At 40.5% G+C, this 72,089-nt stretch overlaps 2 protein-coding genes across 2 annotated transcripts in view; both read right to left on the bottom strand.

Moving 5' to 3' along the window:
• Nucleotides 1–11,715, bottom strand: part of cited1 (Cbp/p300-interacting transactivator, with Glu/Asp-rich carboxy-terminal domain, 1) — a 12,112-nt gene extending 397 nt beyond the window's left edge. Inside the window, exons 1-2 of the mRNA XM_079257426.1 lie at nucleotides 11,613–11,715; nucleotides 1–4,601 (exon numbers count right to left, since the gene is read on the bottom strand). The exon at nucleotides 1–4,601 is cut by the window's left edge and continues 397 nt beyond it. Coding sequence (XP_079113552.1) covers nucleotides 4,007–4,582 — 576 coding nt within the window. The 5' untranslated portion in view covers nucleotides 4,583–4,601; nucleotides 11,613–11,715 and the 3' untranslated portion in view covers nucleotides 1–4,006. The remainder of the gene's footprint in view (nucleotides 4,602–11,612) is intronic.
• A 9,675-nt stretch (nucleotides 11,716–21,390) lies between these two features.
• Nucleotides 21,391–60,279, bottom strand: hdac8 (histone deacetylase 8; the record flags this gene model as incomplete). The annotated part of the gene is made up of 11 exons (XM_079257284.1): nucleotides 21,391–21,478; nucleotides 32,630–32,735; nucleotides 48,370–48,464; nucleotides 49,073–49,245; nucleotides 51,559–51,667; nucleotides 51,757–51,834; nucleotides 51,945–52,057; nucleotides 55,469–55,610; nucleotides 57,613–57,743; nucleotides 60,025–60,077; nucleotides 60,166–60,279. The coding sequence occupies 11 exons, from the start codon at nucleotides 60,277–60,279 to the stop codon at nucleotides 21,456–21,458; spliced, it is 1,137 nt and encodes a 378-aa protein (XP_079113410.1). The 3' UTR covers nucleotides 21,391–21,455.
• Nucleotides 60,280–72,089: the final 11,810 nt, after the last annotated feature.

The following is a 72,089-nucleotide window of genomic DNA, read 5'->3' on the forward strand; positions in this document are numbered from 1 at the left end:
CCTTTCGTTTTATATTAAATTTCATATAAGATTCTTTCTAAGAACTATATAAACACAAAAAAAACCTAGAAAAGTTCAGGGTTTTGGTGGCACTTATGTATGATAAGGCAGCATTGACGGAACGGTTTAAAGGTGATGGCCGTCAGTCTGTCAGAGATGAGTCAGAAACATCCTGGAACAATGAGTAATGGTGGACGGCAAGATTAATTTATTCATACTTTCTTTTCTTTTATAGGTGTTTTAACCCACAGAAGTGGAAAAGTTGCACCTTTTTAACCAGTTTGATCAGAATTTAAATGATCAGGTTGGAGAACCGGATGGTGGATCTGATCATGATGCAACGAACGATGCCCCCCCTAAGCTGCAAACAAGGTAAAGCTGAGGCTTAACCATTTCAGGTGTGTGTGTCTATAAAGGTCTAACCTTTAGGTAATGCTGTAAAAGCAAATAGTCATTTATATTTATTAACAAACAACTGTTTTCTCAGGGTAACCCTCCATTTTTTTTTGCCTTTAATCGCTGTTGTTCACTTCTGCCTCGTTGGTCATGAGAAAAACTTACTTTGAGCTAAATCACAAGTTTTAATCAGTGTTTCTTCATCACTCTTGACCTTTAACTTCGTACAAAATCATTGAAGACAAACATTTAGGCTGTCAGGTTGCCCCCTTTGACCCGGCCCTGGAAGCCTGGATTCAGCATGCGGGTCAGTTTCAGGATTATTCCAATGAACCAAACCAATTCCCTTTGAGTCGAAAAATTCAACAAAAGATGATGCAGTTGAGTCTAAATCTACTAAACCAACAGTGTTTTCAGGTAGTAAACCAACAAAATGTCATCCATCTACATTTTTAAAGTTCAATGAAGGGTGTTTTGGGTCAAAGCGGTGCCTGTTGGGGATTTTCTGAACCATCTGGGGTCAAGTAAAGAGGAAATGAAAGCATTCAGATGATGCTTGACGAGGCGGCTTCCCAGGGGAGGTGAAGGAGTTGGGGGGGGATCTTTAGTTCACACAGAAAAGAAACCACAAAAAATAAAACATCCAGTCAGCTGGGATCAAGACATGAAAACGACACACACACACACCAGAGAAGATGGAAACAAACAGCTTCCTTCGATGAGAAGAATGTTGTTCTGACCCACTTAGTCGACAAGACGGAGGAAGAGGAGAATCAGAGTGTCTGTCTGCTGGATTTGGAAGCAATGAGTAGCATCTTTTATTCCTTTTGCCTTCCCAGTGAGATGATGGTTATAAAAGGAAATACACACTAAATCCCCTTTCAAAGGAAACAAGGATTCCATCAAATTACCCCTTCAACAGTTTTTCATTAATCGCTGCTTCTCTTGTTTCATTAAAGAAAGGAAAGTCCTCGCCGGGGCGGTACGTATGACCTTCATCTCCTGCAAGCAGCAGTACGAGGCAGGAGTGTGTGTGCAGGAGGACAAGCATGCATAGAGCTGGAGTAATGTGTGTAAACTGATATCTAAATGAATAAATGAGGCTCAGAGTGGGTTTTCTTCTCTAACAGCAGCATTTTGGTGTATTTTCAGAAAGAAAATCGATTTTTTTTTTCATTAATATAAATTTCTTTTGCAGCTCCTTTCACAACCCCAAAACCAAGTGTGTGTGTCACCAACAAGTGCCAGCCTCATGGCCGCGCTCTCATTTCACTGCTGTAATACCATCCTTGTGCTTCGGCTACTGTGTGTGCACGGATGTGTGTGGCAGAGGTAAGAGGCGGGGCTGGTTTATTTCCATGTCTTTGTATGCCTGCAGATACTCATCCGCGTGCTTTGCAAGGATGCAAATTCACGCACAGGTGTGTGTAGAGATACAGGTGTGTCATTTTGTGTGGTCCAGCAGGAGATCCACAATGTGCTGTTGATAGACAACCTGACTGGAGGGGGAAAGGCCTTTGTTCCCGATGCGTCTCGTCTTACCACGACTGATATATGTCAGGGCTCCGGTCCTGACCGTGTCTATCTATAGCAGGATACTGCAACATAAAGCCCCTTTCGTTAGGCGAAGGGTCGGGTGTCACTTTAAAGCCTACGGGAGTCCTTTCTCACCGAGACAGCCGTAATGCAAAAGACGAAATCTGACGCAGGAAGCGTTACAATCTTCAGCGTTCTCACATGGACAACCACAGTGTGAGAAGACTCTTTAAAAGAAGAGTTAAGGAATTTAGTGGAATTAGATTTTTTTTCTTCAAGTTGGAAATGTGGCAATGTGAGCAACTGCAGAAACTTTTCACTTCATACGTTCACATGTCGCACACCAACACCTCGGGCTGGAGTAGCGTTTCCCCACAGCTTTCAACCATATCACATGGCCAAACACCGATTTGATGTTCAGGCTCAGTAGGTGTTGGGACGTAACCCAACGCCTTCAGGACTTCTTCAGAGAGCTGAGGTTCATCTGTGTGTTGCAACTAAGAGCTCCCAGGAAGCTGAATTCACAATTTTAGCTGAACTCAAAGAGCCTAAACCACAAGAGAGGCCTCCAAAAGCTCCGACCACATCCTAACTGAGCAATGACAAATGTATCAGGAGTATCTGCTGCCAGTTTTCCACTGCCCAACATGTCAGGCTGCCTCTGCAGATCCTTTCCCAATGGGTTAAAGCTTCCATAGTGATGTCGGCAAGTTTTAATACTAATAATTAGATAGTGAATTTTATGCACAACAACATCAAAGCCTTCTTGGCCTCTATAATGTTGCTACCAGAGGGTTTAGCGTTGGTTTGTCAAGCTGTATTGTTTTTGCTGTCAAAGGTATGACCATTAGGAATTACATGCCGGTATCCTTGCAGAAAACACTCATTGAAAAGCTTTGGTCTGATCCATCAATCACAGCCAGGTCTGCTTGGGTTAAAAGATTCACAAGCAGATGAAATTCCAACAATCCGGGACGTCTGAGGGAAATAACCACGAGGTCAAACTGTGCCGAACGATCGGTTATGACAGGAAAAACCAAAGGTGACAAAACTTTTCATCTCCAGTGGAGAAGAGAACTCAAACCAGTCTGACTAAACCTGAATCAGGCCAACAAACAAAAACATACATGACCAAAAGCTTCTGGTTGTGTTGCACTAATGAGATGACGCTCCATAACCAGACACAATCGACTGTATTCATCTCACAAGCTCCAAAAACATTCCACATTTCTTAATCTAATTCATTATATCAGAAAAGTAGAGCTGGCCGTCGAGGCGCTACAGAAGTGCTCCTTGTCAAAGACCCATTGATGGATATCAGCCACTGTCTTAAGTAACACGAATAAGACTGGTTCAGCTAAATTCAAACAAAAAAAGAAAGAGAAGTACGTCGAGATAACCAGTTCTCAGACAATCAGATCTTTGTGAAGCCAAGAGACAGGAGTCCCTTTCCCATGAGACTCGAGTCCCATATTGTCTCTTAAGAAAACAGGAAGTGTAGTGTTTGCCATCCTTTTGCAGAGCTCCCATTTTCATTTTCTTTATGCACCAACTTGACAGCTCTAAGAAAAGCCAGGAACCACGTCCAACAGGTGCATCTTTCTTGTCTTTATAGTTCTGTTGGCTTAAATGTCTCTTTCAAGCCCCCCTCCCATCAATCAGCTTCTTTTCATTAAGTCTCAGCGGTGGAGGAAAGCGGAGAGATTCAACATACCTCGCAAAGGCTTCTGCCTTTCTGTCTTTAAAGAAAAATGGGGGAAAAAAAGGATCAGAGTGGAACCAACATTGGTTTGATCGTGGTAAAGACTAATTATCGATTAAATGTAAACCAATTCCATTACGAATAAAAAGAAGAAAGCCAAGCTGTCCTTTGCGTCACTTGTCTGCATGTTGAGTAAATGAAAGCAAAACAGAAACAAGGGTATGCTTCGAATCTCCTCATCAGCGTCTCTTCTGCCTCCTCAGCGCATCACAACCAAGAAGGGAGGAGAGAGAAAAACTAAACGGGTAGAGAAGCTTCTCTCTTTATGTCAATCAGCTCCACTGCATCTGCGTACATTTGCTTTTTCGTAGATCAGCATCCGGCCGGAACGTCTGACATGAAATCAAACTCGTTCTGTCCCAGCCAGAGCTCCGGCAGTTCGTTGGCTCTGTCCAACCCCAGCTCCACCACCAGAGACATGAGAACTTCCTCATCCACAGGGTCAAAGTCAATAATTCCACCTGAGGCAGAACTTTGGCTTCCCATGCTGATCCCGACGCCCATGCCGCCACCGCCAAGGCCTCCAGACTGCCCCAGAAGCTGGTTACCGGGACCTAGTGGCGAGCCACCAAAGCCCCTTTGTGCTCCACTGGATGGCGGATGTCCAGCGGAGGCGCCGGCGAGGTTCTGGTAGTGCGAGTTGAGCTTCTGCAGCTGCATGCTGGCGATGAGATGAGGTCCAGTCTGCAGGCAGAAAGGCTGCGGTTTGGACAGAGGCGCAGATGACAGCGATACCCCGGGTGAAGAGGTGGGTCCGGTCGGCGGCGAGAAGGGGACGATGGAGGGCTTGGAGGAAGGGTAGTGAAGGAGGGAGGTGAGAGGAGAAGAGGAGGAAGACAGGTCCTTCATTGCAGCGTGGGCGTTGCCAGGAAACAGCAGTGAGGTCATCACCAGGAAAACCCAGAGCCTGCAAGAAGAAGAAGAGGAGGATGAGGAACCAGGAAGATGGTGATATGCAATGTGATCAAACTGGGACATGAGGCGGAAGAGATGCTTTGATAAAAACATCTCTGGTGACTGGTGACATCATGTCAGTGATAAAAGGAAATTCAAATTCCCCAATGGAAAACAAACTGTTCATACCTTCAGACTGTCTGCATACCTGGAGGTTTCTGTCATAATTCCTCCAAATCCGTTCATCTATAAAACATCTGAGCTAAAACACAAAGATTCAGCCGGATGCTCACATAAAGCTGGAAAACACTGACAGAAAGCCTTCTCTGTGATTGGCTCTTTTAGAGCACAATCATCATCTTTCTGCAAACTTTGAGTGCAAATAAAGCAGAAGAAATGATAAGATGGATGATGCGAGTTACTGCCTTCTGCGAAGGGTGGATGCCCAGAATGCGAGGCATGCAGCGCCGCAGCACATTAACCCCGAACAGATGCAGATAACCAAGACATCTTTTAACGAAAAGCTCATTTCATTTCACATGGACTTAATATGCTTTTAAACGAGATAAAAGCGACAGCAGCATTGCTTTTGTGCTCTTTTATGTGTGTTATGTTTAACCTTGAACCTGGAGAAAGCCAGTAAATCTCATCACAAGGAGCAGGTCAAACCAGCTCCAAGCAGCCAACATGTCACCATTCTGTCATAAAAACAGTTATCAAAGAGCTGAACGTTTAAGCAGCTGGGATCTCTGTGATACTTGGAGATCAAGCTTGAGAAATTAAGAAAAAAAAGTTTGTTTCCAGACTTGGACTCCATATCTTTGAGACATATGTCCGCGTTTCTGAGCTAACATACCAGTTAAAAGATGATTGGCTGAAATCTAAACATTCTGGCACAAGTTGGGTTAAAACAACTTTCCCAGCTGACTTCCCCTGACAAGAGCTCATTCACCATTATGAGATTTTTCTGGTTAAATAAAACATGTTGGAAAACCCCAGTGAATAATATCAGACAGCGCAGCTTAGAATAACTGCAAAGCCGCCTTTTAAGCGTCGTAACGACCGAAAACATGACCAGTCACATCAGAGGCGGATCAAGTTTCCTGACAAACCAGCGGCTGCTTCCCACTGCAACAGCAAAACCATTGACTTGTCATATTCCTGTTTCCCAGTGAATGACAGGAACCACATCTGTCTGAGAAAGCAGCACCAAGGCGACCCGTCGCCCGGACGACCAGCCTCATGACTCGGTGTGTGACACAGATTTCGTGCGTCTGCCCGGTCGCTGGATGTCTGCTTTTCCTCTTGAGCTATTGAACAGCCTTAACCATGAAAAGGCTGCGGCCTGAGGGTGCCATTGGGTTTAGTGAGTGTTTATAGGTGTGTGTGTGTGTGTGTGTGTGTGTGTATCGGGTGTGGGTGCTGGTGAATGGAATTCACAGCACAACAGAGTCTTTGAGGATCACAAAGAGTGATTGGGTCACATGGGAGGATAAATACATATGGGCCATGAGAACAGACCATATGTCTCTGTGGGTGTGTATGTGTGGAGACAGAAATGTTGTTTCAATATGTGTGGAGGTAAAAAGGGCGAATGTGTGTGTGTGTGTGTGTGTGTGTGTGTGTGTGTGTGTGTCTGCACAACAACACTCCTTGAGGCTCATATTCTCGTCCCTGTGCTGGTTTATATTACATTTGGGTCAAACAGCATGTGTGCCTCAACATACACACCACATCATGCGGCTATCCTTTGAGTAAAGTAATCACTTAAAAATGTGTACAGATACAGACACACACACACACACACACAGCCTGTCCTCCTTGTGCTGGCTTATTTAGTCCGAACATAATTGGTCCAGGCAGACATGCAGCTGCACTCCACTGATAGAGTTAACACACAAACAAAGACACCAAACAGCTGCCAGTGGCAGGTTTTAGTGTGTGTGTGTCTGTGTGTGTGTGTGTGTGTGTGTGTGTGTGTGTGTGTGTGTGTGTGTGTGTTCATTATTCATTGACTGATTACTGTCAAAGCAACACTGCACATGGTGTCTCTGCCCGGCCGCTCTCTGAGCCCAGAAAATCTAACAAACTCATCAAATTCTCACTGTTTATGTTATTCAGATGTGTCGTTTTCCAAAACTGCAAGACTTTTTTGGTTTTTTAAATAGACTTATTTGCTTTATTTTTTGTTTTGCCTTATTTGTTTTCAACAAACTCTATTCTATTCTACTAAATAACTAAGAACCAAATATTTTTCCAATTAGAGCCAGCTAATGTGGTTAAATTTCATTCCGGCTTGAGTCGTCCACGACCAAGACCTTTATTAGATCTCGAGTCTTTAGCAAACCTAAACATCTGGAAGCTGAAAAGCTTTTCTGGGTTTATGGGCTCGTCTCCTTGTGTTATCTAACTTAAAGATCTTGAACACAAAGACGATGTGAAACTGGATTTGTAGTCTGTGTAGTCACTAAACGGCCAATCTTGTGAAATATTTGCTTGTTGAGAAGAAATTAAACTTGTGCAACAAGCTGCGTTGCATCTCATCACGACCGTCTCCTTTTATGTGAGATTATTTGATGCACTGAACAAATCATATCAAGCCAATGCAGATTCTAAATACTGTAAGAAAGATGTCTCCCTTTGGTGAAGCTTTGGTGCTTCAGGCTCCGCAGGACGCCGTCACACCAGGTTCCATTGGGCGAGAAATGACGAGAAATGTCAAATCTTTGTTTGGTTCATTTCACTCTGATGATGACAACATCATCACGCCATTACACACTGACCAAAAAAAAAAAAAGCAGAAGAAGAAAATTAAGACAGCTGATTGGCTGAATATCTCTCCTCTCCAACTGGTGCATCGACTGCAAGTCACTTCTTGGCTTTGGTTCACTGGGTGGTCAATTTGCATTCCTGCAAGTGAAGTGAGACTCTCGGTTTTACCTGCTTGGTTCACACTCCTCCAAACAAACCTTAATGTTCACAGAAACCTGCAAACTCCAGAGGCCAGAATGAACACAGTTACCTCTATGTCAAATGTAACTACCTGAAAACACAACATGCTGAACTAAAGTTTGGACCTGAGAAATGGGAGTTTGTGTTGACACAGTTTGGTCCACTTTGAACCAATCCAGATCCAGGATCTGCTTACATAGATATGTTCTGTGCCGACCAAAGAAGCAAGTTCTGGTCTGCTTGAAAAAGAGGAATGTTGGTTCGTTTGCAAGTGGACCCTGGTCCGCTTCACTTGAAGTGTGGCGTAGATGGACGTAGTGAGCCAAAGCAAGGAAGTGGCGTGGGATTCGCCGTGGCTCGACATGTCAGACACCCTGCCGTGTCGGAGATCCCGCCGTCTCTCCTGCTGCTTGTACTCAACAGATTCTAGTCGACAGAAAACTAAACTTAGTTTGAACAACAAAGTAAAATAAGAAAATCTAGACTCCAGAAACTGGGTGTTTATTTTGGGGGTGTCCAGCTCTGTTCCTCAAAGGCCACAATCCTGCAAGTTTTCTACGTATCCCTGCTCCAACACACGTGACTCAAACTAACCAGTCATTGTGCAGAAGTTCATAGGCTGTTGGATTCATTTAGTGGTAGCCAGGTGTGTTGGAACAGGGATACATGGACAACCCTCAGGACAAGACGGCCCTCGAGGACCGACTTCCTGGTTTAGTTGCACTGAACGAGTCCTGGCGAATCAACAAGCGGGGTCTTCTTCTTGGTCAGTGGTCATTTTGGGAACTATCCGAGTGAGTCGGACAGCTGCCTAGCGAGCAGTTGTTGTCACTGTAAGATGAAACTCAGTGGGTTTGGTCCAGTTGAGTAAAACCACATTGTGAAAGCACAAGTGTGCCATTTTTCAGAATTCACGCCCATTCAGACAAGAGCCTCTCGGACTTCCCCGGTGTGAATGCACCTTTAAGTTTCCTCATCCTGCAACATACTGCACCACCATCTTTGTACCGAAACCCTGAACAGAGGAAAACTGGACACAGTTTGTTCCTCATCACATGTGAAGTACGGAAAGGGTATGATGAGGCATCGTTGATTTGTCGCAATCTGCAGCTTTGCCGCTAGATCTCTCTGCATCTTTCACAATAGACCCCCAACAAGGCCTTCAATGAAAGCTATTGAATTGGTGGTTTCGTAGATACAAAAGACACCACATTGCTTCAACCACAGGAGGGAAGTTCAGACCAAAACATGCACAGCTGATTTACCTCCCAGCACATCGTCATCTTGACAACATTTAGCCTTTTGTCACTTGTTGGGTTTAAACAACAACATTACTCAGTAAGAGTAAGAAAACAATCAAGATTATGCAACTGGTTTCTTTGGTTACACAACAACACACACATTACAAAAAGTAAGCACATGAGTGGAGGATGTGTGTTGTATTCAGACTCTATTAACTGCAGTCCTTTTAGACACAAGGGTTAAAGTCTCGGGAACTTTGGTCCTGTGTCAATCACATGACAAGAACATCAGTACAAAACTACGGATGTTTAGCTACAAGGATAAAACCAGGAATTATTACAGATTTTTTTGGTATGATTGCTGTCAAAGAAACTGTAACTTTACAATTAACATGATTATTATGCATTAATTTTGTGTAACATGTAAAATCACACGAACACTTCTCACACTGCTGGCCTTTAAAGCTGGGGTAGGTAACGTTAGGGAGCTAGCAAGATGTGAAAGTGGCGCCCTGTCTTGGCTCCTCCCCTTCTGGTTTTGCTCCTTGCGTGATCCAAGGCTTTTTTCTGACCTCCGCCAAGGAGGTGATGTTTTTACCGGCGTTTGTCTGTTTTTGTTCAAGATAACTCAAAAATTTATGGACGGATTTCATTAAAATTTTCAGGGGTTAGTAAAAATAATGTCTCTGAGCAAGATTACCTTCTAAAGCTTTAAGTTTAAATTAGAAATGTCCAAATTAATGCATTTATGAAAAGAGATTCATTTACTGTATTTTTCTTTTGTATCAAACACAAACAAAGTTATAACTTGAGCCATAAAAATATGAAGTAGCAATGAACTCAGCGGTGAACAGAATCCACAAAAAACAACTTTATAAATAAGGAGGATAAAGTTTCTGATGGTTTTCAAGACTTAAATTTAGATAGACGCATTTCATATTCTAAATAACAAGCGTCCAACTTGGATGACTTATTTCATATCAAATAATGTTTTTGTTCATGTGCAAGTTTTCATTCTGATCTGCTGTTCAGACATGATGTTTTATGGAAATTGACGACATTGAAGAAGATTTATAATCAATTACTCATGACACATAATACTGACATTAAATATAAACATCCCTATAAAAAGCAGAAAGCCATCACATCTAACTGGTGCATGTGTTTAGTGGACGGCCAGACAAGCAGCGTTTTTATTCTTTTCACACCTTCTTGGAGACGGATAGTTACAGCCCAGCTGGAGGCAACATAAACCAGAGGAAGTTTTAAACTAAATTAAACTCATCTTCTTGTCTTGTTTGTGCTTCTTTAGCCTGTGAGATGATAAATCATCTGCTGTTCTGTCTGGGATCCAACCTTTCAGTCTTTTTTAGTCAGTTTATGCCCTTTAATTTTTATTCAAAACAGCTTCCTGTAAGAGATATAATAGGCTGTTTCCTAAAGAGTTTGTTTTGGCTGAAATGATCTCACCTCGTAGTTTACAGATGTTTGAAGAGTTCTGGGTCGCTGAGCTGCCTGTTGGGGGCAGCAGTGCTCAGAAAACTATGCTGTTAAAACCAAACATTTATCCTGTAGGTCACAAACAATCTGTCTTCTGGGATAAAAACTATCTGATAACATGAGTTTGTCTCTACCTTCGTCATGCTCAGACATGTAGGCACATGTTGAAGCAACAACCTTTGAGTTGAGGATGGAGCCAGCAGAGGAGGGCGGCTCGGCCCGGCTCAGGAAGGATGCTGTGTGAGACTACTGGAGGCGTGCCAGTGTTTTTTCCTGTTCACAGCTGACCCGACTTCATTGTGTTCTTCCATTTGCTTTTATGAGATTGTGAAATCAGGCCTGGCTTAGTTTCACCCTGTAAAGGATTTCATTAGCAGTCTCGGCTGCTGTCCTGGCTGCAGACTCTGGTCTGCATTTTTAATTATCAGCAATGAAAGTCTGCTCTTTCTCTCTCTCAGCCATGTAGGGGAAAAAAACACAACAACATAGGCCAAAAAATATAAGATGTCAACTCCAAAATGCTCATCTTTCCACTTACTTATCATCAGTCTGATAGAAAAAACTGAACTTTTTACTCATGCAGTAGAAATGAGTCATTTCCCACCTTGTCAGAGAAGTTATTAGAATGCAGATATTTTCCAAAAACAGCCTTAAAATATGTGAATGTGACAGCAAACCAGCTTCTCAATGAGTTTAACAGCTGCACATCAGCTCAAATATGATGGAAAGCAACTAAATGGGCCAATTAAACTGGTTGTCCATACATATCCCAGGATGTAATGGTTCATATAAAACACAAGAATCCGACTGCAGAGTTGTCTGAACACACACAGACACAGAAACCACCAACAACTCGGGTTTCAATTACACAATTAGAGCCTGACGAGCAAATTGAAACGTCAGGCTGTCTCTGACCCTTTCACACACACCATATGTCGCCCACAGTGACACACTCACCACTCACTTTAATTGGCTCCATATTGGAGATGGCTAATGAGAAGCCAGTTTAAAGAGGAGACCAGAAACAGGCTGATTTCACCTGCAGTCCCTCCAGTAACATCCAGGCTTCATTAAAAGCTGCAAATACAGAATAAAACAACTTCCAGTTTGTTTCTTTAGAGTTGCACACATCTCTGTGTTAAACTGACTCTAGCCAATAGAAATAAAGACATAAAAGACACAAAGCTGTTCGTGTCACCTAACTATGTTCTGCAAAGCCATCGGGAACAAGGCAGTCTGTTAAAAACGTTCACTCTGACAGAGATTTACAACTCCAAACCCTCCCTGACAACTTCTGTCAAGATGCAAAAACATATCAGAGACTGACTGACCTGTGAGACACAACCCAGCGCTGGATTCAAACAGAGTCCAAAGTCTGCTGCTGAGGCGTGAATTTCAGAGAATCAGAGGCTGAAGTCCACAGAGCGACTGCAGATCATCTGTCAGCTCTGTGGAGCTTGTTGCTAAATAAAAAGCAGCCTGTGCCTCTCTTCCCCTCACTGGAAAGATGTGTGTGTGTGTGTGTGTGTGTGTGTGTGTGTGTGTGTGTGTGTGTGTGTGTGTGTGTGTGTGAGAGAGAGAGAGAGAGAGAGAGAACACAATCTGTCATCTAGAAACCATGAGATGGAGTCTGGATCTGGAGTCTTAACAAAATGGCACAAATTGATCATCAAAAAGTGGATGTATGATACAAGTAATAACTTTACGTGTGTATAGATAGATAGATAGATAGATAGATAGATAGATAGATAGATAGATTAGATTGGTATTGGTGTGATCTGATATTGGTTTTCTACAAACATAGATGATCCAATAAGGAAAAAAAATAAATAAATAAATAAAAAAAATAAATAAATAAATAAAAATAAAAAAAAATAAATAAATATATATATATATACATACATATATATATATATATATATATATATATATATATATATATATATATATATATATATATATATATATATATATATATATATATATATATATATATGTATGTATATAGTTTCTTATTGGTTTTATCATATGACAGAGATCCATTGCCATTAATGCCAAACTGGATTCTTCACCGTGAGTTGGGATGCATCCATGCGGAGGGTAAACAGGACGGAGCTCGTCAGAGCTGGAAAGCTGAACGTAAACCACCTGTGTGGTCATGTGGGAGCAATAATCAACAAAAACGGCCAAATGTCTGGATTTGAAATGTAAGTATGTGAGCCGTGGAAAAGTCATGTAACAGGACTAAAGTCTAGAAATGACACAACACAAGCTTCAGTTCTGCAGCTGCTGTGTCAGACAATGTTGCCTCTGAAAAAGACTTGTGACACCACTTTCACACTGAGTAAAATGGCCTTTGAATTAATTTGAAACTTTATTCTTTCATGAAGTTTAAACAGATTGCGGTACATGGCTGGCCCTCATGAGTCTGGGTCCTGCTAGAGGCTCTGCTCACAGAGGGTTTTCCTCTCCACTATCGCCCCATGCATGCTCTGGAGGCAGGATTGAATTGATGAGATTTATGCAGTCCATTTGTTTACTCAGCTAGGATTAAATTAAATTAAATTAAATTAAATTAAATTAAATTAAATTAAATTAAATTAAATTAAATTAAATTAAATTAAATTAAATTTTAAAATGTAATTTCATTTAATTTTTTGACACAATTATTATGGAAAGAAGTGGACTAATGTTGATCACACATTTTATTTTAATTGGATTTGAATTGAATGAAAGCAAATGAAACTGAATTATAATTGCAAAAGTGGCTCGAATCAGACTTTTTGCAGCTGTGGAACCCATATGGGCAAAAGAAGTGTTTGGTAACGAAAAAATCAAGGCAGCGATTAGCACAAACAAATTCCAAAAACCAGGTTTTTCTTGTCACTGCTGCAAACCAAACGTCTCCTTTCCACCACTAAAAATAAAAGACGTTTCAGAGTTTACTTTGCTAAAACAAAACAAAGTCCAAAGCTGAAAACGTCTCCTGCTAGAAACAGTGTGCCGGATCCGAATCCGGCCTCCAGGACTTGGAAGCTGCCGCTCTGCAGGGCAGATGTTGCTCATTCTGAGGCAAATACTATCAGGAATCAAACGGCCCATTTCAGACCCCGCCGTCTTTGTCTGCGATACTTAGAGACAAGGACAGACCCTGGTGGTCTTTGGATTATTTGCATAACTATATGTTGTCTCTAGGGGGAAAATATAGTTATTCATGTCATTATGCTGATGGTGATAGAAATATGCGGGAAGATTTATCAGGCAGGTTGGAGCCCTTTAGTCCAAAAACATAGGATTGTTACACTTATTTGATGACATTGTGGCTCATTTGTAGTGAATCTCAGCGAAATGACCGACTCAGAAATGGAAAATCCTAAACCAGAGGAATGTTTATCAGCCAGTTGAAACCCATGAAAATGTTTCTGTGGGTTTAAATGATACCTATATGATCATATTTGGTTTGTCATAAATAACAGAATAAAAGGAATTCACGAGTGTTTGGGGAGGTAAAACACAAAAACGCCACCTTATATGTAAACTCGCATGTATTTCCCAAACTGGATCTTTGGCTCTGAGTCCTCAGAACTGACTCTGGTCACAGAGTGCGCTTCTCAGACTGTTTTCATCTTTAAAAGTTAGTCACCAGAGCAGCTTGAACTCAGCAGCAGATATGTTGAAGACACACAAAACAATCCTAAACCTGATTTTCTTCTCTTGGCCAATCCAGCAGCAGGAACAAACAAAGCATGCTTTGTTTAAGAAAAAAAAAATCCCTGAATTTGTCACTAAGGAAACCTCCACCAATTCATGCCCAGATACCGCGCTCCCTCCCCCCACGTGACACTCCAAAAGAACAAATCCATTTAACATTCAGCATTCATCTCAATAGCCGGTGGAGGGAAGACGTCATTAGGCGCCAGCAGCAAGCTTCGGTGCGGTCAAGTGCCACGCGCTCAGCCTCTCTTCCGTTAAGCACATAAAAGGTGGCATCTGTCTTTATTGTGCGAGTAAATCCCCTCGGCCATTGACCGAAGACACTTCACATGTTGATGGGAGGAGGATGTATAGACAAGGCCCCCGCCGCTTTGTTCCCCTGGTTGGAGACGTTATGCAAATCAAACAAACCGTTTGTGATTTCCATCTTAGCAGACAAATAATTATGTCATGTTCGCCAAACTGCCAGGCAGACGTTTCTTCTGAGAGCAGACGCTGAGGAAACTGAGATTAGAAGAAAGAAAAGTTTTTTTTATTTTACACAAAGAATTTTTTGGAGAACATCCAAACCTTACCAACGCTTTATAAGACTTATGCAAACATTTAGTGCAGCTGTCAACAAGGTGAAACAAAAGCTTTTATCTAAACTAATCATCAGAAAAGGTCAAATGATGATCTATTCAAATCACAAGCTGAGCTGGTGAGGATTTGCATAAGAGTACCTGGGAAAGGTTTTATTGTTCACATGGAGCAGCGAAGGTGTGTCCAATACAAACTACGGTTTAAAGAAAGGTAACAATGCCTCAATCCTTTCACTTTCACATTGAAGGAAATAAATTTGTGTGAGATCATTTTCAGCCCAGAAGCTGCTCATCTTCTGGGATTTTCACACATAACCAGCTACAGAGTTTCCTGAAAATGGACTAAAGAAGAGAAAACATCCAGTGAGATGCAGTTGAGATAATAGCAAAGCAACAGTAACTCAGATGACTACTGGTTTCAACCAAGATAGCATCTCTGAACGCACAACACGTCCTGCCTTGGAGCAGACCAGGTTCCTCTCCCGTCAGCCAACAACAGGAAACTGAGGCTATAATTCACACAGACTCACCAAACTGCAGTAGACTGGAAAATCTCTGCTTTGATGAGTCTGGATTTCTGCAACATTCAGATGGAGGGACCAGAATTTAGTGGAAACTACATTAGAGCACGGATCTATCCTGTCTGGTATCAATGGTTCAGGCTGCTGGTGGTGTGAAGCCATTGAGGATGTTTTCATGGCCTCCTAGGGCACATTCACATCAGCCTTTTTGATTTGAGTCCGTTTACTTGGAAAGTCTGCTTCATTTGGGAATATGTGAATACGTCAAATGAACTCTGATTCAGATCAAAGAAGCGGACTCAGTCCGCCTACAAATGCAATGCAAAGAATAAAATGGAAATAACACATTTGTAATTTTAATGCATAAACAACAAAGTTATTACTTGCAGCATATTAAAATCCAAATTTGCCATTTAGCTGTGAACACCAGCTTATCATTGGGATCAGGGCTTAAAAGGTTTGTGAAGCTCTGTAATATGCTAGCCAATGTAGCTAGTCTAGCTCTGACGCTGGTTTCGCCGTCTTTACAAGTGCTCTATGAATACGTGCATGAGGAGGGGTGCGCACAGAGGGGTCGAGTTTTGTATACCCTGTTAAAAAACAAACACAAGAGCAACACATTGTAGATCTGAATGAATGAAATATTTTTTATTAAATACTTTGTTCTTTCCATAGTTGAATGTGCTGACAACAAAATCACACAAAAATTATCAATGAAAATCAAATGTATCAACCCGTGGAGGTCTGGATTTGGAGTTATACTTAAAATTAAAACGGAAAAACACACCACAGGCTGATCCAACTTTGATGTAATGTCCTTTAAACAAGTCAAAATGAGGCTCCGTAGTGTATGTGGCCCTCCATGTGCCTGTATGACCTCCCTACAACACCTGGGCATGCTGCTGATGAGGTGGTGGATGTTCTCCTGAGGGATCTCCAGATCCATCAACTCCTGGACAGTCTGTGGTGCAACTTGGCGTTGGTGGATGGAGTGAGACATGATGTCCCAGATGTCCTCAAGTCTGGGGAACGGGTGGGCCAGTCCATAATATCAATGTCTTCGTGTTGCAGGAACTGCTGACACACTCCAGCCACATGAGGTCCAGCATTGTCTTGCATTAGGAGGAACCCAGGGCCAACCGCACCAACACAAGGTCACACAAGGGGTCTGAGGATCTCATCTCGGTATCTAATGGCAGTCAGACTACCTCTGGTGAGCACATGGAGGGCTGTGCGGCCCTCCAAAGAAATGCCAACCCACACCATTACTGACCCACTGCCAAACCGGTCATGCTGGAGGATGTTGCAGGCAGCAGAACGTTCTCCACGGCGTCTCCAGACTCTGTCACGTCTGCCACATGTACTCAGTGTGAACCTGCTTTCAGCTGGAGGAGGTAGCGGTCCTGCTGCTGGGTTGTTGCCCTCCCACGGCCTCCTCCACGTCTCCTGATGTACTGGCCTGTCTCCTGGTAGCGTCTCCATGCTCTGGACATGACGCTGACAGACACAGCAAACCTTCTTGCCACAGCTGCATTGATGTGCCATCCTGGATGAGCTGCACTACCTGAGCCACTTGTGTGGGTTGTAGACTCCGTCTCATGCTACCACTAGAGTGAAAGCACCACCAGCATTCAGACCAAAACATCAGCCAGAAAGCATCGGAAATGAGAAGTAGTCTGTGGTCACCACCTGCAGAACCACTCCTTTATTGCCTATAATATCCACCTGTTGTCTGTTTCATTTGCACAACAGCATGTGGAATTGATTGTCAATCAGTGTTGCTTCCTGAGTGGACGGTTCGATTTCACAGAAGTGTCGTTGACATGGAGTTACATTGTGTTGTTCAAGTGTTCCCTCTAGTTTTTTGAGCAGTGTACATATCGCCATCTAACAATTTAGATTGAGCCAGTTTAATTGATTGGATGGTGTCATTTCAGTCCTGTCTGTTTCACAGGTGACATTTTTGTTTTATTTTTGTGTTAGAGTATTTAATTAATTGACTGCGGAATCTGAATGTGATTTTAAGCAATATAATTAGAAATGCTCCTGGAAAACATCTAATTCAGTTCAATTCAGGTTTATTTGTTTAGCGCCACTTCACAAGAATGTCGTCTCAGGGCACTTTACAGATGCATCAATTGAAGCAATTCATAAATGGCCTAGCTAAGAGAAAACTGATTGCAACAAATCTTGACCTTGATCCTACCCCTCCTACCTTTAAAATAGTATTTGTAAGGATTAAACAACGAGGAGCCGTACATTATATGGTTATAATGCGCGACGTGGAGTCTAGAACACTACGATGCACGGCGGAGTTCCTTTGTAAAGTGCATTATAATCGTTTAATGCACGCCAGTTGTCATTAGAATTATCTCTGACCATGGTATAAATGATTATATACCATGGTCCGTGATAATTCTAATGACAACTGGCATTCATTATTTTTGTATAAACACACACGTAGTTCAGCAAGTTAAATCACATTAATATCCCTTCCTTACCGGCGTCATCATAGCAACGCGTTAATCAGCTGATTCAGATCAGTTGTTTTTAACAGGTGAACGAGAAAAAAGCACTGTGGAATGGATTTTGAGGTGAATTTAAATATTTTCAGCCGAAATAAAACACTTGATGAATGGGAAGTGAAAGAGTGGTGAGTGCCCCTCCATTACAAGGCTTCACCGTAGCAACGTGTTAATCAGCTGGTTCAGATCAACTGGCATTTAACAGGTGGATGAGAGAAACGCGTTGCAGCTTGACAGTGGATGTTTAGCATAAAACCTACATCAAGGCCAACATAGCATATTTAGCAAGTGTTGTAAAAAGGAAATGCAAATTTGTTATAAAATGTTTATTGTGTGCGACCATGGTTTAAGTGGATTAAACAAGTCAGATCTGTGCATTACACGGTTCTAATGCACTTCGCGGCAGAACTCCATTGAACGTCGTGGTGTTCTAGACGTGCATTATAACCGTCTAATGCACGACTCCTCGTTGTTTAATCCTTACATTAACAACAATGATGCTGAAAGCAGTGTGTTATACAGGCTTTCTGTTTGGAAAAGCATAAAACATTTATGCATTAATTGTTTTCATGGCAGTAATAACTTGAGGTTTTTGACGAGCTGAGAATTCTTGTCTCCTGCATCCAAGTCAAACTTTCTGTTTTCCTGCTACCCAGCCTCCCCGCCACAAATTTACTGCCTGTGCTCGACGCTTCAGTTACTTCAAATATTGATGACTCATGGACATTGAATCGACAGCATTAATCTAAGTGTTTGAAGAGGCAGGGAATGTGGGGAAGTTTGGTTGTCAAACGCGAATACGTGCAGCAAAGCACTGGTGAAATGAGCCCAAGAGATTTATTACTTTCTGGCATTTTCATTTTTTTTTGTCTGGAGTTTTACTTGGCCACATTTTCAACCATAAACAACTAAACATCCCAGATTCCCGAATAAGAACCCCAAACGGGCTTCTGCTGTTTGTGAAAACCAAGTCAAGCATTTCCAGTGGTGCCATGAATCCTCTTGGGGGCCCCTTGAGTTTTCTTTTTTTTTTCCTTTTTTAAAATTTGACTCCACAGAACACACAAAACTACATAAACACACACAAGTCTCTCACGTCTCTCATGTTTACAGCCCCTGGCCGGTACCATGTAGGCACCCCCCCCCCCCCCGCCCTTGATGAGATAGAATTTCAATCGTCTCTCCTTTTCCGAGCTCGTAAACGGTGTAATGAGTTTCATTTGCTCCGGCTACGTGGGGCTCAAACCGCCACGGTGACCGCAGCAGTGTTCATAAAGATCACAGAAAATCCTCACACACACATTCAGAGTTCACTTCTGCTCAGCACATGCCAGCTTTGACTGGCAACTCCTACATTTGGTGTGAATTTCCAGGCCATTAATTTAAGGAACATCACTTCTGAAGGAAACTGCCTGACATTTGTGGTTCCTCTTTCAAACACTCTCCTTTAAAGCCTCTATTAACCAGGCTGCACTGCATAAATCAGGGTTTAAAACAGCACAAAGACACATGACAACTTGCTCTCCTGTCCTTTTATTTCAACAACCAGAACATGCCAACAAATAAAAAAAATCAGAGAAAGAAATGTCAATCTAAGTCTCATGTGTATTTACACAAAAACCTTTGTTTCAATCCTAAAACTGATAAAAAAAAAAAAAAAAAAAACAAACAAAAAAAAAAAAACATTTATAAGATAAAAAATACATGTGTTTTTGTTTTGCAGTGGATGTCACCCAAAGATTAACGTCTTTAAAAGTCAATGTGATTAGATAAAATTTAAAAAAAAACAAAAAAACAAAACACATAAGGAAGCTAAAGATGGATTTTACTTGCACCAAAACCCCATTTTCAGTGTGTGTAATGATGCTGCATCCCAATAACAAGCTGGACAAGATAGCGAGGAATGTTTGTGGTGACAGAGCCAACCAGACCTCATTGCTGGCATCATTTTGTAGCCACTGCCAAAAAATACTGAATATGTGGTTTATAAAATCCACTGGATGACTTGAATTGTGTCAGTCAGTCATGTGAGTTTCAGTTTTTGCCAACTGAGACCACAAACGGCGGGTTAATTTGGATATTTTTCATATTTCTGATTCCCATGCAGTCTAAAACATATGGTCTTCTTACAACAAAGGAAAATACAAACAATAACAAAATCTTTCAGCATAACTTTTCATTCATCCTTCCACATTAAAAACAGTCATGGCATCCCAGCAAAGGACTCATTACCAGCAATGCACCAGTGGCCATGAAGAAAAGCTTTTCTGTTGTTCAAACATCTGTATCATGGAAATACTTACTGATAGATGCAGTTTGCCTCCATTTACCAAATTATTAAGGTATCGAAAAAGAGTTCTGCAAAAGCATTTTTGCAGAATATGTGACTGTTATCACTGCAGACACTTAAAAGAAAAACAAATACATCAGACTTTTTGCCTTTATTCAAATATCCCATTTTTAAGGTTTATATTATCTGTTCCCAGATATTCAGGTTAAGCTAATGTGATACAATCAAGAAAAGTTAAATGGCTGCAGGTAAAAACTATTTTGGAAGCTAATTCTTCCTAATGGTGCATAATAAAAAACATCAACACTCATTTATTAACTAGGCATTGATACAACCAATCAGCCACATCATGTGAAGGAAATTTCAGTGTGATTCACTGTGCTATATTTTTCTGGATGCTTAAATTCACAAAGATGTTACTTTCATATTTACCATTCTCCTTGTATAGACCAAGAAGTCCTCTATAGGGGAATGTTCTGGCAGCGAGGCAGGTTGTTTAATCTTATGGCTGATCAGTGTGAAACAACAACATAAGAAAAAAAACCCCAAAAACAAGCAGATTAAAAAAAAAGGGAGATACAAGAACCATAAAATCAAGACGACAAAAAAATTAAACAAATGTGGTGTTTAACAGCATTTTAGTGCATGAGATACAACACAGCACCAAGACAGCATTGGGGGAAAAATGTGGCCAAGTCACACTGCTAACAGGTGTCGAATATCGCTGCAGGTGAAGTGAAATTATTTACAATTCCAGCTGAGGAAGCTGGTTTATGGATCGAATCCACCTACATCTCATATTCAGGGGCTGCTGTTTGGACACAAATCTTTTTGTACGGTTAGTATGACAGAAAAAAGGTGAACCTTCCCTGGATAATCTCCAGATGTTTGGGGAATCTGCCCAGGGCTCACAACAAAGTGAAACTGGCCATTTTCCAAAGTTTCCTAGACAGTTTGTTGGTAAACTATTTGAGCCCTCTGACACATGTCGAGTATGTTACAGGACTTTCCAGACCTGTTGTGAAACAAAGGTTTAACGGTCCATTTGGGGAACTCTGCTTTGCTGTCTGTTTTAGCGCTCAGCTGTCCTCAGGGGGCTGAAATCACAGCAGGACCGGCTTGACTGTGAAACCGGACTCCTGAAAAATCTGTTTTTCCATTTATGTCCGACTGATGCCTCCCTGGATACAGGAGACACGCTGTACAGTGTTGTCATTGAGTTTTACATAACCACACTGAACATATTACTCTCTCGCACAAACAAACATACCTTTTCCAAAACACAAAGGAATTAAAAACAGTGAACGTTGTGAAGCAACCGCATCAACTCCTCCCCTCAACCTCTATTAAACTGTTTTCCTCTGGAAACACACAGCTAATGGTTTCCAAAATCCCCCCCCCCCCCCCCCCCCCCTCTCTCAATCCAAGCTTCAGAGCTGGAGGGGTCCGCTCCATATTGTCTTCATTAAAGCTGCGGAGTGTCGACCTGGTTTGGAAACATGTGTGGGGAGGGTGTGTGTGTGGAGGAGGCTGAGGCTGAGTCCTAAACCACATTCTTTAAATTCCCTGTAAATAAGAGAAAGACAGAAATGAGAGGGGTGAAAGAGGTTATATCGGAGATAAACTGCACACAGACACACTAACAAACACCAATATGCATAAAGAAGAAGAAAGATTTCAAACTCATTGTGGAAAGCAGGACTAAATACATATATTAGACACCATAGATTGAGACAGTATGGAAAACATACACAGTTGTGCCACTAAAAATGCAAAATAACATCTGGCTGAGGTAACATCCATCACTCCTGAGGAAACAGAAGCATGCAAAACAGGAATCATTATGGAAATGACAATATTGAGCAACATAGCAAGTTGATTTGCATGAGGACACAGATTGGTTTCCATGCGTTAAACACTTAGATACACACACCAAGCAAGTGTTTCGACACAATGGCTGCATTTTTAAGTTCAGTTGACGGTTCACTTGTGGAAATAAAGCCACATTGTTGATCTTTTGTTATGCTAAATGGACTGATTAAGTAAAACAAACATGTTGAACGTGTACTCTGGGGATGAGTAATTGCCCTGACGCACTGAGGGAGAGTAGGATGTCCTGTTTTGTTGGTCATTGTGGAGCTGTCAGTGAAGTGTTGTCATGTTCTGCCTACAGTGACAGCAACAGCTTTATCGAAGCCAAAACAGACTACCAGTTAGTGGTTTAAAGCTGATGCGGACGGCTCTGAGCTATCGGTAAATACATTAAAATGGGCCTGAAGGCTTTGGATGTGTTCAGAGCAACAGTGTAGAAAATTAAACATCATCTTCATTTAAGGGAACAATTCCTTGGCATGATATTTATAAACCCACTAGTAAAGACAGGCACAGTGGTAGAGCCAAATACTTTCCCACAACCACAATTACGCTTTTCTGTTTCTACAATATATCTGAGTAAAGTAATTAGTTGTATTTATACAGCAAGTTGTATCTCATTTAACTCACTGTGGTTAGAAATGAAATGACAACATAAACACTGGTAAACACAACAAAAAGCCAGACAGACAGAATAAAAACACCTTCATAATAATGCCGATGCTGGTGTCTGCTATGCTGGGCCTTCAGACTCGCTGCTTTTGAGGTAACCAGCATTTGTTTGAGCAGAACACCGCACATCCTGATTTGACAGGCTGAAACACCCACTGAGACGGGATTGTTTCATGGAACTGATTTACAACATGTCACTGCAGATTTAGCACAACAGTAGAGGATCTGTAGAACTCGCACATCCTGGCCGGCTGGATGCCTTCTTTCCTTCCTCAGAGGTTCATTCAGTTTGTATTCCTCCGATGCTCAGGTGTCACACATCCAGCAGGAAAGACAGAGATCCATCAAATGTACCGAGAGAAATCTTTCAACCATCAACAGCCTGAAGCTTGTTACATACTCCACGAGAAGCACGTCTGCAGCGGGGAGGGATCACTTCAGGTGGTGATGTCTGCTTTTATGCACGATGGTTGTTACCTCCACCAAGGAGGTTATGTTTCTACCAGTGTTTATCAGTTTGTGTTCAAAATAACTTAAAAAGTTACGGACAGATTTTTATTAAATTTTCAGGAGTTGTTGGAAATGTGAAGAGCAAGAAGTGATTCAATTTTGGTGGTGATCCGGATTGCCGTTTGGTTTCAGGAACTTTTTAAAGGATTCTTTAACATTGTGCTTGGAGGAGGTTTGGGCTCTCCGAGTGCTTTTCTAGTTTCATTTTTAACCAGCAACCTCATCCATGGGCTGCACGATGGCATAGCACGGTGGCCAGGTTGCTAGTTCGATCCTCGGCTGGGGCGGGGTTTGGACAGATGCCTTTCTGTAGCTTGCATGTTCTCCCTGTGTATGCGTGGGTTCTCTCCGACTTCCTTCCACCGTCCAAAGACATGCATGTTAGGTTAATGGGTTACTCTAAATTTCCCGTAGGTGTGTGTGTGTGAGTTGTTGTATGTCTCTTTGTGGCCCTGTGATGGAATAAAAAATAAAAAAAAAAGGGATGGAAGTTAAAAACGCCAGTGGCATCCGGCCTACACAAGATTTCACTTTGTATTTCTCTACAACTTCTTGGTTGCATTTTTGAAACTACATTGTGCTTATTCTTACAGAAAAAAATAAAGTGCTGTGGAGTATTTTTTAATTAACCTTTGCTGAACCATAGATCAAAATCTTCTTTATGTGATTATTCTGGCCAAGGGTTGCGTAGTGGTTGGCAAGAAGGTCGCCGCTTTGAGCTTTGACTCGGCGGGACGTTAGAACAGGGGTTGTTGTGTTGAGTTTGCACGTTCTTTCCGTGTATGTGTGGGTTCTCTCCAGGTACTCCCACTATCCAAATGCATGCATGTTAGGTTAATTGGTTACATTAAAATGTCCCTAAGAGTGAATGTTTGTCTATGTCTCTCTGTTAGGCCGTCTGATGGACTGGTGACCTGTCCAGGATGTACCCTGCCTCTCGCCTGATGATTGCTGGGATAGGTGCCAGCCTTCTGTGACCCTGATTGGATTAAGTGGTTAAGAGAATCAATGGATTTTCTGGCCAAGATAGGAAGCAATTTAATTACCATTTATAATGTATAGCACATAAAAATCTTGAGAAAATCAAAGTATCAGAATACTTAATGATGATTCTTTTGCATAAACATTTTAATTACAGTCTACCACAAGATTTACAGCTTGGAGATCTGGAGATGAGGCAGCAGCAGATAAGAAGAGCTAACTAGATACAAATATCCCAATGTTTAGAAAAACAAAAGGTTAATGTAGCCTGGATGCCCAACATGCAGTGAGGAATAAGGGTTTTGAAACTTGCGATAAACACCTGTGCTTTGTGGTTTGCTATGTAGTACATGAAAACATCATAGGGAAGCAGGAATGTACATACCAACGTCATAATCTAACACATACATAAAGGTTGTGTCTAGTTAAAGTTAAAAAAAAAAGACAAGTTTCTAAAGGAACAAAGTTTGGATTAAAGTCCATTCACCAGTTTCCTGACAACGAATCATTAAGTAATCCGAGTATCTGTACTGGGATACTCACACAATCTCTGAGCCTTGAAAAGTACTGACAGATGGAAAGTCCAGAGCTTCTTCAAAGCTACAGAAGTTGGAAACCTGTTGTGGCAATTACCATCAAACAAGAATGTAATGTTTTTGTAGATTCCTCCTCCAGCCAATTCCTCTTCAGACAGTTGAGCAATATTTTCTGTTACTGTGCGGGAAATGCTCAATTACTATTGGTACAAGTGTTCCTCATTTCAGTTATGCATAGTTTATCCCTGAACTTTATGGATGGCATCTTAAACTGTGCAACTCTGCAGGCTACCAAATTTTAAAGTCTGTTCCCCTTTTGTGCTTTCCATCAAAAATACAGAAGTGTGTTTAGGACATGGCCTAATTTTTTTCAGGACTTTCCCTTTCTACATAATACCTACCAGTATTTTACGTAGCAGCTACACAGGGTGGATTCATGTTATAATTATTCTGTACACACAGCACTTTTTTTGCCTACTATGACAAGGGGAAACTCAAAATACATGATGTACGCTAAAAACAGGAAAAGGGCATTAGAAAAGAAGAACAGCCATCACAAGTGGACTTAACAGGATATTTGCTGTACAGTTTTACAAAACTGATGAGGTTCTATGAATTCCCACTATTTTTCCATCTGTTTCATCACTCATCTGTCTCTTCCTGAACATGCTTGGGTGTTGGACAGTTGTTTGGACTCATTCTGAAATGTCCCCACAAGCTTGGAAAACTGGAACGTGATGTCAGTGTTGCATATTCAGTTGTTAATTTTGGTTTCCATAAAACAGAACTCTGGTGGAGGATGTATATGTGACATACTAGAGTTTACACACACAATCACCTCTAGAGTTTACACAGAATAGTTTGAAAAGAGAAAATGTCAGGGCTGAATGGGCTGACTGGTTGGAAATGATAGAGAGACAACAGGAAGTCAGATAAGCAATGGTTCCAATCAACATATGCAGAATGGCAGCTCTGAACACACAACATGTCCAACCTTGAAGCAGATGGTCTACAGCAGCAGAAAACCACAGCAGGTGAAACACAGGCAACAATTCACACAGACTGACCAAAACAGTAGAAAAGAAAATGGAAAAATGTTGTCTGGTCTGATGAGTCTCCATTTCAGCTGCACGTTCTGATAGTAGAGCCAGAAGTTGGTGTAATTTCCACCAACATGAAAAGAACATGGATCCATCCTGACTGATAAATGAACTTCTTCTTCTTCTTCTCACTTTTCCAGTCATACTGACCACTTAAAGCACTTTATGCTACATGTCGCAGCCACCCATTCACGCACACCTTAGGGGACAACCGAAGGCACATCGGTAGACAATACAAGGTTCAGTGTCTTGCCCAAGGACACTTAGGTGAAACCTGGAATCGATCCTCCAACCTGAGCTACAGCCGTCCGTAGAAATGGTTCAGGCTAACCATGGTGTAGCATCTTCTGAAGGATACATCCAGCAGTATAAAGCACCATGTCACAAAGCTCAAATAATCTAATTGCCTTCCTAAAACAAGACAGTGAGTTCAATGTACTCCAAAAGCCTCCGCAGTCACCAGATCTACATCCGACAGCGCACCTTTGACACAAAGTGGGACTGATGGTGATGGCCTGGGTGGTTGTGGGTGGGGGTAGCCCTATGTGTAGATGCACCCCGAGAACATTGTTTCCTTATCTGGTACACATCTGGTAGACATGTACCTGGCCATTTGTCTTCTTTTAACTGTTATAGGGGCTAATAGGGCATGGGTGAGGGTGGTTGTGGGTGGGTGTAAGGGGACTATGGATGTATGTATGTGTGTGTGTTTTATTTATTTTGATGTAAATAGTTTTATTTTGTAAAGCACTTTGTATTGTTTTTAAGCACGAAAAGTTTGATTTGATTTGATCGATCCTCATCTGCAGGAACCGTGTGATGCGATCACATCAACATGAAGCAAAATGTCAGTGGAATGTTTTCAGTATCTTGTTTTGTCAAGGTTTAAGGTAGTTCTGAAGGAAAAAGGGGTCTAGCTTGGTGGTAGCAAGATGAACCTAATTAAGTGACAACTGAATATATGCAAACACAAGTACCAGAAAGTACCACAAGTACCATATAAAACACATCTGGTTTGTGCTGAATGTGGGGAAAATCCCTAACCATTAGCCTAAAGCATATCATAATCCATACCAAGCATAACCCTCAAAACCAACACTTAAATAAAAAAACAAAAATCATCTTGTGGTTGCGGAGACAAAGCTGCTGTCTCTACGCGCGCATTCAATCAGCCTGTTTGATTCAAATCCTGGTCCATTTGATCTGAAAGTCCGCTTCATTTGGGGGTACTATGAATGTTTAAAGACCTCCGTCTGCCTACAAACTATCCAGCCTTCAGACTATCCTGATGTGAATACACCCTGAGTTTACAGGAGGTTCCTATAAGTTGTTGTCCATCACATTGGAAAAGCAAGTACTAACGCTGACACACTCAATTGCTCTTTCTCTCTCTCATACACTCACACACACACAGAACCTCTTGGGAAATTATGCTATCAGTCTTGTAAACACAGCTGTGGATATACAAACAGCGAGGCAGCTGCTGCAGCCATGAACAAGCACTTAATAAAAGTCACACTTCAATTTTTACTCTTTTCATGTGATCACGTAAAGCATTGGGAAAAGCTGACTAATTCTTTAATACTTTTAAATACATTGCCATTTTGTTTCTTTTACTGTGAATAAAAGCCCAACAAACCAGCCAGACTTTAAAAGTCAGTATATTTCTAAAGGCAGGGGCAAAAACAAGTTGGCTTTCATCGCTTTTATTGTCTCTGCTACTTTAACCGACTTGCTCATAAAATCTTTTAAACTACTTTTAAGTCACACAGGGAGCGCTGCTCTGGCAGTGCTTTAATGTCTGCCAACACTTTGTCTGCCACAAATTAAAATGACAATCCATTTTATAAGTTTACCAACTTTGAAATCCTGAGGATATATCTAATCAATTTAGCCGTTTCTGACATCTCCTTGAGGCTAAGAACAACAGGACAAAAACTTGCTAGTACATTCCCACTTAGCTTGTGGTAACGTTTACCGCATCTCAGTATAAATTCAATTAGCATGTTAAAACTGCTGCTACTCCAAAGCAGAAGGTAACCAAAGACTAATATTGCAAAAGTACCACCTAATCCGTGAGAATTTACAACACAAGAAGTATATGAGTACGTGAACTGAAAGCTTTCTAACACACTAATTTAGCAATCAAGTTAACTTTATTTACACACACTTCTTCCACCAGGTTCAAAAGTGTCAGAAAAGGAAAAAAAAAAAAGATAAAACCAGGTGCACACAAAGAGAAAGAAGGAATTTTCAGTGAGAGAGAAAATGAGGGTGCTGACATGAGCATAATGTCCACTATGCCAACATTCAACTCCAAATACAGCAGAGCCCAAGAACACCTTAGAAGGTTAAGTACTTCCCAAAATCAAGGACACATCCTCAACTCTGGTATATCATCACGTTACCAAGGAACTGCTCCAATTTCAGTGATCTTTTGAAGTATTTGGTCATTCTTTGTGGAGGAAGTTTCAAGGATGTTTGTGTGTAGCCTCAATGTTTTGAAAACTCACAATCGTTTGTGTTTGTGTGTGTGTCTCAGAAGGTGGTACAATGTCAATGCAATGTGCGTTTCAACACAAGCTATTTTTCATATTTGTTGTAACCATGAAGTTGTTTAAAAAAAATAAACCTTTATTAAACCTAAATGGCTGTTAAGTAGCAACTAATTGCTAAGAGTTATTAGATGGCTTTGTCAGTTTTTCAGCGGCGTGATTTGGGTATTACACACAGCAGTGTGACAGCTGCCGCAAGGCTTGCTCTGTTGTTAAAGCCGGTTTATTTTTCTGAGTTTAGGAGCGACTTTACATGGAAACGTCACCTGTTGTGAGTGCTGCTTTCGGTGCAGGTGAGATATGAAATATAAACCAGGAAGTCTAACTAATCAGTGAATAAGAGGCCTCCCAGGATAATTTATAATGCATGTATAATCACATTGGTCATGGCTCTTTCATTGACCTCCTACACCCAGGCCGGTGAGCTTTCCGTGGTCTTCACTGCTGTGTTTGTGTGGAAAGGAGACTCAGCGAAGCAGTAAAACTGTTTCTGATTCAGCAGAAGAGATGGTAAAATCTGCAGATACCTTCTGATAAAACTATCTAATATAAAAGTTATGATTATTGCTTTGAAAATGTCATTCTAATAAGCTTGTTATTGGATAGTTATTTAGTTTTAGTTGCACTAAAGGGGGTATAAAGAACTAAAGGAAGAATTACATGATAACATGTTTTACTAAGATTAATGGTTGAGCTTACAGATGGCAGCCAAGGAGCACAATCCATCTACTGAAAAAGAGAAAGATAGAGGTATGAAGCAATCTCTTGTGTTGAAAAGAGCTGCACAACTAACCAGTCTAGTTCTAGTCTATGTGAGATTAGATGGTGTGAGGCTTATATTTTTGGATATAGCAGATATATACACAAAAATGAGCAGATATCGAACCCCTGATCACCACTCCACAAACATCACACTGAAAGATAGCATGTTTCCTTACTAAGAAGCCTTGACGATAGCAGTGGGAGGAAGTTATGTGTAAGTTTGTTGGAGCTTTAATGAATCTGATTTAAGGCATAAAACAAGTAATTAAAAGGTCTTTTTATTAGCATCTCACACTGGACAGCATTCACTGTTTCACCTCTTTTGGCCTTAACATGAACTTAGCGCGAAGTGGCCGCTCTATTTTCCAACCATTTAATGTGCTTGGATGCCTTTCATCATCTGCTATTTGGATTAAATTCTAATATCTTGTGAGAACTATGTGTGTTTAGTTTTAGTTTAATATATAGCTTAGGCATCATGTGTAGTAAGAAAGGAAAACAGAAGAATTTCTTAGGATTATTAAGATATTTTTTCATCTGTGTGAAGCAGGCAGCAGATGTGGGCACACACTCTCACACTGTCCAGTTTCTCTGGGAAACCAGTGTTTACAAGCAGCGCTTGACTTTCCAAACCAGAGAAAAACTATCCACCCCAATGATGTCATGTGGCTATGTTTGCCTGGGGGTGAGGGTGTGCGCACAAACCTATACTTATTTGTGTGTGCACGAGTACACTGAGCAGATATGCAGGTTTTTCTTTAATCAGAAACAGAGGAAGAGGAAAAAAAAGATGGCTCAGTGTTTAAAAGTACAACAAAGTGACTGGAGACTTTGGAGTCTTGCGTGTTGTGCGGTTAAGCATTTTGCGTAAAGTTGCCTCTGACTAAATGAGAAATGACAGAGCTGAAGCTGAGAAGTGATTCAGAGAGAAAATGAAAAGGAAAAAGTAGCGACATAAAACAGAAGTGACACATTGAAAACATGACTGAAATGTCAGTGGGAAAAAAAGAAAGAAGGGAAGAAAATCTGAGCATTTATTGAAGACGAAATAGATTAAATAAGATGAAACAAAACACAAATAAATGAATTAAACAACATACACATTTTTATTTATTAGAAAAAGGCAGGCAAACATTAATTTCCCCACCATTTGTCTGCATCTTTGGTTTGTCTGCATGTAATTTCTCCATCCTTTCATTCTCTTCACCCACCCGTTTATCCACCAGTCCTCTCCGCTGCCCCTAATAAAAGCCTTGTGACTGAAAAGCAGCGATACTTTCCGCTCCTCTGGTTGCAATGATTTAATGCGTGCCAACAGACCAACTACATTTAGCTAAAAAAAAAATACTCCATATCTTTGGTTTGACATGAGCTGATGAAGTTAAACAGATTCTACATCCACCAGACTTTTTTTCTGTTGCTCCAGAAAGACGACTTGATCTGTTAATGTGATGAAAATAGTGATTGATCCCACAAAGTCTCAGAAACATTTCCTTCTGTTCTGGCTTTCCATATAAAGTCAGTATATTCATATGTGCAGATAAGTCTAACTTTGGGTAACTAAACTACATCTTTTTACTTTCCCAGTATGGAGAAAAGGGAGGAATCGATCCATTGATCCATATGCCTCCCCAACCCAAGTGATCAGCTGATTTGTTGCTTCACAGGCCCACAACAGCAGACTGTGGAGCATATATAAAGTGAAATTGAGCGTAAACATTCAGATGTCACAAAGCAGCAACCTCCGGTGGTTAAAAGTGAACCCCCTGCGGAAGTGCATAAAACTGCAGTCCCCCTTTCATCCACTAGGGGCTCCAAAACAGAGCGAATCCCCATAGACTCCCATGTTAAAAAGACCAACTTCACAGCAGAAATAAACATGTTTACAGCCTGGTTCAAAAATCCATTTTAGGTTTAATAGGTCAGGTTTACCTTCATGACAACTGTGGGGGGAGTGAATTTCTTTCTAACTCGCCCGTTTAAAAGTAATTTAATCTCGAAATTCTGCATATTTGGGGGCGTGTCCTTTTGACTGACAGGTACCCGATCTCCTGCTTCAAGTAAGAACGTAGAACAACCGCGGTTTTTAGCCGGTTAACAACTTGAGTTAGCTTTAGCCCGCTTACCTCTGTTGGCTGGTTAGCTCGGTAAGCTCTTAGCTACAGGCTGCTCAGAGTTCGCCCAATGTCAATCATCCACCATGACGCTCACAGCCCCCCTCTCAGCTACACCTCTTTCCCCGTAATTGTATTATCTGGGCGAGACGACACACATGACGCTCTCAAGATGGCGAAGGTAGGAACCGCCCACCGAGCTTCAATTCAGCTCTTCAGAAAACTATTGGGTGACGTCACGGAGGCTCCGTCCATCTTATTATACGCAGTCTATGGTCGTCTCGTGCCCCCGCCTTACAACTGCGCTGAGTAAGCGGTTAGGATGATGAATGAATGAATGAAATTAATGTAAGCTTTGCTTGACATTCCAACATCTTAAAAAAATTCATTCAGTTGAACTTCCTCAAAGGCTTAATAAAACAGGCTTAATAAATATAAGCAACTTTAAAATCCTCTGTCCACATAGACATATCTCCATATAACAGCAATATAGCGGGAATGTGACACGTGATAATGAATAAATAAACATAATGTAACAGCTGCATTGAGCCTTGAAAGCAAAGAACAGATTTTTTTCCCCCATTTTTTAAATGTCCCAACAAAACAAATAAAGTCCGTTTTACTCAGCGGAGTTGCTGTAAATATCAAAGTTTAGATCTAAATTATGTTTTGACATTAAGAAAACAAAGTATACTAGATCAATTTAAGCTGCGTCAGGAATTACTACAAAGACACGTTTAAGTTCTGGGTCACCTGGATTTAATCTATATGGAACAAAGGCTTAAAATAAGCTAAACAGTAATCTTATTCAGGTAGTAAAACTAATCATATTCAGGAATGATTCAGCCAGATGGAGCTTAATTTCTTCACTTATTAAACACAAACGCAGTTAAATATATTTAACTCACAACAGAAACTTAAGGAGTATGTCCTGTCAATTTGTGTTAACACCTCTGCATATCAGATTTTCTACAAGTTACATTTCTTTTCCTCTCAAGATCATGACTGAAAACGAACTCGGCCTGTTGACGTGCTCCTCGGTCGTTTCAGTTTAGGCAAATTTCTGACCTCACCTCCTTACAGTTGTTCTTAGCTTCACCCTGCGGCCGGATTTCTCAAGGGACCTGTGGGCTGTCAACACTTAGACCAAAAGCCCAGCTTCACACTTAACCACAAGTGTGCAAACACACACACACACACACAAATACACTTAAAGATGAATGTAGAGATTGACCATAAAGGCACATACAGACAGCGATGAAAAATGATAAATAACACATGTATTGAGACCCAGACTCTGAATGAGAGGTTGAAGGTAATATAGGTCACACAAACTGTGGGTTTTCTGTCTCTCCACACACACACACAAAAGGATGTGGAGAACCACAAGGAGGGAACAAAAGAATAAAGAAGACAGACACACTTTTATCCAAGACAGAGATGTTTAAAAACAAGAGCAAACACATGAAAACACATTAAAAGAGCCATACAGAGACTAAAGGGTAGCAGGTGAGTGGAGGTTCAGTTCAACACAAACACACACCTGTTTATACTCCACACCCAAACACACAAGATGCACCTGTGCATTCACCGAACAAAGAAACGTTACACATACCTTTGATGGTGGTGATGACCTGGTCCAGGTGTTTGCTGTCATTGCGGTCTGGTCTGCAGCTTGGACTGATCTCAATCGAGTAGTCCGGTCCATATTCTGTGAAAAACTAACGCACAACACACCAATCAAACCACTACATCTGTAGTCACTGCAATCCAACGTAAAACTACACATATTTTCTGTCTTTTTTAAAGAATGCAGCTGATTTCCCAGAAAATTTCAGGCTTGGTTTGAAAGTTGAAGGAATAAACACTGAAACTGATCAATGATTAATATTTATAAAAACTCAGGGATCATTTAGGCACACAAACAGATTCAAGTATTAGCAAGTGGTTACTAAAATAATTAAATTCTCAAGTTACTCACTTCAGCAAGAAGAACATATGTCCTATATTAGGGGTGGGAAAATTGAATAAAATTTTTTTTTAAAAAATCGAATATCAGGATTGTTTGCTTCACAATTTCAAAATCTATTTTTTTGTTAAAAAAAATCTATTCTTTTTTCAAACAAATAAAAAAAAATCCATCATAAAATTAGTCATTTTTATTGTTTTATTGATATTTTTACTTGTCTTCTTGGGCATTATAGCAGCAGAATAATGGTCTGGCTACTGTGTTGTTTTTTCCTAATTCAAATCAAGAAAAATGACAAGAAAAAGGTTTTGTACATTTATTTTGTTTTTAGTCTACAAAAATCAGCATATCGTGGAATCATGAGAATCGCGATTTTAATCATATCGGCACCCAAAAAAATTGGAATTGAATCGAATTGAAAACATATCGTCACAGCCCTATCCTAGATTAACATAAACACATCCCCACATTTTCAATTATAACCTCTTAATCGAGTATATCTTCACAACTACACAGTTCGCGCATATAGTCTTTTTATTTACAAGTATTTCTTCACAACTAAAAAGGCTAAATGCACGATCCTGAGATGTAAGAAGTACTACAGAAGTGCCAATATCAAGATACGTGTTACTTTGTTTGGGTAAATTCACCTGGAACCTGGTTTTAACTTACAGAGCCCTACATAACCAATGGCCTGGCTATATTAGAGACCTTTTAACGGCATTCCCAGCAGGTCTCTGAGATATGCTGACCAGGGTCTGCGCGTGGTTTTACAGACGCGGTTCAAAACAAAAGGTGACAAAGCCCTTACAGCAGTAGCCCCTGCTTTATGGTACTCCTTTTCTCTCAGCCTGACATCGGATGAGTCGGTGATCTCTTTTAAAAAGCAGCTTAAGACATATCTTTTAAAACTTGCTTTTACTTATCTTATTTGTTTTTATCTTTTTTCTTGATGTTTTTTTTTAATGTTATTTTAATGTTTTTGTGTTGTGAAGCGCTTTGTGATTTCTATCTTGAAAGGTGCTACATAAATAAACCTTTACTTACTTATCTACCTACATGAGAAAACAGTGTAAAACAAAATTAATTTTAGTGAAAACTACGGGATGACAGCACAACAGATCTGGGAGTCGGTAAAGTCTGGCGAGGAAAGTTACAGCTAAAAAAGTGAACCAGAAAGGTTTTACAGAGTTTTTAGAGGAGGTGTTATGCAAGTAAATGTGTTTATCACTGACATTCTTATCAATGGTTTGAGTCAGGATGGCTACAAGTTTATCTTAAAAATACCCTAAAGATTCAAAAAGAAGCGAACCCCGAGTTTAGAGGTGCCCAAAGTTGGTCCTCAAGGACCGCTGTCCTGCAGGTTTTCAATGTATCCCTGTTCCAGCACACCTGGCTGAAACTGATCCAACAACCTATGAAGTTCTGCACAATGACTGATTAAATGTAGTCAGGTGTGTTTGATAGACGGAGGATTGTGGCCCTACAGGAACAGAGTCCAGCTCTGGATAAGACATGACAGGAATAGCGAATATTTGACTAAACCTCCTTCATCTTCATGGAAACTACCAGAACCTTAATGATTTCTTTTGATCTGGCATTTTATCCAGTTTGAGACTCTGCTTTTCTATCCTCTCTTTTGTACTGCTTTATTGTTTTTGTTTTAATGTTTTAATTTCTTTTACTTTTGATTGCTTTTATTGTTTTATCTTTTATTTGCTTAACTTCTATTGTTATAATCTCACTGTATGTCTTTACTGTTCAGCACTTTGTTGCAGCTGGCGCTGTGTGAAAGTGCGATATAAATAAAGTTGAGTTTAGTTTTTTTTCATATAAAAAGGTATAGCAGAGTTCTTTCTTTTGTTTTACTGAGGTGGAATAAAACTGGGGATAAAATTGTAAACTGTACATAAGAAGATGGACGGCCTGTCAATCAAAAGAAAACCCATTTAATTACACAGAATTTCAAGATTTATCTACTAGTTGACGATTTTATTTATTTATTTATTTATTTATCTAAAGAACCACAAATGTGAACATCAGGATGACAGCACAGAAAAGTCTGTGGATATCTGCACACTAAAATATTTTAAACTAGATCAAAGTATTTGATATTGTAACACTGCCGATTCTGCAGCAAAAAACAGAATCAGATGGCCACATGTTATTTATATGGTCCAAACTGGTTGTCTTGTTTTGGAGTTGCACTGCCACACATACACCAAACTTGTTTCTTGTACAAAAACAAAATGTTATGCAGAACAAAGATGAACCACAAATCAATCAAACCTTTATTGAGACAGCCTGGGCCTCAACAATGAGAAAAAAAAACTCCAGAAACTCAAGAAATAGCTTCAGCTAATACCAAAGTCTCCCAGCCTTTCACATAAGCATGAAAACAAAAAAGTAGAAATCCAGAGTGGGTTCATCCAAAAGTTAAAACCTGTGCATGTCAGAAGAAAAAAAACAACAACAAAAGAAAAAAAAAGGAAAGAAAAAAATTTCCAAGAAGATTTTGGGGCCGTGACTCAGTACCATGAGAGCAAAACAAACTGCGAGGCTACGTCTGACCACAAGTGCGTCAGTCAGATTGCAGTGATTGTTGTGAAAGCCTTGCACTCTTAAAACTCATCAGAACAAGTCAAGGTGACAGAAATCTAAAACAAAAGGGCAAAACTGACAGAAACGAGGGGTTATACTGAATTTTCCCTGCAAGGACTGAAAAAGCTCAAAACAAACAATGACTAAGCACAAATTCTAAAACGTTAAAGGTAAAAGTGAGAAAAAATAAAGACGAGTTGCAAATAACTAAGACATTAAAGCCTATTTAGGTTTGTAATTTCAGGAGAATCTTGTCTTCAACTCTTTAGTGGATTAGACAGACGTCATCAGAAAATACTTTAGAAAGTCTTTTGGCAACAAGCACACATAAACACACAGCAGAAATCTGCCAACATGCAACAGGAGTATACTTCTGCATATTTGGAGACAAAGACCACTCTGTCTTTGTTTAATAGGCCCACTTTGTGAGTCAGACAGAGGGAATGCATGAAAGCGTGTGTGTGTGTGTGTGTGTAGCACTAAATGCAGGTGAAGGTATGAGTTTGTCCATAGATGTGTATTTACTGTGATTATTCATGGACACTAAGAAAAAGCCCTATTTTAATGTGTGTGAGTCTGCTTTTAATTAAACCAGATGAGTTTCTGTGTCTTACCTCCGGTCTCAAGATGGGAGTAGTTATATACACACACACACACACACACACACACACACACACACACAATTTTCACTGTATTCCCATGAACCCAGTGCTCTGTCTCCCGCTGTCCAGTAACACACAAAAACACACACAGTCTCCTGCTGGCGGCTTGTTTGGTTTGGATGGCCATCGAAGAGGAGACAGAGAGGAGGCGAGGAAGAGGGAAGTGTAGACTCTATGATATGACTCTATGAAAAATCTATGATTTTTATTTAGTATTAATAAAAGCTAAGGTGTAGAGAAAGACAAGCACCAACGATGTGAAGACGTTAGAGAGAAAATGACGCTGGGAAAAAATAAATCTCGGCCAGTGATCCAGTGACGCAGTGCGACATCACCTGAGCAAGGTCAAAAGACAGAAAACACTCGCTGATGTCTCGGGTAGAGACGCCTAGGGAGATGAATAGGAAAAGGTCGGTGGATGTTGACCATGGTCTTGAACATGGACCTGCTGCTCGTTAATCACTGCTTAGTTGTATGAGAAACACTAACTGGAGACGAAAGACGAATGTTTTAATCTTTAATTACTCAGTAGAATAAATTGTAATGTATAGTATTTGTACGGAATTAAACTATTTAATGAACCTAAGGAATAAAATGTTATGTTGTTCATGTTTATTTTGTTCAGTTTAAACTATAAAAGCTTTACGTTTGAACACTTTGGCACCCCCCCCCTAAAAACTGAATTCTGCATCAAAAGCAACAAAAACTGTGCTTGGAAATCCAATGTTCCCATGTTTTAGACTTCATAACACAGGGTTCTTTAACTGGTCTTCGAGGGTCTTGCAAGTATGGTTGGGGCAGATGGGCAAAAGTCTTGTGTGGACATTTGAGGAGGGTGCGAATAACACAGAAAAGCGTGAAGCCGACAGTTGCTGCTTCCGCATTACATCCAGGTTGAGTAGATAGTTTTAAAAAAAACAGCTGATAAAGATGGCAGGAAAGTACAAACATTTTTACAACACATGGCATTTAAAGACATGGACCCTATCATGCGCAACCCGCCATGCCACAGTTTCTGGTTTAATATGAAATAACCCGATTCATTGCACATGAAACCGCAGACATCCATTCGTGGCGATCCCAGCCCAGTTGAAGGCGAAGCATCTCGTAGCGTATGAACTGACCTGACGAAAAAAGGACTTTTTTTCTTGCTCTTCGACAGTGAGAAAAAAGTTCTTACTTATGGAGTATGTAACAAGCTTAAAAGTTAACGTGTCTCGCCGTCTGAGATGGTGTAAAGCACATTTCGAATGCTATTTGGTCAAAAATTGAATTAAACCAACAACAAACTTCATCACAAAAAGGAAAGAGCACGAAAAGATTACAAATAAAAACCCAAACAAGTGAAAAGCCCAAACAACAGCTTCACAGGTAAATCCTACTTATTTTAACTTTTAGTTTCACTCCTTCATAAAATAGGTCATTATCTACTGAGTTCTTCCTTTTGCGCTGCAGACCTAAAGCTAAAGCACCAACAGCAGCATTAACAGAACAAAAAGCATGTTCTGTACATATTTTGGATACTGCCCCCAAGTAGCAGCAAAAAGCTACGGCAGGTAGACGTGTTTATCATTAACCTCAGGACATAATCGTCCAATTATTATTTTAATAGCCATTCATTCATTCATTATCCTAACTGCTTAGTCCAACGAAGGGTCGCGGGGAAGCTGGAGCCTATCCCAGCAGTCTTTGGGCGAAAGGCGGAGTACACCCTGGACAGCTCGCCTGTCCATTGCAGGGCTATTTTAATATTTCAATCGTCAATGGTGCATAATAAATCAGCAGAGTTGGCAGAGGAGAGTTTGGCAAAAAAAAAATCCCATTCTGTTCAAAATATGACTGAATAAAATTATTTTTTGAGGCTAACAAGAAGCACCATCACAGAGGAAGTTTTTTAAAAATTTATATTAACAGGATTTATAACAATAAAATGAGGAATGAGGCGATTAAATGTAAATCTTAAGTACATACCTAAACAAGTAGGAGAGATAAAACATCTCATACCTACATTTAGCAGTTCATGTGACAACTTCTTTCCTGTTATTAATCAAAGCACGGTGGAGACTGATAAGATTGCGATAAGCAGGCAGATAAATAAATATCCTTCACCTACAGTGGAAGCTGTAATACTTTTATTTGTTTAGGTTTTAAAAGTGCAATTATTAAACCTACAACTGCGTCTGTTATTCATGAATATCTGCTTTTTTCAGGTTTAGGCATATTTATACAAGTTATCACAGAGTAAGAGGAAGATGAGCCTGAGAAAAACTGGGTACGTTTTAGTGTCCATGAGCCATCTGTGGACAGCAGTGTTGTGTGTATGTGTGTGTGAGCATGTTTGTTTTTACAGTGATCCGCAGGATCTCCAGCTATGAAGGATGTCGAGCTGTACGGCGCAGAGGAAAATGTCTTGGAAAACAAATGGACTGCGTCAGCTATCAAGCTTCTATCTGACAAATGTTTTCAAGAAGGAAAAACAGCCCGATACCCAGATCACGGTCACATGGTGCACGTACACCTCGCTCCCTCCACATCTGGACTCTGACTGGACTCTTTCATCAATCCATCTTTTTTAGATCCATCTGACAGGTTTCTTTTAAAAGGCATTGTACTCAACAAATACCATTTGTGGACTTTTGAAAAACTGGGAAAATTAAAAGCAAATGTGGGATATTGGATTTTGCCACAGTGCCGAAGGAGTATATCTTGTCTGATGGTCTGTCATGCTTTTCAACACTTGCTTTAGTCCACTATATTCATACATTTTAAATATACTGACTGCAGACAGAGCACAATCCTTCCAAAAGGAACAAAGTTTACGTTGTAAAATTCGTTCATAATGTATGAGGTTTCGCAGATATAAAGCGAAACATCCGCAACATCTCTTCTGCTTGGAAATGTGTTGTTTTCTGTACAAGGACATGGTTTAACTTCCTCCTAGGGTGAAGATCAAGTATTATGAAAATGTGGCCAGTGGGCTTAAGAAAGCATCTAACCTGTCCATGAACTTGCAAATCGCTTAACGTTCAAAAGATAAATGGGACAAAAAGGCGGCCTAAAGGGAGGACGTACAAGAAACTAAGCCTCTCAGATCGTTTGACACAATACCAATGTTCCCTCATCACAATAGCCCAGAGTACGGCATAACCAAATAATAAACTTCAATATTTGTTATTTTCCAAACTTGCAAGTTTCCCTTACGGTCTCTCATGCACGCACACACACACGTTATTGACTGGTGATGCTTCCTGCGATTGAGCCCGTGACTCTGGGAGCCGGCACGTCCCTGACGGCAGCGAGGGGCAGGAAGGGAAGTGGTTGCAGACAGGAAAAGAGGAAGACGGAAGTAAAGAGGCGGGACACTTCCCTGCTGCCAATCTGGGATCAGAGACGTCCTCCCTTCCTGTGTGGCCCTGAGACAGACATACATTTGTATTTACTTCTGCTCAAACAAAAAGATGAGGGGAATTCAAGCAAGCTGTTGGGCAACTCCACACATATTTCTAATTTTAGCCATTTTGTGTATTTTACTGTTAAGAAGTGACAGTGACACTTATTTCCAGGTGTCTGAATCTATCCCTGCTTATGTTTTTTCATATGAATGGAAAGTAATATTAAAGGGGTGCTATTGTGGTATTTTGAGTTTTCTGAGCTTTCTACAGTGCTACAGTGTTGAATCCTCTTCAGACATGTGAACGGCACTGTTTTTTATCACCTAAACGCATGTTTGAGTTTGAGTTCCAGCACGCTCTCCGTTCGGTTTCCATGGCGACAAAAAACGTGTCGTTTTAGAGTTTTTTTTTCTACTTCAAAATCCTTGTGACGTCCCGGGGGATAAAGTTCGGTGATTGGTTACCTTCTACTGGTTAACAAGGGCATGTACAAATACATCAGGCGGGTGGAAAACGTGGGATAAAGTTATTTCCAACGATGGCTGGTGAGTTTACCAAAGAGAGACATCCTGCTGCATTCGTTGCTGTGGGTTGCTGTTTTCCACGTCGTTTTCAGGGTCTGATTCAGGTTCCAACATGTAGGGCTGTATGCTATGTGTTGACATTGTATTTTTTTTTTTTATATTGAGTTCATATGAGCCTAATCCTTCTGTTTATGAGATGTTACAATGACGGCGAAAGCAGGTGCGGTGCGCGATGTAGTGCAGTGGCGGGAGGCGGGGCTTAATGCGGAAGAGTCTCAATCCACTCGTTTTGCCTACAGGCTGATCTGACAGCCTACGGAGAGGGTCGGTCTGAAGTAAATAAAGTGATTTGGGGCAATAACTCAATCAATCCCAGCCCTTCTGGTCTCAGAAATAAAAATAAATTAGCCTGAAATGCACATAATAGTTTTACTTTAATCTTTTGCTTGGTTTTAATTTTGTTTTATGCTTACCAGATATGAAAAATCTTTCTGAAATTATATACTGGTGTTACATCGTTAGGAACAAATGTAAATAATAAGTAAATATAACTTCAGTTACTACATGTTTAGCAAATCCATCTGCTGGATTCCTCTGAAAATGGATAATTTAATAAGATAACACCTCAATTTTTAGATTTATTAAATCAATCCACTGGGAGAGTTGGGAAATTTTAAATGGATTCACAAATCCATGTGTTTTCTAAAGCTTAAATCTCTCAGACAAATTGGGGTGAATTCACACCGTTACTTTTGGCCTCTTTGAGTTGTGATCTTGCTTGACTGATGATTTTTGGTGGCTGGCTTATTACGAGGTCAAGCTCTTTTCCTTTTCTAAAACAGATCTAATACTGCTCAGATACACAAAGTCTTGGATGTTTTTTTGTTTTAGTAACTCAAACCTAGTCTGTAAGTTTCCTAAACTTTGTCCCTGACCCCGGAGAGCTCCTTGGTCTTTATTGTGCTGCTTCCTCAGTGCTACCTCAGCAACATGACAGACTCCAAGGATTTCCCACCAGGTTTCTAGAAACTGAGATCATGTTACAGATTGCACCCAGGTGGACTTAATCTACCTAAACATGTGACATCTGAAGGTAACCAGCAGAACCAAGTCTTTATTTACCTCACAGCAATGATTGTCCATGCATACACATGCTACTGTTTTTAAGGCTGGGACGATATGTTTTCTCTCGATTAGATTTTTAATGATTTTAGTTTTGGTACTGATTTGATTTAAATTGCAATTCCTTAACATTGCTGAAATTTAGTTTGTTTTTTAAACAGCAGACCATGTGAAAAAGTTGCATTGTGACCAAGTTTACAGACTATATCACAAGCCAGATTTCCCAAATGAGACAATCTACTGTGTCAGTTTTTACAATTTATTCTGCTGCAATATATTTGAACCAGCTGTTGGACCTTATTTACTGTTTCAAAAGCTTGAACTAAATTTAAAAATGCTGGTTTGAGTGTTTGCTGCTGTGGTACATTTGGTGTTTAGCCTTTAGCTATTAGCAGGAAGGCGTCTTACTAGGTGGATAGTAACATTAGTCGTGTTACCGCCCTACGCGACATGTGAAATACATAGTTTACAAATAGCTTTCTACATGTCCAGCTCTGTCTTTCCTTTCAAAGCAAAGAATCTAAAATGCGCCCACAGTTTTGACTTAAAATATGATGGTGGAGGATTTATTTCCGCTTTTTTGCATTTTTGCAGGTTGTCCGCCATTCTCCGTCTTCGGTTTATGTGTTTTCTAATATTGACAAAACGTCATGTTAGTCGGAAAGAAACATTTCGCCGTCTGCTGGAGAAAAGTGGTAACTTTTTCTCCAGCTGGCATCTAAACATGTAAACACCTGAAATTGAAAAAAAAGATCAATTTCTGACCCAAAAAAAAAGAAAAGAAAAAGAAAAAAAACATTTTTTATTGATTTTATTCTTCAAATATCTAACTGTTTTTTATTCTATTAATCTTACTCTGACCATTAATATTGATTTGTTTATGTTCAGTACAAAAGAAATCCTAAAAAAGCCATTAATTTATGTAACAGGTGATGATGCAACAGTGCAGGAACAACCCAGAGAGGTTCACCTTTTCAGAAGCACTGTATATGTGTGTATATATTGGTGTATTCACACTATCCACTCTGTATCAAATCCAAGTTCATTTACTCAGAATGTTTTGCTAAAATCTGGATGTCGATATGCAATGAAGCTGTGAGGCACATCAAACAAGCAAACTACCTGAAGCCTGCTACATACTGCACAACCGCCCCGCCACAGATTAAGTTTCTAGGTAAGTATAAAATAACGTTGTTTATTAGACATAAAAGCATGAACATCGCCGCCCACAGTGATCCCCGCCCTGTTGCAGACGAAGCTTCTCATGACCTATGAACTGACCAGAGGAAAAAGAACTTCTGTTTCTTGTTCTTTGGGCCTTGAGAGCAAGAAAAAAGTCCTCGCTTCTCATGGTGTATGTAACAAACAACGCAGGTCTCGGCTTGCTTATCGTGAATCGAACGTAGTAAGTGGACTACAACTGATGCGGAAGAAACAGACGTTGTCCCGCATCAACCAACAGATCAGTGAATTTTCTTTCTTGTTGTTTGTCTTGTCTCCTTCAGTAATTATTGACGCAGCGCCACCGCTGGTGGGGAGGGGAAAATACATATAGGTTTGGTTTGTTTGAGAAAGTGCAGAGAAAAAATAAACTGACCAACTTCCAATGTGAAGTGTGAATTAACCTTAAATTATAGAGAAAAGTAAAAACTATAGAGAAAAGTAAAATTTATTATTACGTTTCCAAAAATAAAAAAAGATGAAAATTTAGCAGTAAAATCAGTATTCTAATCAACATGATTTGCACCATGAATGATTGCAGTTTGTTCTCTCAACTAAGTTTGGTTTGTCTCACAATCTATTATAATTTAATATAATTTTCTGATAACTGAGGAAATCTAAACATAAACTGAATATGAACCAAAAGATTGTGCACATATTTAGTCCGCACTTGTCCATATGCTACAGGTGTCCACATTGTATTTACACAAAAATATATTTTTTAGATAATTTTAATCATTGTCGCTCTAAATGCACTCTCTTTTCAACGCTAATTCGTCCTTGAGCTTGTGCTGTTCTCTTCATCATGTAGCTCCTTGAGATTTTACTCCATTAAAAATATAATCAATTAATTAGCTGCATCATTGTTTCAACCGCAGGGCTTAAATCGTGTGCAAAAAATAGCAACTTATAGTCCAGAAATTACAGTACAGCTGTGAGCTGAAAATTAAAAAATACTTTTAATTATGTGCATGTGAGATTATTATGTATTTTGTGTTTGTTTAAAACATTGCTTGTGCAGGTGCTCAACCTACATGTTCATAAGCTACAATAAGTCAGAAACCAGTAGGGGTAGTGTTCGATTGGATGGAAACTCTGAGGATCGACAGCAGTAAACTAATACAAAGACAAGTGCCTGTTTAGGCAGCCCTACAAACCAACTGCAATGCTGCTGATACATTTTGTTCTGTCATGTTCTCAAAATAAACCAAATGTTAACTTCCTCTATTGTCTTCATGTTTATCTTTATGGTTACACCAAGGGTGTCCAACTCTGGTCCTCGGGCGCCCCATTCCTACATATTTTCCATGCATCCCTTTTACAACACTTGTGACTCAAATTAATCAGTCACTGCAAAATCTTATAGGTTGTTGGGTCCATTTAATGTGAGGCAGGTGTGTTGGAGAGGGGATACACCAAAAACCTGCAGGACAAAGGCCCTCTAGGGATGACTTTGGACACCCCTGGGTTACACCCTTCAAAATCTACATGTTTATCTGGTCTGAGTTTTCCAAGGCGCCCCTTAGTGGAACCCTTTGGTAACAAGCACATTGACAAAACTAACGGTGTGTTCACACCAGACGCATTTCGAGCGTCAAGTTTACATGTAAAGTCTATGTGGAGGCGCGTCAAGCTTTATTGCGGTGCGTTTTCAGCGTTTGCCGCGGTGTTGAAAATATAAAAAGTTTTATAAGGTTGACGTGTCTTTTTTGGCGGAACGCGCCACAAACGCCAGAGATGGAAAATCTGAACTTTTGCCGCTTCAAGCGGGGCGTCAACCAATCAGAGTGACATATAATTCCGCTCAGCAGGTTGTCAAACTGGGCCGGGTAGATAAAAATAGTGCTGGAAGCGAACCTCATCGGCACGCAGCTCACCAAACTTAGAATGCCTACGATTTATCTGGTGACAAAACGCGTCTGGTGTGAACACACCGTTAAAGTTACAATGCATGTATATCTCGAGCCTTATCTCAATCAAACTTGGTGTTAAAGTAAAGGGAAAAACATTTCGTTGAGTTCAATCAACTAGGTCAATCTTAGGTTTCAAAACATAAAAACAAAAATGTTTTAAAAGTAATGCAATAAATTTTTGTTCATATATGGCATTGGGTGTCATAACTACAAATCTCCCTGTAATATACACCAAATGATGTTGAATGGCATGAGTGTGACATAAATCACTGTACAGACAAAGACAATTTATCTAAAGTGCATGGCATTCTTCACGTCATTGTTTATCTTGATGGGCAAAGCACAGCATGTTAGCACCAGATCTTACAAGCTTAAGTTCCAACAACAGCAAAACCAGTTCTTTTCTCTTTAGAAAAATGCCTGCCTCATCAGAAACACTTCATAAATAACCTTGGTTTGTGTGCCTATTCTTAGCACGCTCCATGCTGCTGCCCTTCGATGCACACGCAGATATGCTCCGCCGCTATCACACAATGGAGGGTCAATCAAGATCAGCTAACCACCAATAAACAATACGCGTCAACAGAGAAGGTTGATGACTTTCAACCCAGAGGCTCCACTCGATTCATTCTACACAGGCCAGTTTCTGTTTGTGTTTTTATTAGATATTAAAGTATAATAAGCGTAACACAAGCAGAGCCATTGTGCGGGTTATCTGCAGTGTAATATTTTGTCTGGTAATCAGTGAATATTACAGCACCATTGTTGATATGACTGGTCAAGTTTGACTGATGTTTGTGTACTTTAGACTACTATTTTTTCATTTGTCCTGTTGTTTGTATACCCCACAAACATTTAACTGTTTTGAGTACCAAAAACTTCAAGTAATTAAAAATAAACACTTTAAACCAAATATTTACACTGAAATCAAACAAATAAAAATCTGTTTGGAAGAATTAAAGTGTTTGTAGTGGCTGCTTTAGAAGCAAAGGGGTTGTTGTTGGTCGAGGATGTATCTGAAAAGCGCAATAAAAACACACAATTTTGTTTATATTTGAGTATTTTTCATAGAAGAAAACACTTTCAGAAGTTTCCCATTTGAATGACAGTTGTTTCCTTCATGCTGTATCAATTTATGATACAATGAAACGCATGACAACGCTTTAAAACAGGTCAGTACATTATCTGATGGTAATGAATGTGTGCATTCATGTGGCCTACAGTAGAACAGGAGGGCTGACACACACACACACACACACACACACACACACACACACACACACACACACACACACACACACACACACACACACACACACACACACACACACACGGGTACAAAGGTAGTTTTGTTCCCCATGTTGCAGGGACTTTAGCTTTGCTTGGTCATTGTGGATAAATGCCCCTCTTATGGGGCACAAACTAACACACACATGGTAACACACACACACGTCTATGGTTAGTGCTTCTGTAGAAATTTTACCTGAAAATGACAACTTCACTCAGTAAAAAACAAACAAATACAGCCGTCCGGCTATATTCTTCCTACATTTTCCATCTCGAGAGGAGGAATACGTGTATGTGTCCTCGTCTTCATCAGCTATGGCAGCTGTCTGCACTGATAGTTGCTTTGTTTTCAGTGAGTGCTCCTTAATGAGGTCAAAGGCTATTTAGGACCATTGATCGCTGACGAGGAGAAACAAGAGCCACCTTCATCCCGGTCAGAACACACACAAACACACACACACACACACACACAAAATCATGCGCACTCACAGTGATTCATTACATTTGACCAAGTTGGGTCGAAAAAAAAATCATTCGCTGGAAAAAAAGACTCTTTGTTTGCGTGAGAATAGAAGAACAAGTGAGACAGATGGTTTTGGTCTTTTAAACATGGCAGTCCACTGGGACTCTCTCCCCTAGTGGACGAGGGGCGAACTGCAGGTGTGACATTGACACATAGGCTTCACTTTTCACCACCGGAGGTTGGAGTTCAGATGCTAAACAAGGTCTCTGTCTTTTTTCTTTCTTTTTTTTTTTTTTTTGTGAATAATCAAATATTTTGAGCATGTTCCAGGTCTGAACTGCAGGGAAGCCAGATTATTTCCTGAATTTATTGAAAACAGAATATTATTACATGGCTGCTGAAACACACATAATTTTATAGCAACTCTAGATAAACTCCCAAGCTCATAACTGCACTTATTTTGTCATCCTGATAGCACAACGGCATTCATTATGTAGATCCCTGTAGCTGCTGTTGTAATGAAGCATCCTGAGGCTGAAAAACCAGACTCTGGTTCCAGCCCGAGGCATCAGGTGTTTCACTTCACAGAACCACACAAACAAAAGCTAAATGACATTATCAGAGGAAGTAAGGGGAAAAAAGAGAAAGTGACAAAGCATAACATTGACCCCTAATGTACCGCAGTGCATCCACTCTCTTCTCTAAGCTCTTTCCAGCCAGTAAAAGTCAGTCCAATGTTGACTCTTGTCTTTTATCTTGCTTTGTCGCTTTCTTTCTTTTTCTCACTTTATCTAGTATTGGGTGTTCAGGATGATTCAGCCATGGTCGCGTTCAAAACAGCCAACAAAACAGCCGATATCCTGTTGGTAGCGTACGACACGATGCAATAAAACAAAACACCGCTGTAATGTTGTAAAGTCCACTTTCTTTACCTCGTGACACTGCAAGGCAACAACGTCTCCAGGGGGATGCAAATGTCAGTGCTTCAACAAAGCAAGTCAGAAGCATGATGAGATGGTGATGATGAGATGCTGGAAATGGTGATGGTGACAGAACATGGCATGCACTATTCAAAACGCTGCGATTCCTCAAACACACATGCAATCAACATGAAACAGAATCTATAACCTGAGAGGTTTGTGAGACTTATGCTATTTTTGCAGGATTGCCTGTGTGGAGGAGGGCCGAGTGGGAAAATCAGTGCTTTGCGCAAACATCTGCTAGGTCAGATTGTTTGATTCCCAATCACATGTTCCCAATCAAGTTTTTTTTACCCCACTGATTACTTAAATGTACATTTTAAATGATCAGCTTGATTTTGTTTTTTTTTTGGTTTTTAGAAAGGGTGCCAACTTTCTGGAAACAAGGTCCGATTGAAGAACAACTTCAAGCAGTTTCAATGCCTCTAAATGCGTTCATTTCACTAGGAACTAACGTCTATACCAGGGGTGTCCAAAGTCGGTCCTCGAGGGCCGCTGTCCAGCAGGTTTCCCATGTATTCCTGTTCCAACACATCTAGCTTCCACTAAATGGATCAAACAGCCAATGACGTGCACAACTGATTAATCTCTACTACTAATTAATTTGAATCAGGTGTGTCTGAGCAGGGATACATAGAAAACCTGCAGGATTCTGGCCCTCGAGGACCGGAGCTGGACACCTCTGGTCTATACGAACGTCTGTGACTTAATGAACCATTTTAAACGCCAACTGAGGTGTTTCCATGCGTCGTATTAAATCGCTAATGTAAATATGTTGTGTTCCATGATCCTGGTAAGAGAGTGCAAAAGGAAATGTTTTATCAGTGTAACAAAGCAGGGATAAAAACCGATTTATTTATTAAACTAGTTAGCCCTAGTTTTGCTTTCCTACAACTTATTCCAAGTCTTTCCTTTAGTCCACGATTACACTTCTATAAAACTGACCTTGGTGCTTAATAAGATAAACTGAGAGGAACCTGTGTTTAATGCGGCAGACAAAGAGGGATTGTCAACGCCGCCAGCCGTCTGACTCACCTGGAGACAAACCCCTTTATTGAGAAACAGACATCTTTGATTAGACGAGTGACGCAGCAGACGAGTTTTCTCGAGTGTGTGTGACAGTACGATGAATGAGCACATTTGTGTTCATGTGGGAATATGTAAATGGGAGTTACAGCGGTTGTACGAGACAGAGCGTGCGTTTGTTGCATGCTGCCATACCTCATGATCGGGTATTTCAGAGGGCAGAGTCTTTCCCAGCAATGCCGCCGTCAGGTACGTCCAACAACGAGCTGTGTTAGCAAGGTTATAGCCTCCTGGTGGGATGCAGGGACACAGGGACAAATAAACACGACAAGTTCCTCAAAAGACAGATTTATTTAAATGACGTTAGCGATTGTGACCAGGAAATAAACAGAAAAAATGTGGAGTTAAATTTCATTTCAACTTTAGACCCCTGCGTGCAGTGTAATGCTTTACATCAAACCCAAAGTTTACATCAAAACCCAAACCGCAAAACAATGACAGAAAAAAAAAACAGGATGAAATGGCGAACTTGAGTAAAATCAGGAGAATGACATGAACCAAGATGGAGAGGAGGATATAACGCAGAGAGAAAGTATGTAGGACAGACAGGGAGGGAGAGAAAGGAAGAGAGGTCTGATTGTAGTTGAGTAAAATGGCTTCATTGTGTCGTATAATTAGTAGCTATCATCTGGCCAAGAGCTGAGGAGTTTGGAACAGGGCGCTGTGTGTGAGAGCTCACGGAGATTCAAAGTAAATACAAACACACACAAAGGACACGAGGCGCTCCCCACAAATCATTTGGAATATCGTAATCCGTTAAGTATCGCTATGCAGGTGGATGTCGATACAACAACTGATGAAGAAGCATCAGTTGGAATAATAAACACGTAAAGAGTACCTCCTCCCAGCAGCAGTGTCGGTAACTGCCACTGCAGGACATGCTGCAGACATTTGCCCACCCCCACCGGGGTCATGTTGAAGGAGCACATGGGATCGCCCGCCATGGTGTCGGCACCCAGCTGCATCACTACGGCCTCCGGGTTGAACTGTGCCCGCACCTCCTGCATTACACTGCAGAGCAAGATGACAATAAAATATCACTGCTCCCTCGTGATGCATGTCAGAATAAATCAAACACCCTCATAATGAAAACTTACTGGCCTTGTTAAGGTCGTTCTTACTTGCACAAAAGCCAGCTGTTCCACACACATGATCAAAGTTTATTTTAGTTAAAAAAGCTGAAGTAGGACTCCAAACTATCTTTTTTTCATTAGTTACACAGGTGTGTCTGCATTTTTTTATTCAAATGCAGCAGGAGACTATTTAAAGGCATCAAAATCGTTCAGTTGTTCACTGTCAGGACTTCGGTTTATCAATACCAAAATGCACTAATGGTTACTTCAACTAGTGTGAACAAGATTGAGCTTTAAGCAAATGTTTAGCGTTCTTTGAAGCACAAATGTTAAGTAGAAAAGGAGTGTTACTTTAAAAAGACAACTTTATTTTATCCAGATCGTAGAAACCAGAAATGAGCCAGGACCCAGATTTATCTTTGATATCTTGTAAAACTTGTTGGGAACTTCTCCATTGGCCAGTCCCTTGTGTGTTTGATCTGGTTTGGCCAAACAACTAAGTAAAGTTTCCGCTGTGTGTCAACTCAGCTGAACTAAGTGGAGTTTTTTTTTTAAGTCCATCATGGTGGAAGTCGTGAAGTCAGCAGCGTTGCTATGTCTTTTTAAGTGTTCTGGACATTTCAAGACATCTCAGAATAGGAATAAGGAAGAAGTGATCAAACTTGGGGGGGGGGGGGGCGCTGCCTCAGGAGCATAAACACCAGACAGAAAGACGAGGAAAAGAACTGGTTTTGTTGTTGCTGAATGCTCCTGTGGCACCTGACATAGCAGCTGCCTCACAAATGCCATCAGCCCAGGTTCCACCCTGACGTCCTCCTGACCCGCTTTGAAAACCGTATTTTTCCATTTCATTCAGGATGACGTCATGATGTCATGACTAATCAACAAATTGATTTTAAAATAGCTGACTTCAAAAATCCCCTAAAATGCCCATCTTGCTCATAATGGCTTTCATTTTCCACAGATGTTCTACAGGTCGGCTTCCAAGTGCAGCTCAAACACACAAAATGAGTTTAATGGAGGCAGACAGACATAAAATGCAGCTTTTTAATGTTTTACGGCAACATGTAGCATTGTATTCCTTCACTTTTTGGTGACTTATGTTGTATTGTCAGCCTCTCGGTTTAAGTCTATTCTATTTAGCTTTATTTGTATAGCACCACCACAGTACAATTTCACCTCAGGGCACACTACTGACACATTTAGGTGATTTGCACGGACGGAGGCTGCGGTGGTGAAAAATACAACTCAAAAAATCAGTCATCGTATCAGGAAAAATTATTAAATTGGTAGAAATAACAGATTTCACCCACATATGAGAGGAGTTACGATTGATTCCAGTTTCATTGTCAGATTCAGCGGTTTTGTCCGTCTTTTCCACATCTGATGCCTGGACCTCAGAGTCCTACCAGCTCTCAGCGGAGGATACGGGAACACGTGGATTTCATGGAACTGCATTAGCCTTGTCAAAAACAGCTTTTCTTTATCTTTCCTGAATGCCTAATGTCTGCTGGCTGAAAGAAGTTACCAGTCCTGACTTCCAAACCCAACATGACTGTTTTGCAGTAATAAACTGTTTATAAGCACGTTATGACACACGTGTCTGCTGAGGTTTGAATCAGTGAATGCATTGCAATGTGAATGCATTGCAATGCAGTGTTCTCAGCGAGCACAATGAGCAAATCGCAGCGGTTTTCCATCTGGAACACGGTTAATGTCAGACATTTTCGTTCCCAGAGTTTAAACTTGCGAGGCACCAGGAATGCTGGAGATCCAGATGAGATGCAGTCGGTGGAAGTGTGTGACTGACACCAGTTCAGACGTTTTAGTTGCTTCATCTGCACATCTCTGTTAACATCAGGCTGCCAAGACGCTAGTGGACGGACGGTGATGGAGTTATGTGACAGAACGAGACAGCAACGAGAACTCCAAGTCTTTTCTATAACAAAGAAATCTTAATACTTATAGAATGACTAGTAATGAACTAAAACAGGCAGTTCCAGCAGTGACAACTCGCATGTGTCCATTTTAAACGTTGTTTTTTTAGTCTTAAGAATGAAGAGTTTTTTAGTCCTTTAGGAAAAACCGCTGGGTGAGAAAACCCTGATCTGTCACAGCAGAAGGACGTTCTGCTTAAGTGCATTTGTTAACACCTCTACAAACAACACTGACCTTTCAGAAAGTGGGACCCTTAAGGAAAATCATTCTCAAACCTGGGAATTACATTCAGAGTGTGTGTGTGTGTGTGTACCTGGTAAAAACTTGGTAGTATCTGTCATCCTTGATGCCGTCCTCCAGTGGGACGTTCACGGCGTACCAGCGGCCTTTCCCCAGCCCCGTGTCACTAAGATCCCCCGTGCCTACACATACGAGGATTTTATCAGACACCACCACGTGATTCAGACCATCCCAAAGAAAGACGGCGTCTGAAACATGAGCAGGGACTGACCGGGGAAGAATCCAGGGGAAAACTTGTGAAGAGAAACAGTCATGACTTTGGATGTGAAGCTGAAGGCGTCTTCCACACCTGCAGGAGACGACCAGAACAATCCTGATCTGAGCATCCACGTGAAAAACGAAGAAAAAACCTGAGAGTCTCTGAGACCAACGCTACGGTTAAGGCTTTATCTTTGGTACCATCTCCGTGATGCAGGTCAACATCCACATACAGCACTCTCTCGTACTTCTCTCTCAGCTTGAGGATTCCCAGCACGGCGTCGTTCACGTAGCAGAAACCCGAAGCTTCATCCCTGCGAAGGCAAACGGTAGAAGAGCATCTTCATCCTGGTCTAACTGGTGGTCTAACTGGTGGGGGCATATGCAGGATTATTCAACCCGTTTCCCATCTTTCTTTAAAACATATTAAAGTTAGAACTAGCTGAACCTTTCGGGACACAAATAACTCAACTAAAGCAAGACGTTCCTGATAAAAACCGCTTCTGTTAAACAGAATTTGTTTTCTTTTCATGTTTATTTTTATTATTGTCACTTTAATACAATGTAACATTAAAGAAAAGATCGGAGAGAGGAAAATGCAGGACCCCTGCTCGAATTTTAAACTTTATATAAAATGAAGAGACATTATAAAGAGAAAACAAAGACTTGTTGGACAGTATTCCCTCTTGATGAGCCAGTAGAGGTGTGTGGTGGCGCATATCTCTGCAGAACTTTCACTGCTTTATTTTCCACGTTTATTTCGATCTGTTGTGTCTGGGAAGTTTAATGATAACAAAAAGTTTCCCAAAACAACTGGAGTCCATCATCTGATGGGAAAGAAATCCCATCTCCCCAGCGGTTTCTCAGCAGTCAATGGTGGGCTGAATGATTAATTAATTGCAAATCAAAATTTAAAACGCTACAATCAGCAAATCTCTAAGGAACGTAGTTATTGTTCGTGTGACACGGAGCCTCATCCAGGTTTCAGACCGGCAGCATCCACGCTGCTTCAGATCATTCCTGTCTCGTTCTTGTGCGACCGTGTTATGGTGTGGTTGTTCTGTGGGTTGTCTCGGTTCTGGTTTCCTCTCTTATTTTGTAGTTTTCCTTGTGCTCCCTGTTAGTTCACCTGGGTTCCTTTATGTCCTGTTATGTTTTCTGTGTTTTTATACTTCACAGTTTCACTTTGGCCCTGCGATGGACTGGCGAGCTGTCCAGGGTGTGCCCTGCCTTTCGCCCAAAGACTGCTGGGATAGGCTCCAGATTCCCCGTGACCCTGAATTGGATTAAGCTCTTTGGAAAAAGAATGAATAAATGAATGAAGGAGTTTCACTTTGTACTGGTTGGTTCATTGTGTTAGTTAGTTTCTTTTCCTGGTCAGTTAAGCTCATTAAATAATATTCTTGGCACCTCCTCTGCTTTCCTGCCTCCTTCTCTGCAACTGGGTCCACACCTCCATGGCTTCATGACAGACAGAAGGATGAAAAAATGTCTTTTTTTTCCACAGACATGTCCTTCTTTTGAGGGTTAAAACAATGGGTTAAGCTGGTATTTCAAAATTGTTCAGCATTTGCTCAACTTTTGCTTCCAATATGTTTCCAAGGAATATTCGTTGTGTTTTAATTTCTTCACTTGCTTTTAATCATCCGATCTCTCGCCGCCTGTCCGTACAGGACAGCGTAACCGCGTGCAAAACTGAGGACAAAGCGTGGCTCACTCTCCCTTCTCCTGGACTCGGACGCTTGTTTGATGACACCTTAATAAGACGGGGTAAGCTACATGCTGAAATGACCCAATGTGCTCATGTGACTGCAACACTCGGCTGGGAAGTGTGTCACATTTCCAGGCTTTTCCATAAATGAATGAAACTCACAAACAACACAGAGGACAGAAAACAGACCAACTTCTGGAATTTTTTTTACTGAGAAGAGAAGCTCGAAAAATGATTGACATGATGCAGAAACAACAACATGAAACGGCTTCATGTTGAAAGCTTCGCTTCTGGCTTGAAAAACAATCACAGCTCCCGTCCACCTTCACTCCCTCTTTGGGCTGTGACGACATGCTTTGGTCCTGATTTCATTCGATTCCGATTTTTTTGGGTGCCGATTCGATTTAAATTGTGATTCCTCAATATTGCTAAAAACAAAAACAAAAATCAAAAAGGATAAAACTTTGGTTTTTGCTCATTATGTTATTTGATTTTAATTTGGAAAAACAACACAGTAGCCAGACCGCTCTGGCTGCCAGAATGCCCAAGAAGGCCAAAAAGAAAAAAAAATTATAAAAAATTGATTATTTTTATTTACTTGAAAAAAACAAACGTAAATTTTAAATTGTGAAGCAAAAAATCTCTGTTTTCGATTTTTCGATTCGATTTTCCCACCCCTACTCCTTTTCCACAGTTACACTCTACCAGTGAATGGGGGCTAACCACAACGTGGGGCTAAATCACTAGCCAGACTCCTTTCTTCTGTTGTTCCACAACCTGCCATCCTCTGTTCGATCTGAGTCCCTTCTCTACTTTTAAGAACTAGCTGAAGACTCGGCTCTTCAAGGAGAACTTCTGCGCTTCTTTTAACTCTATTTGTCAGAGGAGTTGGGCAACATTGCCCGGTTCTTTGCATAGATCACTGTTTCTATATTTTACCAAAGGGACTATTGCGAGAAAGGAAGGGAACAAAAAAAATCTTCGGATGTAGCTCTATCTGGTCGAGATGTGAATCTAACAACTCACGATGCAATTCAATTCCGATTTTTGGGGTGACGTTTTGATCCAGAATCGATTCTCGATTCAAACAAACTTTCAATTTATAATCATTACACTTCAGTAACAAAAGGTGCTCATTTCCCAAGTAACTTCATTCATATAAGTAAGATAGACGGAGCCTCTGTGACGTCACCAACAGGTTTCTGAAGAGCTGAACTGAAGCTCGATGGGCGGTTCCACCATCACCATCTTGGCAGGGTCATGCATGTCGTCTCACCCGGAAAATACAAATATTGGCAAAGAGGTGGAGCTGAGAGGGGGGCTGTGAGCGTCATGGTGGATGATTAACATCGAGTGAACTCCAAACTTTCTGCAGCTAAGAGCTAACCAGCTAACGGAGGTAAGCGGGCTAAAGCGAAGTCACGTTGTTAACCGGCTAAAAACCGCGGTTGTTCTACGTTCTTATTACTTGAAGCGGGGGATCGGCTATGTGTCAATCAAAAGGACACGCCCCTAAATATGCTGAATTTTTAGATTAAATGATTTTTAAACGGGCGACATAGAAAAAATTCACTCCCCCCACAGTTGTCATGAAGGTAAACCTGACCTATTAAACCTGAAATGGGTTTTTAAACTAGTCTGTAAACATGTTTATTTCTGCTGTGAAGTTGGTCTTTTTAACATGGGAGTCTATGGGGATTCGCTCTGTTTTGCAGCCCCTAGTGGGTGAAGGGGGAACTGCAGTTTTATGCACTTCTTCATGGGCTTCACTTTTAACCACCGGAGTTTGCCGCTTGGTTGCAATTCAACTCTGCCTTCTTGTTAGAATATAAAGACGTTTACATTTAGATGTCATCTCATTAAAAACATTCTTATGCATCAATAAGCACCAGAAGCTGGAATATAAAGGCTGAATCACAAACCAAATTGTAAAATCGGTAAGAAAATCGCAGCTAGATTTTACTTCATGTCGTTCAGACCGAAACCTTTGGTGCGTGTGGGCTGACTGTCTTACTTCTTGGCGTGATGCCACCCTCCTGCCCAGTTGATGGCCACTTCACATTTCTGGTCCAGCAGACACTGAGCTGCTGTCAGCGTAGCGCCTCCCACTGCTGCTGCATAGTCAAATATGCCCTCCACAATTGGACAATCATAGCCTGGAAGAAGAAGAAGAAGAAGATGAAGAACAAATGAAGATGTGAACAGCTGCAACAGCATGTGTACGCTAACAGAATGCACTCTGCATAGGAGAAACTATATTTTATATACTGTATATATGACCCCATGCCTTCATATGATGGATAATAAAGGTTGGTGTAGAGGAAAGGGGGGGAAATGTCTCAATCCTGGCGAAGGTGGAAAACTGTTTTTGTAACAAGTTGGAAGGATGAACCGGAGAAGTGCGCTCCACACAAAAGGAGGAAGCAGCAGAGGGAAGAGTTGAGAACAAAGAGAGGAGGGTGTTGGTTGCAAGGGTGTAAAGGCACGCGACCATCACAGTTTGGTCCGTACCTTAGTTTTAGGGTCACGGTTCGGTGCAGTAAGGGAACAGATGCAACATATAAAACTGCTTTGTGTTTTATGACTTTTTCACGTCAAATCAAAATCATGACAGAAAACTGCCTGCAGTAAATTCTCCAAAGAAAGATCCTTCAATGAATAAAAATAATTGCATAAATGTGGAAACTACATGCACTGTTAACCACTGGTGGACCAGATCTGGTCCTCCAGGGCCACAATCCATGTATCCCTGCTCCAAAACACCTGACTCAAACTAATTAGTCACTGTGCAGAACTTCATTGGTTGCTGGATCAACTTAATGGAAGGCAGGCGTGTTGGAGCAAGGATACATGGAAAACCTGCAGGACCAACTTTGGACACCCCCCCCCCCCAACTGTTTGTATTGTGTTTGTCCTCTTTAAGAGCCTGCAGCGGTGAGGAAGGACAGGTAAGGATGTCTACTGCTAGTTTCTCGCTTTGCATCAGGAAAAGAAACTTGCAAAGCAGAAGTTTGGCAGATTTGTACTGAGGTGTCCTTACCGAACACGTCGTTGCGTATGCGCATCACTGAACTGGTTAGCATTGAAGTTAGCATAAGAAAGAATTTGGCCGTCAAACATTAAAATTCAAAGCCCCATCAGACTGGAACACTTTTCCTGTGTCAATTAGATCCATCACTTCTCAGCAAAGCTTTAGGACAGATCTATTCAGATACTTACAAACAACTTGCTCTTGCTTCTGATATTGTTGTATTCTTCTAAACAAATTTACTTTGAGTTATGCTGTGCAATGGCCCATAGCGATTGTTATTTAATTGTGTATGTCCATGGATATACTGTACTTTTCTGGTAAATGTATTTTATTCCGCTTGTACCGAGGGTTGGGTTTGTAGGGGCGATTAGAGAGCTTTTGTCTAGTGTGAACGCTGTGGTTATGTCTAAGTAGGACTGTATTGTTATCTGTATCTATCTGTGTTGAGGACGAGATGCATCATATCAAGGGGCTATCCTCTCAATAAATTTCAAGTTGCTATTTTTCCTGTGAACACAAAGGTTTTTTACAGTCATGCAAATCCTTTTCTACACTCACAAACTGGTATTTATCAGGCTGATTTTCTTTCTTTTCCTTTTTTTTTTGCAGGTTGGCAAAACCTGATTTACAAATACAAACTGCTCAGATTTATTCACGACTGCAAAATCTTTACAGCTTGAGGACAATGAAATGGAAGGAATGAGGAGAGAAAATAGGAAATGAAACCAAGCAGGGTGAACTTAAGGAATGGACTAATGTTGGAAAATGTAACATTAGCAGCTGATGGACCTTCAGGTGGTTCAGGTAACTACAATCAGCTATGGTGCAATCCTGAGAGGCCGATGAAGAGAAAATATCTCTGATTTTTTTATAAATGCGTGTCTGACTGAGAAAGGAAAAAAAAAAAAGCAATGAGTGAATTTAACAGAAAGGCTTTTATTTTTTTATTCTACATCAGTGTTAGACTGCCCTCTGGTGGACACACTGTTCCATTTCATTTTTAGGCCATATCAGGAAAAACTGGAGCTTTTTCCTTTAGTACAATATCAAACACATAGAAATGTTAAACACTGACCGGGTGTCTGACATGATACCGCTCATAACTATGAGCTGTTTGCTGTTCTCACCGAGACCATAGTCGCCTGACTGAGGATCATCATTGTCTCCGTCCTGGCTGATCTTGTGAAGATGCTCCAGGTACGAGTCTGTGTGGAACTTGGCCATCTCCTCAGTGGTGGCAACATGAGGTTTAACTATGCTGCAAAAAAGCAAGAAAACTACTGGAATTTTAGAAAAGGGTCAAAATTGGTCAAAATGCAAAGACAGAGGCGATAAATATATAACGTCATGAACAGAAAAAAAGAGGTATTTGCTGTTTTAGAAACGATATGACAGATCCGTGTCGACAAACACCAAGATAGTCTTTAATTTCAATATCTAGACTGAATTTTTTCTAACTTAAAATGTTATTTCAGGACCAACAAGGTGATTTTACAGATGAATTGGCTGAGAACTCAGCATGGCTGCATACAATACTTCTGTAGAAACTGGACAAGTGGGGGACAAAAGAAGACGTGGCAAACCTCGGGATATGTTTAGAGCAGATGTTGTGATAAAGAATGAAAAGGCCAGACAAGACCTGAACTGAAAGACAGGGAGGACAGGTCTGATGGATCCTCCCCAGCGCCTGGACCTGAATATTACTGATGAAATGATGGAATCATCGTAACAGAGAACTGATGGAAGCAAATGTCCAAAGAACAGCTTTACAAGTTTGAAGAATTATTCCAGAAGACGCTCAGATCAAACAGGGATTTCTAATGTCATCAGAGCTGAAATAATTTGTGTCTTATGGTGTGAATTTTCATTTGCATTCGGTGGTTTGAGTCCCACAGGATGCAGCCTTGAGCGGGGCACAAGCCAGCGTTCCCTCATGGCCGGCCCCGACCCCGGATATGTGCAGTGGTTACGTCAAAAATGTGCCAATGATAACATGCGAATACAGCTCCCGTGCAGAATCCGTATGAGCAGGTGATTCGCTGAGAAAGGGTGAAAGAGAAGGAGGAGTTTTCATTTTCATGTGCGTGTTTTTTAATTAATCACCGCAAGAAATTCCTAAAGAAGCCACTGCGGCAAGTTGTGTAACCTTCTACTTCTCTTTCTGCAAAGAAAAAAACAAACTGTTCAGCTTTGCTCGATGGTTTGTGATCATCCTTGTGATGTCGTTCAGAGCAGGGGTGTCAAACTCCTGCAGGTTTTTGTTGTTTCCCTCTACCAACACAGCGGATTCAAATCAAATGGCTCCAGCAGCTTCTTGTCAACTTATTTATGGATTTCGGTCAGGTGTGTTGAAGCTTGGAGACAACAAAAACCTGCAGGATACCGGCCCGCAAGGACTGGAGTATGACTTCTGTGCTCTAGAGGCTTTCAACAGGCTTCAGATCTGAAGACGGAGCTGGCCATGACAGGATCTGGATGTGGTGATCCTCCACATCCAGATCCTGTCTGGATGGAGGATTGTCCTGCAATCATCCTCTGAGTTGGTGCTCACAGTCTTGGCATCGCGCTTTTCCTGGATAATCTAAGCATCCTTCACAAAGACACATCTGCCTGGGTACAGCCTTGCTCACAGGCACCATTGTACTTTAATCATGTTGTAACTAATCAAGGTCACAACCTCTATACTGAAAAAATATATCACAAAGCCAGAAAGAGAGAAACTGATCACAGAATATGCTGCGTGTTGATGTTCCTGGGTGGCTGAGAAATCCTTACAGAAAACTGTAAGGATTTCTTACAGGGGAGGGTGTCTGTTAGGGAAGCAGACACCCTCCCCACCTTTAAGACTAGGCTGAAGACTTATCTTTTTGATAAGTCCTATAGCTAGGGATGGTTAGCATCCCTTAGTTATGCTGCTATAGGTTTAGACTGCTGAGGGACATTTCCTGATACACTGAGCTTCTTTCTTTTTCTCTTTATCTCTTTCTTTTACCCCCCCCATAACAGTGTTGCATCATTAACATGTATGTCTCCTGTCTCAGCAGGTCTCCCTGGCCGGGAGCAGCAGTTCCTGTTGTCTGTTGTCTTTCTGTCCTCTTCCCCCCACACAGCAGAGGCAGATGGCTGCCTGTCCTGAGCCGGGTTCTGCCGGAGGTTTCCTTCCTGTTAAAAGGGAGTTTTTTCCTTCCCACTGTTGCCAGTGTGCTTGCTCAGGATGGGAGATTGAGTTGGACTCAACTCAATCTGTTGGTTTCCTTATATAGGCTGTTATGAATTGGCCTTCATTATGTTTTCCCCTCTGTCTGTAAAGCGTCTTGAGATGGCATTGCCGTGATTTGACGCTATATAAATAAAGTTGAATTGAAAGTTGAAAACTAAAACTCAACTTTAATAGTGAACAAGAAAAATGAAGAAATTATAGGAAAAACTTGATGTAAAAGAGGCAAACATACAAACACAAAAGCTTCTGTATCATCCATCACACTGCTGCTACTTTTACCTTCCTTTTTACCTTTCCAGCCCAAACACCAGCAACCCACCTCATATGCTGCAGGAGGCCGTAAGCTTCTATCAGGGAATGGACCATACTCGCCTGTGAATGGCAGAAAATGAAAGTTAAACTCTTAAAAGTCAGAGACAACCTGATTTAAAAAAAAGGTTTCTCATTCAAACCAACTCACCCGGTTTGGTACTTTGGATAAAGTATCGCAAGTCTCGATGTACTCTGGGCTGTAAACATACGCGACCCTCTGCTTCCCGCTCCTGTCATCATCGCTATCTCTTCTGTTACTCATTTACGGTGAATAAATATATAGTTTAAAAGCATTTAAAAGACCTGTACTAAAAATAATTTGAAGGGAGAGACGCCAACAGCTCCCTCGTCCAAGCGCTGGTGTTACACCATCAACATTCCCCCTAGAAGTGGCGAAACGATTATTAATAACTTGGCTGTTCAAGGCGAAAAAGCATCAATAAATTGAATAGTATATCACCACTACATGGTGACATTTATTTGATTAAAAAAATACAGTCTTGTGAATATTTTTGCAACGCGGAAAAGAGAGAGTCAAAAAGTTTAATCAACTTCAAGTGCACGCACGGGTGTTTAAACAGTAACGGACGAGAAGAGAAATGCATTGTGGGATTGCTTGTATTCTTTAAACTCAAATCTCATCTATTACAGTCGTCCTCTAATGTATTCACACGCTTTCATTAAAGAAAAGGCTGAATTTACAACAGTCATTCATGAAAACTGGAAATTAAAAAAGGAACAATAACTATAAATTGGCTAAATTATAATTTAGCTACATTAGACATTGTGTTTTTCATGTAATTGAGTTGAATTTTTAAAAACAAAAAAAAACCAAATAAACAAAAAAAATGGTTGTAGAGCAATTTTCTAATGAACAGTGGGACAAAATGCCTGTCAAAAGGTGCTGAAATCTGATTTAGAGGAACAGAAAACACCAGACTGCAGTGGAAACATCAAAGGATTGTTAAACAAAATATTAGTTTCAGTGATGTAACAGATATTATTTTATCATATTTATTTGCTTTAAAAAAGAAAAAAAAGGTTTTCGATTGAACCAGAATTAAAAAAATAACGTAATGATCATCATAATTTTTTTGTTTATTTTTACTTCAGTCAATCGCAGCTTATTTTCACAAGCAGCTGTTTTTATGAACTTTTATGAACTTTAATCATGAATCTGGACCCCCTCCTTGAGAAATTTTTACATTTCGACATGCAGGTAAATAAAAACAAATAAAATCATGCTCCATTTTCCTTCATTTTATTTTTATGATTGAGTGTGTTTCATGGCAAGGAATGAGTTGGAAAAATGAGAACATTTATAGTGGATAGACAGTTTATCTACAGTTGCCAGGCAACTGCAACGACAGCACTGGACCACTATGGGTAAGCAGCAACCACTGATGGCTAAAAAGCCAAAAAATGATGTGTACAAAAATTGCACTTCCACCCTCATCCATTTGGCGCTTAAAAAGAGTCAGTCCCATAGATTATCATGTTAAAAAGGCTAAATTCACAGCAGACTTAAATGTGTTTACAGTCTGCTACAAAAAAACATTTTAGGTTTAATAGGTCAAGTACACCTTTGTGACAGCTGTGGGGAGGATAAAAACTTTCATCGCATATGATTAGAAGTCCTTTATTCTCAAAATTCAGCATAATTTTGGGGTGTATACTCCTGTTTGACAGGTACCCAATATGCAAGAAGGCAAAGTGTAGCACAACCATGGTTTTAGTCGGCTAACAGCGTGATTTAGCTTTGGCCTCTCTACCTCCATTCAGTGGAGAAATTAAAACTTCCATGTAAACGTGGCCAATGTAGCCTGATGACTAAAAAGAGACCAACAAAATACTCAGTCATGTTTCACCAGTGAAGTATTGGTTCAGAAAATATAACTGAGCTCATCACATTGCGTTGTAAAGTCAGCCCAGGTCAGACGCCTTTGCAAAAATGCAAATGACAAGTTGACCCTGAATATAAGTGTAATATTAGATATACAATCATGTCATTTGACCCAGTAACTTTAATTGTACTGGGGGAAGATGGGGGGAAAAACAGAAGAGCTATTTCCCTGAGCTGTGGCTTCTCTTTTTCAGTGTCCAAGGCATGTGGCTGCAGATCTGACAATACGATTACAAAGTCGATAATCAAACTGCGACCCAGCGAGTCCTGATGCCAGGTGTACATATAGACACTCTTTTGTTCAAACATTGTGTTTGTTGTGGACGATCCATGATGAGCACAGAAGTCTAACAACAAGACACCATTTGGGTTCAGAAAGGGGGGTGACGACACCATGTGTCCTAATAGCTCCCCTCCAGGTCTCACTGTCATTGCCCACATGGAAAAGAGATAGGGTGGGTGCTCTGAACTGCTGTTAGGTGCATAAGCATAGGCAACAATCAAGACCTGTCACCCCATCCGAAGGTGGAGGGAAACTACCCTTTCATCCACAGGGGTAAACCACAAAGTATTGGCACCAAGCCAATGAGAATGCTCACACCTGCTCCTCACCTCTCTCTCACTGTGAACAACTCCAGAGTGGAAGAGGATCCAGCTCTTTTTAAGGGTTCTGGTTTGGAGAGGCCAAGCCATGCGTCGAGGTGAGTCCAACTATATCTAGCCGAAACCACTCAACCTTCCGCAGAAGCTCAGGCTCCTTCCGCACCAGAGGGGTGACGTTCCACGTCCCTAGTGCCAGTGTCTGCAGCCTCTGCGGGCCGCACGGGCAAAGGCCTAGCCACCATATGCCCTATTTCGTGCCCGACCCCAGGTCTGACTCCAGAGGGGGACCCGGACCCACGTCCGGGTTAGGAAACATTTTTGTAAATTGTCATCATCATCATTAGAGACCTGAGCCGCACTTAGTCTGGTCCCTCCCTTAGACACCTGTTTGCCATGGGTGACACTACCAGGAACAAAAAGCCCACGACAACATAGCTGCTAGGATCTTCAGGACACACAAACCCCTCCACCACGATAAGGTGGCGGCTCATGGAGGGGGAATTTTTTTTTTTTTTTTTTTTTTTTAAATTTTATTTATTTATTTATTTATTTATTTTTTGTTTTGTTTTGTTTTGTATTTTGTTGTTGGTCTTCTTTCTTCATCTTGGTCTTAATCACCACCTGGATCCTGGATGTTTTTGCTGTGGAGAAATAGCCATTAGAGCTTCTCATATCATTGGCAAAAAAACCAAAAACAAAATTGCAATTTTTAAAAATGTTGTTTGTTTATTTTGCTTGTATACTGTAGATTACTTGTTGGAGGTGGCGGTGGCTAAGGTGGTAGAGCTGCTTGTCTTGTGACCTGACGGTTGGCGGTCCGAGAGGTCCCACGCCTGGATAAATGCAGAGTTGTGTTGGGACAGACGTCTGGTATAAAATGTGTGCATATTAACATGAACGATGTGGCAACCCTTTCAGAGGGAGAAGCTGAAAAGGGAAACAACAACATTGGTGATAATTTGTCTTGTCTGTTTGAACTCACCCGCCAGGTTGTAGGTGTTTCTACAAACCAGCTGAGATGGACGGTGAGATGGGTTTTAAACCTGTAAAACTGTATCTGTTAAGATGAATTTAGGTTTGTGAATGATGCAAGCGTTGATTTGTTGGTTGGATTTGTTGAAAGTCTATCAGTCAATGTGGGCTGTGCAGCAGAAACATTTGAAAGGTTTCATCAGAACCTTTCCCAAAGCTTTGAAGAAACGTGCAGCCTTGCTTCTCTTTGGATGCAGACTGGTACTCAAGTGGATTTTCAGATGCTTCATAACAGCCTCTTCAAAATATGTGTCATCTGAGTTTATTGCAAGCGTGAGCATATTTTCTGAGGTACCAAAGTCTCTACAGAGCTTTCTAACAACTGACTCTGGGATTTGCTTAATGTGTTTTTCTGTTACTAGCAGGACAGTGTTTGTTATCTCGTCATTCTCCATCACCATGTCCACAAGCCGATTTATGAGAATATTGATATCTGATGACTTGAAGGATATTCTCTTTTTCTTTGGGATTTTTGAAAGAAGCTTCATGAGAACAGAAGTTATGAGGTCATGAATAAGATCCTTACTTGGTAATGGTGAGCTTTTGGTAGGTTCTTCTTTTATATTGGGACTTGCCGTGCCAGTGCTTGGTTTGATTATTCCCTGTTGTTGGATCAAAGTAAGGTCTTCAGCAATGAAATCGGCAGTAATATTTTCATTCTTCTCATCAGCAACAAGATCGGTTGGTGAAAAAACTCCTACAGCAGGTGTAGTTAACATGTCAAATGGGGAAACCCTCCTTACCTCCGTTTTGGAGGTTGCTGGCAAGTGGGTAGGAAACTTGAAGGTGACAACTTTACCGTTGGATGTGCCATTTGTTTCACTACCAGCTTCTGATAGTCCTGAAGAAGATGTTGATTGATAGTCACTCCTTCCATATTTTTCATGGTTCAAAGTAAGAGGGTCTCTATGACGTGAGAGGACAGTGTCATGCTCTTCAGAACTAGAAGATGGTACAGGGCAGCCTAGTGAGTTGACGTCTGGTGGTGACATCATTATTTCTCCAATCAAATATTTAATATCCCTTAAAGCGTTTGCCACTTCTTCACTGTGGCTGCTTTGATCAAAAGTTTTCGTCTCCATCCATAAAATGATCTTCTGAAGGAACTTTCCCATCTCATCTTCTGCCATAGCATACAAGACTTCAGGAGAAAACTGATTATTTCTGTCCGTCATCCCTTTTTTGCTTGAGAGGAGAGAATCTGAGAAAACTCTTTCTGGTGGCTCAACAGGAATTTGATACGTCATGTCCGTCATCAGTATATCGTAAATTTTAACAGTCAGTTCTTTTGCAAGAGTCCGAATTAAGTTATTGTGCTTGATGTTTTTCATTACATGTTCCTGCAGTGTACCTGACTGGTTTAATCTGTCATAAAGTTGATCAATTTGTGGTTTGATGGCCTCAAAACCTGATTCAAAGGAGAGCTTTTTGGTTACATTGGCCAGTGTTGTGCTGTTCAGAACTGAAGTTGAAGGTTCTGGCTCTGAAATATATCCTGGTAAGATGTCCATGTAATCTTGGCTTGGTGACAGAGAAGAAGGACTTTTGAGATTAACCAGAAAATTTTTGTTTTTCTTTTCCTGCCATAAATTCCACAATTCTGCCATGACTTTAACGTACTCAGTATTGACAAATTGAAAAAAATCTGATCTTCGACGTTCTTCCTCGCTAAATGTCCTTGTGGTGTCAGACTTGGAGGTATAACTGTCTCTTGGATTATAATCCTCACTACATGTCCTTATCATGGGTTCAGATTTGGAGGTGAAAATGTCTCTTGGATTATAATCCTTACAAAATGTCCTCATAATGGGTTCAGACTTGGAGGTATAACTGTCTCTTGGATCCTTTCTAGGTGTCCTCATCATGGTTTCAGATTTGGAAGTAAAATTGTCTCTTGGATTATAATCCTCACTAAATGTCCTCATCATGGTTTCAGATTTGGAGGTAAAAATGTCTCTTGGATTATAATCCTCACTACATGTCCTTATCATGGGTTCAGATTTGGAGGTGTACCTGTCTCTTGGATTATATTCCTCAGGAGATGTCCTCATCATGGGTTCAGATTTGGAGGTATAACTGTCTCTTGGATTAAAATCCTTGCTAGGTTTCCTCATCATGGTTTCAGATTTGGAAGTAAAATTGTCTCTTGGATTATATTCCTCAGATGTCCTCATCATGGTTTCAGATTTGGAGGTATAACTGTCTCTTGGATTATAATCCTCACTGCATGTCTTTATCATGGGTTCAGATTTGGAGGTAAAAATGTCTCTTGGATTATAATCCTGACTAAATGTCCTCATCATGGGTTCAGACTTGGAGGTATAACTGTCTCTTGGATTATAATCCTCACTGCATGTCCTTATCATGGGTTCAGATTTTGAGGTATAACTGTCTCTTGGATTATAATCCTCACTGCATGTCTTCATCATGGGTTCAGATTTGGAGCTATAACTGTCTCTTGGATTATAATCCTTACTAAATGTCCTCATCATGGGTTCAGATTTGGAGGTATAACTGTCTCTTGGATTATAATCCTCACTGCATGTCTTCATCATGGGTTCAGATTTGGAGGTATAACTGTCTCTTGGATTATAATCCTTACTAAATGTCCTCATCATGGGTTCAGATTTGGAGGTAAAAATGTCTCTTGGATTATAATCCTCACTACATGTCCTTATCATGGGTTCAGATTTGGAGGTGTACCTGTCTCTTGGATTATATTCTTCAGGAGATGTCCTCATCATGGGTTCAGATTTGGAGGTATAACTGTCTCTTGGATTATAATCCTTGCTAGGTTTCCTCATCATGGTTTCAGATTTGGAAGTAAAATTTTCTCTTGGATTATATTCCTCAGATGTCCTCATCATGGTTTCAGATTTGGAGGTATAACTGTCTCTTGGATTATAATCCTCACTGCATGTCTTTATCATGGGTTCAGATTTTGAGGTATAACTGTCTCTTGGATTATAATCCTGACTAAATGTCCTCATCATGGGTTCAGACTTGGAGGTATAACTGTCTCTTGGATTATAATCCTCACTGCATGTCTTCATCATGGGTTCAGATTTGGAGCTATAACTGTCTCTTGGATTATAATCCTTACTAAATGTCCTCATCATGGGTTCAGATTTGGAGGTATAACTGTCTCTTGGATTATAATCCTCACTGCATGTCTTCATCATGGGTTCAGATTTGGAGGTATAACTGTCTCTTGGATTATAATCCTTACTAAATGTCCTCATCATGGGTTCAGATTTGGAGGTATAACTGTCTCTTGGATTATAATCCTTACTAAATGTCCTCATCATGGGTTCAGACTTGGAGGTATAACTGTCTCTTGGATTATAATCCTCACTGCATGTCCTTATCATGGGTTCAGATTTTGAGGTATAACTGTCTCTTGGATTATAATCCTCACTGCATGTCTTCATCATGGGTTCAGATTTGGAGGTATAACTGTCTCTTGGATTATAATCCTTACTAAATGTCCTCATGATGGGTTCAGACTTGGAGGTATAACTGTCTCTTGGATTATATTCTTCAGGAGATGTCCTCATCATGGGTTCAGATTTGGAGGTATAACTGTCTCTTGGATTATAATCCTCACTGCATGTCCTCATCATGGTTTCAGATTTGGAGGTAAAAATGTCTCTTGGATTATAATCCTTACAAAATGTCCTCATGATGGGTTCAGACTTGGAGGTATAACTGTCTCTTGGATCCTTTCTAGGTGTCCTCATCATGGTTTCAGATTTGGAAGTAAAATTGTCTCTTGGATTATAATCCTCACTAAATGTCCTCATCATGGTTTCAGATTTGGAGGTAAAAATGTCTCTTGGATTATAATCCTCACTACATGTCCTTATCATGGGTTCAGATTTGGAGGTGTACCTGTCTCTTGGATTATATTCTTCAGGAGATGTCCTCATCATGGGTTCAGATTTGGAGGTATAACTGTCTCTTGGATTATAATCCTTGCTAGGTTTCCTCATCATGGTTTCAGATTTGGAAGTAAAATTGTCTCTTGGATTATATTCCTCAGATGTCCTCATCATGGTTTCAGATTTGGAGGTATAACTGTCTCTTGGATTATAATCCTCACTGCATGTCCTCATCATGGTTTCAGATTTGGACGTAAAAATGTCTCTTGGATTATAATCCTTACAAAATGTCCTCATGATGGGTTCAGACTTGGAGGTATAACTGTCTCTTGGATCCTTTCTAGGTGTCCTCATCATGGTTTCAGATTTGGAAGTAAAATTGTCTCTTGGATTATAATCCTCACTAAATGTCCTCATCATGGTTTCAGATTTGGAGGTAAAAATGTCTCTTGGATTATAATCCTCACTACATGTCCTTATCATGGGTTCAGATTTGGAGGTGTACCTGTCTCTTGGATTATATTCTTCAGGAGATGTCCTCATCATGGGTTCAGATTTGGAGGTATAACTGTCTCTTGGATTATAATCCTTGCTAGGTTTCCTCATCATGGTTTCAGATTTGGAAGTAAAATTGTCTCTTGGATTATATTCCTCAGATGTCCTCATCATGGTTTCAGATTTGGAGGTATAACTGTCTCTTGGATTATAATCCTCACTGCATGTCTTTATCATGGGTTCAGATTTTGAGGTATAACTGTCTCTTGGATTATAATCCTGACTAAATGTCCTCATCATGGGTTCAGACTTGGAGGTATAACTGTCTCTTGGATTATAATCCTCACTACATGTCCTTATCATGGGTTCAGATTTTGAGGTATAACTGTCTCTTGGATTATAATCCTCACTGCATGTCTTCATCATGGGTTCAGATTTGGAGGTATAACTGTCTCTTGGATTATAATCCTTACTAAATGTCCTCATCATGGGTTCAGACTTGGAGGTATAACTGTCTCTTGGATTATAATCCTCACTGCATGTCTTCATCATGGGTTCAGATTTGGAGGTATAACTGTCTCTTGGATTATAATCCTTGCTAGGTTTCCTCATCATGGTTTCAGATTTGGAAGTAAAATTGTCTCTTGGATTATATTCCTCAGATGTCCTCATCATGGTTTCAGATTTGGAGGTAAAAATGTCTCTTGGATTATAATCCTCACTACATGTCCTTATCATGGGTTCAGACTTGGAGGTATAACTGTCTCTTGGATTATAATCCTTGCTAGGTTTCCTCATCATGGTTTCAGATTTGGAAGTAAAATTGTCTCTTGGATTATATTCCTCAGATGTCCTCATCATGGTTTCAGATTTGGAGGTATAACTGTCTCTTGGATTATAATCCTCACTAAATGTCCTCATCATGGGTTCAGATTTGGAGGTATAATTGTCTCTTGGATTATAATCCTTGCTTGGTGTCCTCATCATGGGTTCAGACTTGGAGGTAACAATGTCTCTTTGATTATACTTTTCACTAGATGTCCTCATCATGGGTTCAGACTTGGACGCGAAAATGTCTCTGAGTTTTTCCACTATTTTGCTGTCATTAAAATGCGGTATACACTCACAACAGTCTTCATTGGATCCATCAGATTCTCCAGATTCAGTACAATGCAGGTCATCAATTATAGTTTGAATTATTTCCAACGATGCATCAGTAATCTCCTTAGAGGAGGTAACAGATTCAACTGAGTCAGAATCTAATGAATTGTTGAGAATGTAACGATAATAGTCCTTGATGTCTGACTCACCAGAATATGTCTGAATGATTTTATTGATTCTTGCAGTGGCTGAACGCATAGAAATCAGGGATCTTGCTTTCTTCATGTCCACTTCTACTGGTGTTTCAATCACCATCTCAGGTGCAGATCCTGGTCTTCTTGTCGAACTCATTTTCTTTTTCCAACACTGTCCCAGGCACTTTCCCTTCAATTTATCCAAATGATTTCTGATGCATGAAGAGGCATGAAAAACCATGATGCAAAGACATTTTGGGCTTGAAATGGAACCACTTACGTAAACAGCAGGTTCCGACGGCCAAACTTTGGTGGTCATAAATCCAGAAAGAATGGAGCTGACTTTCTGTGATATCTCCTCCTCGATCAGTGTGGTTAACTCCTTAGAAATCTCACAGGTTTTCTGCGGGACATCAAGAGCAGAGGCGATGCTGGCGGGGATTGAGTCTCCAAGTGATGGTTTTATCTTCTCAGGAGGTAGTGGGCCTCCGTGCTTTGCAGTCCACTCTTGAATTATTGGGAGATAAACTTTTAAAATGTCCGTGGTAACTGACTGTATAATTTCTACAACCATATCAGTCAGGGTGGCGTGTGTGGCAGAGTCGCAAATCCCAACAGCAAGCATACTCCACTGAGCTCCATCAATTTTTTCCAAATGTTTTTCCACAATCGGCTTAATAGCTTTGGATGTCACTTGGACTTGTCCTTCTCCTTGAAAATCCATTGTAAGTTTTCTTCTTTTGAAATATTTAAAAATGGTAGTGAAAAAAAAATCTTTGATGTATAGCCTTCAAGTTGTGAGATTGTCTCTGTAGTCTGTCTGTCCTTCAGTCAGAATGTGGAAAAGTCGATTTGAAACCTAGTTAAATTTTTTTTTAAAATGACGTCATAAAGTCTTTGTGACGTCGTAAAGGAGTTCATGGCCACACCCATTCAGGGATAAACGATTTCATGCACGCATGCGCAGTGCTTCATAATCCGTGCGCATGTGCTGTTGTTACCATGGTTGAAACGGCAGAAACGACACACTGTTGTCATGGGAACGTCTAAAACTCGTGCGCGTGCGCACTGTAGCTTTCGGTTTCCTTATTGGATGTACTTTGGGCGATCATTTCTTCTGTATAAAGGTTTTTCTAACAGGTGTTTGTAGTTTAAAATGTAATCGATGGATAACCCAAAGAGACGCATCATGTCGTGTTCGGGGTCCGTAATGACTGAAGAGGCGGACATGCTGCTGTCTGTGGACTCTTTGGTCCTGCAGAGGAAATAACGATGCGAGTTTTCACCCAGCCACGTTTGTCACCAGCTTGTAGGAAAAGCTGCCTCCTGTCAATGTTTTGTCTTTGCAGGTGAACATGCTCGTCCACGACGATCGCGCACCCATCCGGTAAAAACCTTAGTCTACGGTCACGAGACTGAAACCAACTTGTTTTTTTAATAAAGTTACTTTTACATCTCTTAAACATTGAGTCGACTCAGTATTATAATCATAAAACATGTTACATCCATTTCATGTTACACTGAGAAACACTCAGTTTGTTTAAATCCAGGTTAAAGACCCGCCTGTTCTCAGCTGCAGTTCAGTAGTTTTACATTTAAAGTCCAAATCTGCATTATTTCTCTTATGATCCATTTTTAACTGGATCATGTTTTATTAGTTTGTATTTAATGCCCTTCCCTTGTTTTTGTGTTTAATCATGGTTTTAGTGGTGTCTAAACATTTTAATGTGTCTGTAAAGCACAATGAATCACACAGTTATTGAAATTCAGGCTTGTTGATGGTCTGAAAACTGATGACTGCTGGATAGTTACTAAAAATGACCTACAGATGTTCTCATAGAGATTCCCCCTCAGTTTGGGGGATTCCTACAGTGGAAAACAGGCTAAAATATATTTGATATATTATGGAGTAATTATACAGTTATGGTCTTTGCATCTTGGTTAATTATTCCCCCACAAGCCTTCCCAGTTCTGGTACCAAGACACCGACTGGGGAGTTAGTTGCTGTGGGCCAGGTCCCTTTTATCGAGTGAACTTAGTTTATAAAAGCACAAATTTCAATTTAATAATTAAATATTTAGTCCTTGTCAAAGCGGAAAAATATTTTCTTCTACTGCTGAAAACAAGAAACTGCTGGATCAAATCTAATCCAGCTGTTATCAGCTGTAACACGACACATTTAACAGAAATTCATTATTTAATTTATTAATAACAAAGTCAATCTAGTAATTTCTACCAGTTATAAACTTTATAATGAAATAGCAAAGGCTACTGTCTGAGGCCGAGATTAGTTAAGCAAAAACACCTTAACAGTAACAGTGAGTTACGTTCAGATCCATGGATCAAATTTTACACAAAGCAACACAACGCTCAACACAGTGCAGATGTTTTCATCATGATAAAGCCACTCATCAAACTTCTACATCTCAGTCAAAGAAAGACCGTGGAGGAAGAATCTGTTACTAACCTGCACAAATAATGTAATTTTAGAGAAAGACTGACCCAAACTGAAAGTGGATAACTTTGTAAAACATCAGGAAACCTATGCAGCAGACAGAAACTTACTAAAACACATTAAAAATGTCATTTACTACAATTAGTAGGGATGAGTTGGACTGAATTAAATTCAACTGCAGACAGTAAAACAATTTTTTTTTTTTTTTTATCAGAAGTTTTCTTTTGTAAATAACAAAATGTCTTAAAAATATCCTTCATGCTCACTGAAGTTTACTCAGATTTTGTGTTTAACTATTGATTAAAAAATTAGACTGATGTACTGAAATGAAAGGATGTGTCCACCAGAGGGCAGTGTAACACTGATTTACAACAAAAAGAGACTGAAACCCTTCTGCCATTTTCACTT

The sequence above is a fragment of the Telmatherina bonti genome (assembly GCF_933228915.1).
Source record: "Telmatherina bonti genome assembly, chromosome: 18".
Taxonomy (NCBI): Eukaryota; Metazoa; Chordata; class Actinopteri; order Atheriniformes; family Telmatherinidae; genus Telmatherina; species Telmatherina bonti.